This window comes from Nilaparvata lugens, chromosome 8 (genome assembly GCF_014356525.2).
Source record: "Nilaparvata lugens isolate BPH chromosome 8, ASM1435652v1, whole genome shotgun sequence".
Classification (NCBI taxonomy): domain Eukaryota; kingdom Metazoa; phylum Arthropoda; class Insecta; order Hemiptera; family Delphacidae; genus Nilaparvata; species Nilaparvata lugens.
The window spans coordinates 18,557,199-18,629,287 of NC_052511.1; the positions used below are offsets into that span (position 1 = coordinate 18,557,199).

At 32.0% G+C, this 72,089-nt stretch overlaps 2 protein-coding genes across 2 annotated transcripts in view; both read right to left on the reverse strand.

Annotated features, from left to right (window-relative positions):
• Window positions 1-6,033: 6,033 nt before the first annotated feature.
• On the reverse strand, window positions 6,034-55,050 carry LOC111047649 (putative inorganic phosphate cotransporter). Its single transcript, XM_022333454.2, has 10 exons — window positions 54,814-55,050; window positions 23,053-23,249; window positions 21,035-21,268; window positions 19,964-20,051; window positions 17,933-18,156; window positions 16,005-16,157; window positions 13,915-14,047; window positions 10,418-10,656; window positions 8,648-8,807; window positions 6,034-7,455 (listed from the first exon to the last, which is right to left on the reverse strand). The coding sequence occupies exons 1-10, from the start codon at window positions 54,857-54,859 to the stop codon at window positions 7,433-7,435; spliced, it is 1,497 nt and encodes a 498-aa protein (XP_022189146.1). The 5' UTR covers window positions 54,860-55,050; the 3' UTR covers window positions 6,034-7,432.
• An 8,971-nt stretch (window positions 55,051-64,021) lies between these two features.
• Window positions 64,022-72,089, reverse strand: part of LOC111047650 (luc7-like protein 3) — a 21,105-nt gene continuing 13,037 nt past the window's right edge. Inside the window, exons 8-9 of the mRNA XM_022333455.2 lie at window positions 71,833-71,914; window positions 64,022-67,936 (exon numbers count right to left, since the gene is read on the reverse strand). Coding sequence (XP_022189147.1) covers window positions 71,868-71,914 — 47 coding nt within the window. The 3' untranslated portion in view covers window positions 64,022-67,936; window positions 71,833-71,867. The remainder of the gene's footprint in view (window positions 67,937-71,832; window positions 71,915-72,089) is intronic.

Consider the following 72,089-nt stretch of genomic DNA (forward strand, 5'->3'; position numbering starts at 1 on the left):
GTCGCCTAACGCAGGCGACATTTGAGGTCTCTTTTTCAGGAGTCTTCTACCGTCGCTGGCCTCGAATGTCGCAGGTCTCTACCGTCGCTGGTCTCGACTGTCGCAGGAATCTTCTGTCGTTTGCCTCGTTTGACTCGACCCGTACAATTGATAGATCCTACCACTTCCATTGAGAAACGATTTCTCTGTTCGATTACTATTGGGGTAGGCTACAATAATTAATAAATCCTAATATTTCCATTTAATTTTTGAATGATTTCTCTGCTCGAAGGCAGTATGGTACAAAAACGTATTCTAATTCCAAATGCAAATGGAAAAAAGTAAAATCGTCATTAACTTCACTACGGAGATTGATCACATTTGAAATATCAGAATGAAATTGTACAAGTCTAGGCGCATCTTGTTCAGTTCAGAAGACAAGAAAAGTTTAGATTGGTGATACAAGTATTTGTTTGGAATACAAACAAATTGGGCAAAATGTATAGAATGTACATAGGCCTACATCTCATCAAACATTTCAAACAGTTGAGCGTAAATGGTAGCTCACAAAGAATTGTATATGCTCTTGTTTGGGGAGAAACTTGTCAAGTAGGTAGACCTATTCTATGGAATAATGCAATGAAAATCCTTCAAACTTGTTTTTGAGCAGTTCGTTCGTTCGTGTCAGGTGATTCTATAATGCAACAAAACTGAGAGTCCAAATTAGATGATACTATTATATAGACAATTGCAACCTAGTAAATGAGAATTGTATTTTTTTTAATATCCCTCAAATAGTAAATAGCTAGAGGCATTGAAATATATGTAAACTGTATTTATTGAAATTTTATTTTGAAACAAATAAATAGAAATTGAATTCTGAAACAAGAATATAAAAGTGATGGTTTCTTGATCCATTCCTAGCTGCTATGTATTCTCACACTTTTTTCTATGTATTTATACACGACATGCAGTCAAATTTCAAGTAAATAATTGAAAACTTTTATTTACTGACTGAAGTACCGTACTTTTCGACCGTCTAGCGATCATTTTCAACAATGACGGTCGAAAGTACTTCAGTAGTGTTTAAATACATTTAAAAAACTGTGAGAATATAAAATGTGAAGGCGTATCCTAGTATTTATAAATTTCTTTATTTGAATAATAATCCACTGCTTTGGTGGATTCAAGTAGTGAACCCTATAATCGTATTCAAGATCACTGTATTCAATTCTAAACGTAACCTAATCGAGTAGTTGAAAGGGATTTTATGCGTACAAGTGAGCGAAAAAAGAGAAATAGTTGGTAGCAACGGTTGTTGAGTTATGGGTGAAGATTAGTCAGACTACCGACCATACCGGTGCACCGCAGAGCATAGAGGCTGGCATTATTATTTGGTCCATCGCCCATTTCACCGGATATTAACCAACATCGCATAACTCTTCCCAAACAGCTGAAAACACAACGCACGCCTACCGACGATGAATAATGGAAATTATGCTATCCATCCAACAACGGAAATTGTCCATCAATATGCACTTAGCCAACGGCAGGTGCCTAAATTATTTTGGTGCAAGGCTGCCGTGAAGTGCTGGTCACTCTCACTTTCAAAATTCAACTGTTCAAATTTTAAAACCTGTCCAGTAAATAAAATATCCTCACACAACAAATAAACAGCACATGCATGATATAATTATTGTATCAAGGATGATCTGAAAGATTATTTTTGACAGATACAATTTGTTTAGTATTGTGATTGTCTAGTATAGACATAGGATTAGTATTATCCTAGTATAGGATTGTCTAGATTGTCTAGTGTCAACAAGTTAGACGATCACTTGTCAAATGATTTTTAATGGAGTTTGGGAATAGTTGTTGAATAATGTAAAGTAGATACTGTACTTTTGGATAGTAGAGGAGATTTAAGAGGATACTTCAAGAAGATAAACATCACAATTAGTCAAAACATCTTCAAGAAGATAAAACTCAAAAGATAAAGTAGTGAAAGGTGGAGAGAAAAAGATGGATAAAAAAGAGAAAGTAAGCAAAACAGGGACTGATGTGAGACTGATATGACAAAGATAAAGATGTGAAGAGGTGGAAAAGAAGATGGAAACTGGTGGAGAAAAGTGTGGCGAAATACGCCCCAGCTGACGAACAACTTTCAAGGAAAGATGAAAAGAAAGAGGAAAACTGATAATGGGAGAATAATGTTGCTATACTTGTCTATCATATGACAAAGCAGATACAGTAGCTTTATCCTTTTCTAGCTCCGAAACGTTGCCTGATCAATTTTTAACTATGTAGAACTAGTAGTTCAGTGAACAGTAGACCTCGCGCAGTTATAAACCACATCCTCCTCTTATACTGTCCATCAGAGTAAATCCTGTCTGTATGTCGTGTCGGCGAGATGTCGTTGAGTAAACGGCTAATGGCTGTTGGGGTTGGTGTATCAAAAATGCTAACATCAAAAGCTAATCTCCTTCAAGACATACTGGCAACAAGTCAGCCCGAGTTCAAAGCAGATAAAGCTCATTTAATAGTGCATAAAAATTGCATTTAATGAGGCATGCAATTAATAGTCCACACAGCAGCTGATTTTTTACCAAGTTACATTAAGATATTGAATTGCATGCGTCATGGCATGCAATTTATAATCCACTCGACAGCTGATTTATGATGAATAATTCTATAGTCTGATTTTTACTCTAATATTGGCGTATGAAGGAGGCTTCTTTTCCTTTTATATTATCCTCGAATTGCAAAATTTCCAAATACCTTGTATATAGGTGGACGCGCAATTCAAAAAGGAACATACCTGTCAAATTTCATGAAAATCTATTACCGCGTTTCGCCGTAAATGCGGAACATAAATAGACTATAAACATAAAGAGAAATGCAAAACCGTCGACTTGAATCTTAGACCTCACTTCGCTCGGTCAAATATAATAAATTAATGAAACTCAATCACCTATGAAAATGTATTATTCAATCATTTGAAATTGAAATGTAGGTCATGAACTGATAAGATACAAACAAAATATTGCCTATTGGTGGTTAATTTTTGCAGTATCGTGCGTGAGATATTGTAGATAGGCTCACTCGTACTCGTTAACTTTTCTCTTCTTGTTGAGAGTGATGCCCACATCATGAGCTGTAGGGTCAGGCTTGTACGTGGGTAATGAGACGGATGATGATGAGAGATGAGTGGACCTACAGCTTTAGGTGGGTTCCGAACTACCGGGAAGCGATTTCTTTTTCCTATCGAAAATAATACTGACAAACATTTTTCGTTGAGGATAATGCTCACATAAGTTCTAGTCTTGTGCATAAGTGACGGGAGGGATGGTCATGATAGATGAGTTCACATACAACAGTCTTAAGTGGGATCCGAACTACCGAGACGTGATTAGGGAATCTGGTAGAAGAGCTGGTCTCAAACAGTGTGGTAATTCCAAAAGTGACAACATCAACGTCTTATTCGTACAATATTTAAAAGCAGTGCGCAATATGTCTCATGTAGTTATTTATCCTATAGTGAGGTCCACGTTATAATGGCAGTGTTTGATTAGCAATGGTATATTGCTATCCTTATTGTCTATCGTTCAACAAGCACATATAGCGCTATCTCTTTCTCGCTTATTTGCTTTTTTGCCAGATCGTATTTCAACAATGTAGAATTGATAATTAATTAACAAATAATATTTCAACTTAATTATGAAAACTAATTATGAAATTATTGAAAATTATAATTTCTTTCTGAATAAATTATAACTGATTATTTTAAACGAGAATGAACAGTTAATATTACATCAATAAGCCTATATCAGCTACCGTCCATAAAAGGCATTGGCAAGACAGAGGGTCAGCAATGTTTTTCTCCACTGCCATTATTGACCGAGCGAAGTGAGGTCTAAGATTCAAGTCGACGGTTTGGCATTTCTCTTAATGTCTAAATGTTTGAATGTTGAAATGTTTGAATGTTTAAATTTTCAAATGTTTGTTTGTTGCACATTTACGGCGAAACGCGGTAATAGATTTTCATGAAATTTGACATGTATGTTCCTTTTTTAATTGCGCGTCGACGTATATACGAGGTTTTTGGAAATTTTGCATTTCAAGGATCATATAAAAGGAAAAAGGAGCCTCATTCATACGCCAATATTAGAGTAAAAATCAGACTATAGAATTATTCTCCATAAATCTGCTGACAAGTGATTACACAGATGTGCTTAATAAAATATAATTGATTATTTTAAAAGAGAATGAACAGTTGATTGTTGATATTACATCAATAAACATATATCAGCTATAGAAGGTATTGACAAGACAGAGGATCCGCAACGTTTCTCTCCTATCTTTCCCCACTGCCATTATAACCTGGGCCTCACTATAGTATATTCTAGATTATATCAAATATACAGTCAATTTCAGCTTCACTATCCATGCAATTTGAATAATATAGGCCTACATGAGGACATGAAGTTAGTATTCATAGCCTACTGATAATTGAGTGTTATATAAGAACTATTTCAATATTCCAAACTGCTCGTATTGAACAGATAAAAGCTACTAAGTTGTGAGCTACTGGTCTCATTAGGTCTGTCCAGTTCATTCAACTCAAATGCAAATCTCCAGAGTTATTCAACCGAGTTTTCAAGTTTGGCTCTCATTTAATGGAAAGCCACTCATAGCAGCATGCTATTCAGTAGAGAATTGTGTTGTTTTTCACTATTGTGAAATGGCTGGCGTATTTTATTCATTAAGCGTTGCATCAATGATCTCGCATCACATAGAATAGGTAGCCTACTGAACAAGGATATTCAAAGTAGAATGCAGTGGAGTTTAGAATAAAAACTAGGTTATCAGTTGCAATGCTTTGAATGTGAAAATTTCTGTTATTTCCACACTGATTTTATTCTATGTACTTTTCTAGAATTTCTGGATAGTTTCTGAAAAGGTACAATGCAACGAAAGTTAGAAGACACCTCATTCAGTTGATAGAATTCCTGTTTATCATGAAAGATTCAAATATTAATATTATTTATCTAATAAAAACTATTTTATACTAATACATCTGTAAGGTGAACAAGTTCCATTTTGATAGCGTTGGAAAAGCAGAAACTACTCTTCAAATTGAACATTCATCAACATGAACTTCTCATACTCATCAACACTATATTATTTTCTTCACTTTTCATGAGTTTCCTTTATTATAGTGAAGTCCACGTTATAATGGCAGTGTTTAATTAGCAATGGTATTGCTATCCTTCTCTGTCATTCAACAAAGCGGATAGCGCTGTCTTTTTCTCGTTTTGCTCTGTTGCCAGATCGTCTTTCAACAATGTAGAATTGATAATTAACTAACAAAATATTTCATCCTAATTATGTAAATTCATTATGAAATGATTGAAAAATATAATTTATTGCTTAATAAAATATAATTGATTATTTTAAACGAGAATGAACAGCTAATATTACATTAATAAACCTGTATCAGCTACCGTCTATAGAAGACATTGACAAGACAGAGGTTCGGCAACGTTGTTCTCCTATCTTTCTCCACTGTCATTATACGTGGACCTCACTATAGTACGGTTACCGTAGTGTATTGAGTGCACTTGGGAGTGTAAGACTGCAATTATAGTGCAAGATAAATGAACCTCCAATCAAATTACACGTATTTCATTATTTATTTATTAATAACAAAAACCTTAAATCATAGAAAGATCAGTAGGTAGGCTTAATAAGAAAACAAACTCAGCCTTAACTATTCCATTCTCTAATTTTGATTAAAAATTAAATATTATTTATTTATTTATTTTATTCACAATCACAAATCATTATTAAATATGATTGGGAGATTCGTGTAAGGTTCATTTTTTTCTCAGAACTTATCAGCTCACCTTATTCCAGTACAGCGAATATTAATTGCAGTTCAGTAATGGTGAAAAAGTACCACGTGATCTAATACTCTCAAAATTTCAATTTGAGTTCGTTGTCTACATAGTTATTAGAAGAAGTTAAACGAAGGTAAATTATTACAAACAAATGTAAGAAATTGAACAATATCGTTTATTTGCATGAGAAATTATAGAAATTCCATGTAATTTTCAATACCTACGAAATCGTTATAAATTGGTACAATTATTATCAAACATACACAGTATGTTACCAAGGGTGTGTGTGAATGTGAGATAGAACTTAATCCAATCAAAGACAAATTATTTATTGGACAGGAAAATATTGTTCATCTAACTCAATTAGAAAAACATACGATACTCTTATCACCCATGTACTATATTATATGGATTAATGTCCTTTATAAAAATATTGAGTTCCAAGTTTCTCGAAAATTTTCCGAATATTCTCAATAACATTGGGAATGAGTTGGAAAGAAAATCACAAAGTTGATACCTTGAGACGGTACATATGCTATATAAATGTGCAAAGTTAACTTATCACAGAACACTAATTTCATCCTTCAACTTAAAAAGAGGGTTATTAACATAATTCTAACACCAATCAAACATTATGAATTTTGTACCAACATCGAAATATTTGAATAATTAATTTCATATTTTCACAAGTTTCTTTGATTTTCATCATGGCACAAAGAAAAATGTCTTGAAAAACTTCAAAATAGAAAGAAATGATTGTCCATAGAATACAATTGGCATTCTTCCCCAAGAATGATTTGTTTTAAGCCTGAAATGAATTTCATTAAACTCGATTTGAACATATAAATGACGAATTTCAAATGAGATCATCTCCTACTTATAGGAGTATACCTATGTCATTCATTATACATAATATGAATATGACTGAACCCCAATAAAAAAATATTGTTGAGAAATTTTCAATGAATTTGCTTATTTTTGTACTATATAACTTGAATATTATTTTCAATATGCGGATTACTGAAATAACAAGTTCTCGATAAAAAATTGAGGATAACACAAGAATGGAGAAAAAATTGAAATGGCTTATGATCAGGAAAGACAGCACAGACAAACCGATAGGATACCCTATTAAAACTTTTGTCTTTTGTTACTATAAACAATATACACTGAAACATAGGTATTATTTAGAAGGAATTTTCACACTCACTCACATATACACAAATCTAAATACGGACTAAAACTAAGTACCGGTTTCCTAGAAATTACAAAAATATTTTTGGTTTTTAAAATTATTCAGAAGTACCTAGTCTATAATACATTAGGCCTACATCTATGATCTTAACTTATAAAAGGTCACATTATTACTATCACATTATGATCAATGGCTGTACAACATGAGAAATATCAAACAAACACATTACAGTGCAACATTCTTGAACAACAAATGGTCGAGTAGGTAGCATTTACAAGATGTAATCAGCGTCTACTTCAAATAATGATCTTGGATATCTTTTAGAAGCTCAAATAATAGGATCTGCTTATCCATTGCTTCAAGCAGTTGCTTTGTCATTTTCTGAAAAAAATTAGCAATTCGTTTGAAACATTATCTTTGTACAGAAAGTTTTCAAAAAATTTTAAATTTTTGTTTAGAAATATTCTAAAAGATGTCTTTCATCAAGCGAAACAATAGAATTCATTTCAGTTGTAAGCTTAGGCTACTACTATAGCTATTAACCAGCACCTATCGTGGTTGAATCTCAAGTGGACATAAGATTCCACTCAATTGGAGTGAACATTACTATCTAAACTTCGTCACACCAGCAAATAAAAATGATATTTTATTCTATTTAATAAGTCAGTGCTGGAATCATTTTGCTCCAAAAGAGTTCAAACAATATTGAAACAAGAATACACTTAAATGTTGTTTGTATATTAATACGTATACAAACTTATATACACTACTCATTATCAGTTGTAGAATCTTTAAAAAAAACATGATATATTTTCAACCCTACTACTTCCTTTTTAACTCGATTCCAATATATTCTATTTCATTTGACTCCATTCTACTTTATCCTTTTCTACTATATGTAATAATTATTTTAAAATAACGACTCAAAATTAAAAGAGAATAGCAGGCAAAGAACTGTCTTTCAGGATCTCTAAATACTTGCTACTCCACATATTGGTCTTAAATTAATGAGTAGGCCACAATAATAATAACATAACGAAAGAGCAGTTGAAACTGATGGGGGATGTGGCAGGTTTTTCCAAGAAACCTGGGAACCTACCATTTCCTTTTTTCTTGGAAAATATATAGAAGGTAGAAATTTAAGCACAAATATATTGTCAAATACCACAAAATATTTAAAAATCTACTTTGTGAAAATGATTAAGTACTGAAAATTATGTGCAGTGAACAACTACAAGTAGACTTAACCTATTTCGGACAATGTGTAACCTTATCTAAATTTGAGAGAGGAATAGCACAAGGTTACCTTATTTTTTCCCTCCCTATCATTTTTATGATGTACTTATTGTGTGAATCAATAAATAACAAATCAATCAATATATTTGTGTTGTTATTATAATTATGGTATTATGATTAAGTGGGTTTCACTATAACTCGCCAAACACTGTGTCATAAATAATGGTATTATGACAATATCAATGTACCGTACGTATTATCTTTTATTTAGCTGTTGAATGAAATAACTTCTAACAGTAGAATACAATATTTCATAGAATTTTATGTACTGATGTACCTGATTTTGCTTTCCATGAAACAACTTCCTCTTCGTCGATTTTCCGCAGATCATTCCATGGTTGAACTTTGGCAGAGCCAAGGAAAATATAAAGTCCGTTTGTTATCACTATAACGGATCCTGACACCCAGAACACCTGTCTCCATTGTTGCATAGTATTCTGAAAATAGAACAAATATTTCAAATGGAGTAATGTCAACGAGAATTCATCATTATTATAATGAGACTGTAATTTTTCCCCAGATTTGGACTTTTCAGAGTGGTTAGGAGAAAGGAAAGTATTCTATTTATTGCAATATTCTCTCATTTTTATCAATTGTTTCTCTCCCATAGTGATTCAAGAGCCGTTAAAAGAATCTTCAGAGAAAACCCAGGTGGAAAAAAGCTGAAAAGACGTCCACGCAGCGGAGGATGTAGTAGATGATCTTCGAAAAATAGGCGTTAGGGGATGGATACGTATAAGGCTGCCGACAGAGAGGAGTGGAGAGGCATTCTAGAGGAGGCCAAGGACCTGGATGGGCTGTAGCACCATGGAGTAAGTAAGTAAGTTTCTCTCCCATACTTATTACTCCCATTGTAACAGTTTCATTATTTTCTTACTGATACCATAGAGGGAGATAGATTTAGATAGGAAAGTTATGAAAAAGGATAGTGTTATTCTATATTAATACTTAAGTGTTAATTATAGAGAATTTGCGTTAAGGATTGGCCTCAACAGTCTTAAACTTTATTTAAAAATAAGCTGTTTGACTCAGTGGTCGCGCTGAATAATATAATTACTCGCTATCACATGAATAAGTTAAGAATCATGCGCCTGTTACTCCCGTTGGAAGGGTGACCGCTTGAGCGGTAATATATTCAACTCCTCTGAATATGATTCATGTTACGCTAGTTCGCCTCCATGGTGTACATTGGTTAACGCTAAATGGACTAGCAAATATTGACGGTCAGACAAACTTATGTTCTCCAGAACAAATACTATACACAACATCTCAAAGAAATTGGAAATATACAGTGTATATCTAGGCATTCGAGACTCATGAGCTATATATATGTTGTGTATCTGGCATGAGCTAAATAATAATAATGATCCATGAGTTGAAAAATCGCTTACCGGTTGGTTCGGAACCCACCTAAAACAGAAGGTCCACTTATATCTCATTAAAGTCTGTCTTTCATTACCCATGTACAAGCATAATGCTCATGTTGGCATCACCCTCAGCAAAATAAAGAAAAATTCCGATTTCTATTATATGCTTCTAATTCTATTGGACTGTTGTTTGAAAAGGATTGAATTTGAAAGAACAAAAATGAACAGTATACAAAAATCAAAGTTTAGTAGACATATTGATTTTATCGTTTTTCTTTGGTGCTACTTTTGAATTTAAATAAAAAAATAAATCTGAGAACCCTTTTTTAAAATCATTTAGTCACTACATGTTTCGGCTATATAATGCCATTATTGATAATGATAATAATATCGTGTGACCTGGCTGGCTCAGGTCTGGTGTCAGAGTTTTCAGATCGCAACTGATCAATTTCAGTGCCTCTGACATGACCTAACGACTGCTTTTTAGGCAGCCGGGACCGCCAAATGATAAATTGTTATGATAAAATACAAGTATATAGCTGAAACATGTCGTGACTAAATAATTTTAAAAAGGGTACTCAAATTTATATTTTTATTTAAATTGATTTTACTATATACTGTGCTATTTCACATGTTTGATTGATGTTTATGGAATTATAACCAACAAAAATGAAATTTACCTCAGTAATTAGATAGCCGATAAGTGTTGGAGTAATGATTCCAGATATGGCACCGATTCCATTCACAAACGCCATTAAAGTGCCCGCGTAATTTGGACTCAGATCCAGAGCGTTCACCTTCAGACTGGGATAGAAGAATCCCATGAAAGCCATTCCTATGGTGAATAAACCGGCGACTAGAAGCTTGTCGCATCCAGCATAAGATGCCGCTATGGCTCCTGCCGCTGGGCCCACAGATGCTGAAAATCAATGAAAATTCGATTTAAATAGGTAGGCCTACGTAGATACTATTGTTAAAATAATACAGTATTGAAATATTAAAATATTATCCCAAACAAGTTAGTTATTTTTAGTTTAAGAATCTATGTGTTGATTGGAATCTTATTATGTATTTCCTGCTTATCTATTATTTTTATGATTCATAGATTGAATTTATTGTATCGTTTTCAACTCGATGGTATAAATTTGAATTTGAATTTTATTCTTATTGACCGAGCGAAGTGAGGTCTAAGATTCAAGTCGACGGTTTGGCATTTCTATTAATGTTTAAATGTTTATATGTTGCGCATTTACGGCGAAACGCGGTAATAGATTTTCATGAAATTTAACAGGTATGTTCCTTTTTTAATTGCGCGTCGACGTATATACAATGTTTTTGGTAATTTTGCATTTCAAGGATGATATAAAAGGAAAAAGAAGCCTCCTTCATACGCCAATATAAGAGTAAAAATCAGACTATAGAATTATTCATCATAAATCAGCTGACAAGTGACACAGATGTGTGGAGAAGCCAGTCTATTGCTGTATTTCCATAAGGTCTTTAGTTTCAACCAGGTAGGTACTTTTGGATGAGAATACTGCGTGAGGTCTACTGTTCACAGAACTACTATTATAATAAGGATAAAATTCAAATCTATCCCATCGAATTGAAAACAATACAATAAATCCAATGTCTGAATCATAAAAATAATTCATTATTATAATGTATTAATATGTTAGTAATTATCAATAATTAAAATTAATATGATCGTTGTCTCCATAAAATATAAAAATCGACAGGAGTGAAGTCATAGCTATTCTTCTCTATTGCATTTGCAAATAAAGTTTGGTATTTTAGTGCAGACATCACACTATAACAGGAAAATGAAATAAATTAAAGAAATAGAAGATAGATCTAGAAGATAGAGATAATAATAATTGATGTTGCTTTCCATGACGAAACACTATATAATAACTTTGTTGTGGTTCAGACACTGTGTTACTTGTAAATATTTGAAAAAACACTCACTTTTCTTGGAGTATTGAGGAATGCATTTCACTCCTGAAGAGGAGCTTCATCAGCCTCAGCTTCACCTGCCTCAGCCTTCAGGAGTGAAATGCATTCCTCAATACTCCAACTAAAGTAAGTGTTTTTTCCAAATACTTACTAGTAGCACAGTGTCTGAACCACAACAAAGTTAGAGATAATAGGATTCCAATCAACACATAGATTCTTAGACTGAAAATAGCTCGTTTAGCTAATTTAATATTACAACTGTAATGTTTTAACATAATGAATAAAGGAATACATACCGTAATAAGGAGATATAATAATAATATAGCTTACTTCAAAGAAGAAATCTTGAAGATTAGACCTACATAAGATTTCTTCTGCTACAAATAAGATTGAGTCAAAGACAATCACTTACTCATGACTAAAAGTCAGTTCCAATCACCCTTCCACTAATTTATTACTTATACAGAGTGTTTCAGAAGTAGTGTCGAACATTTTAGGGTATTGTTCCTGGATGATAGGAGACTACAAATGTCGTATTTGAAGTGTGCAAAACTCAGCGGTTGTCCTTATAGCTGTCATTTTGTTTTTTTCACTTAGGAATTTTTATCACAAGAATGAAATGTTGTATTGATTAATTACTTTTTTAGTATTGCATGCATGCACAAGACAAAACAGATCATCTGAAAAACATTGTTAAATCAGCTGTATGGCCACATGGAGCCATACCAAGTTTCAAAGCTTCATCTTAAATACAATGTGAATAAAAAATTTAATATTGATGTTTAAATGGTGAAAAGTGGTCATGCATGCAGTACGAAAAAAATTATTCATCTGTTATTCTTTAACCAATCTTATTAAATAGGTATCCTTGACATTCTTGATAAAATTTGCTAATTTTTTGTATCTTGTGAATCTTCTGTAAAGTGAACGGTTTTCGTGAAATTTGCCATCGAAAATTTAAAATGGCCGCCATTTTGAATATGTAAATAGAAATTCTTTTATTTTATTTTTTAAAGTTGAGTCTTTAAAACATAAATATTCATGCCAAATTTCAGATCAATACAACATTTCGTTCTTTGATAAACATTCATAAGTGAAAAAAACGAAATGGCAGCTATAAGGATAACCGCTGAGTTTTGGACACTTCAAATACGACATTTGTAGTCTCCTATCATCCAGGAACAATACCCTAAAATGTTCGACACTACTTCTGAAACACTCTGTATAATATATCAGAGAAGTGGAAGAAGTGATTTGTTGGATGAGAAGAAAAAATGATGACTTGAGTGGTTAGCCTATAACAATCGAATTTGATCAGATTTATAGCAAATGTGATTTGTGACAGAACCTTTCTAGATTTTGGGAATCATTGACGATCGTAATATTATGTTTATATCCATGTTTTTCAACAATAAACGTCTCCTGTTAATCAAATAAAAATAATCTTGAGTTTTGAGCAGAGTCCTTGTTTGTCATGTCATGGTTGTGCTCTCTTGAGTACACAGGTATTTTAGAAATCTAAAGATAAAGGTCTATCTGAAAATTAGAAACGTAATTGAGTTAGTTTTGAGGATGAGTGTGAGAGGTTTTTCAATAACTTATTTGAAATAAATTTCTAGGACGATGTTCAACTGTTTATTGTATTGTATTGTATGATCTTGCCAATCGTACCCCTTGTACAGTAGATTGATCAGAGAGTGGCTATTCGGTCTTCTTCCGGAGGCGGTCGAAGCTATGTTTTTTGTTGTTCAGTGAGAGATCACATTTCTCAAATTCTAAAAGTTATTTTAATTACTATTTTCTCTGTTGTTAGCTTTCATCTTATTCTTTATTTGTTGTATGACTTTTATTTTTGTTTCTCAATGCCTTGTTTTTCATTTCCTAGTTATAATTACTGGAAACATTATGTAAGGAATTCGATAAACAAATTGGTTTTTTTTACTATAAGAGAGTTTCTAGGGTCTGCAGCAACTCCTCCATGCGTACAGGGAAGCTTCCCTTGCATGAGAGTATTTATTGTCAAGAGAATTAAATGTATATAATATTCATAATTGTATTATTTTTATTATAATTAGTTTATGCTCTAGATGATTGAGTATTATTTTGTATGCATTGTTTTTGGCAATAAATTTTTTTATTATTATATACTCTGCTTAATAAAAATGGATATCTTATCTAATTGAAAGAGTTGAGTTGAGTAGAATGAGTTGAATGAGCTTACCAACAGAGTTGAATAACTTTCTTGTAGTTCCGACACTGAGGATTTTATTTTTGATGAGGAAATCACTTAGGAAACCAGCAAATATGGCTGTCACCCACATGACAAGGAATGGCATAGCACTGTAGAATCCATTCTGCAATAATTGTGTGATAAATAATTATTATAAATACAGAATAAATTGCATCATTTGTATTAGTGCAAGAAAATAATAATATGGTAGTAATCTCCATAAAATATAGAAATAGACAGAAGTTAAGTTATAGCTATTCTTCTCTATGTATCTTGCTTTTACCATCTATCAATATGAATAAAGTTTGTTATTTGAGTTCAGGCATACTATAATAGGTAGAATGCAGAAACTGAAGAAACAAGTTTAATTTGATGGTGCTTTAGAATATCTTTTAATTTATGCCTAGCTAAGAATTGATATGAATACTGGAATAAGAAATATCTTATAGATCGTGAACACTTTAAACAGTAGGCTAAATTCAAGAATACACAAATAGTTAAGTTGCGTTCACACCAAAGTTATTAACAAAATGTTAATAACTTGATCCTTATAGATTCTATTAGATTAAACATAGCTTATCATACACATGATGAACATATATGTATTTGTCAAGTTCCGTTCAATCTAGTATGATCTCTAAGGATTAAGTTACTAACATTCTATTAGGTAATAACTTTGGTGTAAACGCAGCTTTAAGGTAATTTTAACCACGGTATATTTTTATCTGAATACCGTAATTTTAACTAACCAGGGAACCTTCCAGATTCCACTGCAAATTATTAAATTTTATACCTTTGACAATTCCTATGAATTTTTTAAATATTAAACTTCCCTTTTTTTGTCAAAATTGATTGGAAATAAAAATTGAAAGTTCAGGATACCGTACTTCACATAGATTATCAACCAGAAAAAGAAGTTTCTGACAAAAATATATAAATAACTCTGTGTAGCTTATCTAAAAAAATGAACAAATTCTCTCCATATCCACAAAATAGAAGTGTTCAGCTTGAATGGATTTGAAAACTCATCTCATGCAGTGAAAATTGGACAAAAAAAATAATTGATAAATTTGGATTCCCACATATTATTCAGTGGAAAAGTAACCGGCATAGTGAACATATAATAATTTCCAAGAGTTCTATTGATTGGTCTACTCCCAGCACTCAGCACGGCCGAGCGAGTATAAATAGTCTTATTAGAACTTATGGGGATGATATTTTCACTGTACAGGTCACTTTCACAAGAGACAAAATATTAGTTACTACTACCGTAATCATAACAGTCTCATACAAGTTAGACTACCATAACCATAATATAGTAATCAGAAATAAAATATAAATATATCTCTTCTCTCTGCTCATATACGTGGAAATCCATCTTAAAACCCGCAAGTGGATTGATATTATGTTAATAAGACTTCTTCTAGATTTTCCATTGAGAAAAATATTTTTCCTACAGTTACCTTGAAAAGTGACCATTCCTGCACTGATTACAGAACGCAAAGAATCACTTTTCCGCTCTAGTGCGGGAAAAAATTTTTCTGCACTCCAGATTTGCAACATGGCAATGCAAAATAGTTAGTAGGTTATATGAAGCAGCAGTGCAGCAAAATCAAAATGAAGTGGGTAACAGTGACTGTGGTATAGTGTTGTGGTGCACGTTATAATAATATTAAGGACGAGGACAGCGACATGAGTGACAGCCGCCTTCATTCATTTACTACTACATTATTATTCTATTTTGAATAAATTAAGGTTTTTATTAATAATAAAATTACACACACAAACATTTGATGCATTTCAGGCAATTTTACCCATAATTACCCACTTTTCATATTCATTGGTAACTGTAGGAAAAATTTAATGTGAAATACGTGCGCAAAGTTCCTCTGCTGCACTCAAGAAACCATTCCGTTTCTTTCGGTGCAGCAAACTGTCACTTTGCGCACTAGTTGCACAAATAACTATTTTGAGATAATGGTGGAAAAATGGACAATAACGGGAATATGACGCCTTCTAGATTTTCCATTAAGAAAAATAATTTTTTGAGACAATGGTGGAAAAATGGGTAATAACTTTACCTGAGCAATGGAGAATTTCATGACACTACTCATGTATTTGGGAAGATCAGTCTGTATTGTGAAGAGACCCCAGTCGTGGCCTATCTGAGCTATTATCAGCGCCCACAGAGGCACAGAGGTCGCCATTTTCAACCAAGGAACTGGAGGTAGATTCTGGAACAGATCAAATTATTAATCTTATTTCAACATACCAATAAATACGTATGGATTTTATTTGAAATCTTGAAACCGTCTCACCAGATGCACTCCTGAAAAATATTGAAATATTAAAGTAGGCCAGTAGATCTGATAGAATATGTGGGTGGTTGGCATAAAAGCAGGTCAACCATTCAAGTGCTTCATTATGAACGAAAGGAGAAGATATTTTATGCTTCAGAATTCAAAATTCTTAAAATATCTACTGTAAATTGTTCACAATCAGTTTAAACTCACATTCAGTACCGTACTGTATGTGATTCCGAGAGAGAACATCTGGAGTTCACATATCAGTTCATTTATTTTCGGTACAAATCGCATCATAAACAGCTAAATAATTTTTAATGATATTTTTTAATACTTTCTGACAATTCTATGTTTGATATTACCTAGGCTACTGGTAGTGGATTGAATTTGTTGATTCAAATTGCTCGATGTAGTGAATTTAAAACTATCCTATTTGAAATTATCTCTCTGTTACTCTGTTGTAGCTTAAGCTGCGTTTACACCAAATTAACAACATTTTAATTTTTCCGTCCTTATAGATTCTATTAGATTGAACGGAGCTTGACAAACACTTATGTTCATCATGTGTATGATAAGTTGTGTTCAATCTAATAGAATCTATAAGGACGGAGAAATAAACAGCATTTTGTTAATAACTTTGGTGTGAACGCAGCTTTAGACACTCTCTTTCCAAGTAAATATTTGTAAAACACCGACTTTTTGATAAGAATGAGGGATTCATTTTACTCCTAAGGAGGAGCTTTAGGCCGCCTATGGAGACCATCAGGCTGAAGCAGCTTCCCTTAGGAGTGATATTAATTATTACTCATTTCTTATCAAAAAGTAAGTGTTTTTTCATATTAACTTGGAAACACAGTAACTAAACCACAACAGAATAATAGTCAAGTATTCCATTATGGAAAACAACACCAATATTGAGACACTTAATAACCACTGATTTTGATATTAGGATGATCAAATTCTTTCAAAATACACGAAGCTATCTAGTGGATCTGAGTAGCCCTATAAAATTTAAATGAAAGGGAAGCATGAGGTCTCCAATCAATATTTTTTTTAGATCTCTAATTTTTTGAAAACAGAAAAAATGTAAATAAAATTATTTATTTGAAAAGTTTACGAAGATTACGAAGGCAGAACCCAAATTCATTGATATCAACAGTTTAAATTTAACTTTCAGCGATGAATAGTTGAAGTTAATTAACTGAAAAATACAAAAAAGTAGAATTCTATAAACTGCATAGAATGGGGAATATATTGATACAGTTCACTACAATATAGATGAACAATACCACATCCTGGACAAGTAAATAATATTATAGAATATATTTTCAAGTAAAATTGATACTGAGGTGAAATAAAAGCAATATTATCAGTTCCACATAATTCATTTGAGACAAACTTAAGTTTCAGATTTTCAGTGCACTTAGGCATTATCATCAGCAGAGCTAGTCCAACCAGAAAAGACCACTGATGAAGATGCCTTGAGTGCATTGGAACAGTTTGACATGAATAAATTATGTGAAACTGACAATATCGCTTTTATTTTACCTTAATATAGAGAAATACCACAACATCTCTGTTCATAGTGTGAATTTTTAAATTGATAATATATTGAATTCCTTTCTTAAACATGCGTTAGGTCTACAGCCTTTCAATGTAGAAAAATTTTAAAACAAAACATCTTTTAACGATGTTTAGCTACAAACCTCTTTCCTCTTCAAGGCACCAATTTTCTCAGTGAGGAATTCGCGTTCTTCCTGAGTGATGTAGGGATGTGAAGCCGGGTCACTGTAGCAGGTGAAGCACCACACCACATACCAAACGATGCCCAGAAATCCAAACAAGTAGAACACTATTGCCCACTGGCCCTCAAGATATTTCAGTAGCAGGCCGCATACTATGCTCGACATCACTATACCTATTTGGTTTCCTGTTGATTGAAAAATAATACAATGAGTATTGTATTTAGCCTCAACAATTCTCTAAAATTCATTATGGTTGGATTCCTAATATAATATAGTGTTTACTTCAATGATCAATTATAAATGAATGATTGATTGCTTGTTGTTAAACGAAGAAAAAACTAAATATATGGAAATTAACACCAGAGGACTTAGAGATCCAGGAATTACCAAAATAGGAGAAAGCACGTTTGAAAAGGTTCACAAATTTAGGAACGAAAATTGACTGCAGAAATAAAATATCTTTGGAAATTAAACGCAGGATAATTCTTGGCAACCGTGCATACTTTGCAAATAGCAAACTGTTCAAGTCAAAACTCCTTACTACTTACTAGAAACACAAAAATGGAGATTTACAGAACGCTCATAAGACCAGTTGTCACATATGGATGTGAAGCATGGTCGATCCTGCAAGAAGACTGCAAAGCGTTACTGGTGTTTGAAAGAAAGCTGGTTAGGAGGATCTATGGTTCAGTACATGAAAATGGTGAATGGAGAATAAGAAAGAATGCAGAAATAGAAGCCATCCTGCAAGGTAGAAATATTCTCCGGTTCGTCAAGGTAAGAAGAATAGGGTGGCTTGGACATGTTGAAAGAATGGCTGATGAACGAATGCAAAAAGGAATGCTATATAATATATAAGAAACTGGAAGCTGCAAGAAAAAGAGGGAGGCCGAGGGTTAGATGGTTGCAGGATGTAGAGATAGACTTGAGAGCGATGGGAGTGAGAGGTTGGAGGCGAAAGGCAGCAGACAGAGACGCTTGGAGGCAGATTGTGGAGGAGGCCAAAACCCACATCGGGATGTAGCGCCAGGATAACTAAGAAAGTAAGTAAGATTGCTTGTTGTACAGATTTGGGCAGAGAGGTAAGAATAATTTCGAATTTACAAAGTACAAAAATAATTTAAAAATACAAAGTGAGTGTGTGGGCCTAGTTTTAGCAATATTTAGCAATTAGTCCCACACACTAACTTTGTTTTTTTATTGAATCTGATAATTGTGAAGAAATTACTTGTAATAATTTCTTTTAATATAATTTTTATTAACGAAGGTTCTATTGAGAACATATTTATATAATAATTATAATCAGTTTTTGAAATATTTTCAACGACACTATACAGTCTAGTTTTTGAATATTAGTGAAATAGATGAGTATAATAATTATGTAAATATGATTCCATTATTGAACCATGAATCATGTATATAATACATCTTTCATTGACAATAGGATAAAAATCTTCTTGAAAAGCTTTACAAGTTTGTTGATCATGCTAAATAGATTTTATCGGTTCGTCTGGACATAACGTATTCGTTAAGGTTCAAATAAAGTAATTGATAAGTAATTTAAGTTATTATCATTATTTATTGCAGGACAAACAAGGAGCAGATAACTGAAACACGTTTTCTCATTAAACTTTATTGAAAGTTCTCAAAAATATTTCTAGTCGCACTTCCAGCTTTTAGGTATAGATTGTCTTATTCAATGAGTACGCAGCCATTGAATTTGATTGCTCAACATTCTCCTTATTTTTAATTTATAATTTTTTTAATTAATATTATTCAAAATGTTGGTTATTGACTTTCAACACCCACCAGTCATATTTGATTCCAGTCTTCAGAAGTCAATCAAATTAATAAAATTGTTTCTGATATCGATATATTTACTATTTTGAGGTTGTCCTTTACATAAAATCAAACCAAGAGAATTACCTCTGTATAATAGTTGTCAGTTTAATCAGTAGGCTGTAATAATTGAATTTTGTTTTAAATTCTCACCAGCAAATACGAGAGATCCCATTCTTCCCCTTTCCATTGGGGGTGTCCATGTAGCAAGTAAAGCATTCAAAGCTGGAAACGTTGTTCCCTGGAAAAAAATTAGTACTTATAAATATAAGTTAAGTAAAGTAGAAATATTCATGACACTGAACATTGAGGTGACAACATGTTAATTTATATCCGTATTCATTTTCAGAACTCTTTTAAGATGAACTTTGAAATGAACGAATTAATAACTTCAGAGACATTGTCTCACTATATAGACTTCCAAAACTTTAGTGTAAATTTCCATATTACTGATTCTTTTCAAACAAACCTATTTGGCTCTCAATACCGGATTAGAGCACTACCTCCGTAAACAAAGCCGTAGTACACTTGTGTGACGTCTGCACAGGTAGGGCTCCTACACCTGTTTACGGAGGTAGTGATTAGAGTCCCCTACTTTCAATTGGGATTTTCTGTTCTTCAGTTGAGATAAACCTGAACCTAAATTTATCGCATGCTGAATACGAGTTAATCAATTTAATTATGTGAAATGCATTATAATGAATACATATGAATCGATCTTTCAATATGATTTTAATCATAAGTAACTTTGTACTTACAAATAAATTAAGTACCTATCCTATGATCTATAGAGTAGGCTATCCTATACAGTATAAGTATAGGTACTGTACTATAGTACATAGTATACAGTATCTGTGCAGTATCCTATGATCTATACTTCTTCATCTATACACTACTTCTGTTTATTTGACGGTCCAGTCTTATCAGAGAAAACCTAAAAATAGTCTATTCTATGGTCTTATGTTTTTCTGTTTTGAGAATTTCTCTATTGGTAACTATGATGAACTAGTGAATCCGGATCAAAACACTTATCATCAATAAAAAATAACTCTAATAATGGAGACAACCATTCCGCCTCCTTCACATAATTCAATAATTTTCAACATATAATTAAGAATTCAATCGTAGAAATCAATTTGACGTGGAAACACATTGTCTAGACTACAACAAATTTAGAAATCAAGTGTTATTTTCATTTTCAAGAGAAAATACGATATAACTCACCTCTCCGAGTCCTTGTATGAACCTGAGCGCTATGAGCCAAATGGGACCAGCTCTGGCAGCTGGAGGTATCAATAAGGTGAGCACGGCGGTGGAGAATAGACCCAGGCCAAGCACATGTTTTCCACCAAACTTCTCAGCCAGAATGCCTCCAGGAATATGCGTTATCACATAGCCCCAGTAGAAGGCACTCAAAATATAGCCTTGCATTTTCTCGCTCCAGTCGAATTGTTCGTTCTAGAAAAACACAACATTTGGAAATTTGAATACTATTACTGTACCGTACTAAAAAAATATTTATTTTGTTCAACTATCCATGAGTGAATCGGTAAAAATAGTTCGAAACTTTCTTTCATAAATGGGTTAATTTTCTATAGCTGAATTACTTATATGAGTAATGAGAATGAAGTTTGATTCAATGCCAAAATTTACATGATATTATAAAATACAAATTTTGTAATATTGTAATAGCACGTTTTTTCATGCATGAGTATTGATGAAAATCGTTGGAAACTTTCTTCCATGGCTAAGTATATGGAGATTAAAGTTTAATGTTTGAGTTTATCAAGCTTAACCAGTGTTATAGTTTTTGCAGGATTAAGTTTTATACTTACCAATATTTTTCACATTATCCCATCAGAGATTTATTCTAAAATTTAGATCTGTTTAAATTCTTCATTACAACTTACTACTTGATTAATCAAAACCCAGGTTTATGTCCAAACCACTGCAAAACCTTATTTGGAAACTTATTTACAGGTTATATATATTCTTGAAACAAGCACATAAGTCTAGAATTTGTCAGTTTGCCCTTGAATACAGTACTTAATCTCAATAGATACGGTATTTCTCCTCTCAAAGATTCTGAACACAGAAGAATGAGTACAGGTTTAAAAAATAAATCAATCTAGATTATTGAGTGTGCAGTCTAATCGGCTTACGACATAACACAAAATTTCATAATTTTACAAACATAGTCTCCACTGGTAACTGGCAGAACACAATCATTTCTGCTCATTTCTTATTGCATCCATTTATATATTAAATTGTATACAAATACTTGAGGAAAGGCACAACAGGCTCATGCCCAAAACTATCCCATTTCCAATTCATTCCAGCAATATTTATACAGTCCAAATCAAAGCGGAGTACCATTTTTGACTAAAATCTCAAATTTTGTCTCAAATAAAACTCATCTAATTTATTACTATTATTGCATAATCATGAAGCAATTAAATTAAGATGATGGTTTCTCGACCCATAAGGTGCGTACAGATATACGCGCCGCGAACATGAGCAATTCACTTTTAATCAGCTGACTATATCTGTATTTTTACAGAACCGGTATAAGATATAGATTTTTTTATCTTGGCATCATTTGGATTTTTTTTTATAGCTTGGCATCAGCTGATTAAAAGTGAATTCCTCATGTTCGCGGCGCGTAATCTGTACACACCTTTAGAAAAACACTTTTTCTATGTATTTCACACGACATGCAGTCAAATATTCAAGTAAATAATCAGATTATTTTATTACTGACTGTAGTACCGTTCAACTGTTGAAAATGATCGCGAGACGTTCGAAAGTACTACTTTCAGTAAGTAAAAGAATTTGATTATTTACTTAAATATTTGACTGCATAAAAATGTGAAATACATAGAAAAAGGTGTGGTAATGAAATTTCTTCTCATAAAGAACGAAATTATTCTCATTTTCCAATTTCATAAAGTTAGTAAATTCTTTTAATTATATTTATTAAAATAACTGAATACGGTACTTAAATGAAATCACAACGAATATAATATCCCACTTCTCTATTAAATATATGCCTAATATTAATCTAATCAATACATCTAATCTAATCATAAAGTTAGTAAATTCTCTTATTTATTTATTCAAATAACTGAATACGGTACTTAAATGAAATCACAACGAATATAATATCCCACTTCTCTATAAAATACATGCCTAATATCAATCTAATCAATACAGGCAGTAGAATAGATTTTGAAAAAAATTACCTCATAAATAGTGTGATTATGTGTGACCAGCTCCCCTGGACACGCCTCTGGGTCGTCAATGGAGAGTGTGTGGTTTTTCCTGTAGTGCGGCTCCACCATCTGCGTGATGGCCAGGTTCAGAGTGTTGCGCATAGAGTAGGCATTCGCCACCGCCAGGAAGCCCATGATCCCTAGCACATACCTCTGTGGCAGACAACCTGCAATAGCAATTAATAAACCATTGGAAACTGGTTCAAACAGTGGTGTTAGATGAAGAGTCAGTGTAGGCTATTTTGTATAAGAAAAGAATAACTGGAAAATTGGAAATTGATTCAGGCTACTATTGTTTGAAGACACAGGTTTAGGATATTTTGTGTGAGAAATGAATAAAAATTAAAAATCGATTACAGGCTACTCATGTTAGAAGATGAAAGAAGATTTATTAAAGAATGCAGTTAACCAACTTCTGGAATATTATTACAGTGTAATAATTATTTCAAATATGATGTAAGAAGACTCAGTGTAGCATATTTTGTATGAAAAATAAATAAATAGTTTGAAATTTATTGATTCAGGCTGCTGATGTTTGAAGATTCGGATGTATCAATCAATCAGTTTCTTTATTCACGCCATAGAAACATACAATGCTTTCTTGTATATGAATGAGAAATATTTGTATTAAATAACAATTATTATAATTTGGATACCGTAACATGTAACAAATAAATAAATGTAGCATAATTTGTATGAAAAAATACATGAAATTACAAAAATACAAAAAATAGTGCCTACATAGGTAATATTACAGTAACTATATTACTCATATAATATGGGTAATATAGTTACTGTAGGTTCTATTTGAAATCAAAATTGATTCAGTATACTGATGATGTCTGTAGACTCAGATGTACCCTAGCCAATTTTGTATTTTTATTTATTTATTATCTCATTTATTTATTGGATAGAGTAAACAATATAGTAGTATTTTCATGATATTGATAGATTTATTCGAGTTAGATGAGCGTGAGATCGAATTCCCTATTTTGAACTTCTCACTTTCTGAGATATTTTTGAAAATTGGATGATTAGAATCCAAAAACCAACAATAATTGTAAAAAAATGTATATTAGGCCTGTTATGTTAGATAAGTAGGAAACTCACACTCTTCATCAGTTGTAGATATTTTTGGAAATTGAATGATTAAAATGTGTGGAAGCCAACAGTTAAGAATAGGCTATTTTATTCCACAAATTACAAATAATTACATAAGTGCATAGAGAAAGCATAGGTGATATTCAGTCTTACTCTAAAATATGTGCAAGAAACTAAAAATAGAATAATATATTAATTAAATAGGAAAACTATGATTTGCTGTAGCCTACATCATTCAAATGAATTGCTAATAAATTGATAAGCCTCCAACTTCTGTCTCCAAGTCTCTGATTGCAGAAACTATCAATGAATATGGAGATGCTAAGATAGTGATGCATAAATCGAGATAATGGTACTAGCAAGTTCTATTGTATTCAGCTATAACCCTGCAGTAGTTATAGCTCAATAAGTTGTTGGTGACATCCAGCCTTGAGATGTGCTACTTCTAATATTTCCACACAGTAGCTGGCATAATATCTTCATTATAGGTACCTACCTACCTATAAAACAAATTTATCATTCCAGAAAGTATTGTTTTATCTGATTAATTGATTTGTCTGAAGATCTTAATTCATTCTATTGTTTCCAGATAAATCTAGTTTTTTTTTCTAAAGAATGTGATAAAAATACTTGAATGAGCGGATAATATTTTCATTTTTTTTTTAAATCAAAGCATTCTCAGACACGCGTTCGTTCAGATTTATACAAGTTCAAGTTCAGTGGGATCATTAGCCTAGAGCCTAATAGTACTTAATTTGGTGACAAAAATCGGAATTTTTTGTCATTTCTTTGAACTTGTTTCTTAATCCGAAATGATTCTTGGAACTTGAATCGATATAAATATAACATCACATTGCAGTATTAGGCTATATATTTCTCGGCGATCAAATTTTTTCTAGATTTTATCTAGATTGATCCCGTTGAAAAACACAAGATCAAGCTTTTGATTTGAAAATATACTATTTATGCGGGCGAATAAATACCGGTCATAGCTGTTCCAAGAAATAATGCCATGTTTTCTTGGAAATTGGAAACAGGACGATGTTACGGATTTATTCTACATATATTATCAAAAAGCTATTCTTTCATTTGTATGAAAATAAAGTAGCCTATCGTACTCATTTATTTTTAAACAATTTAATTAAAATGCGCATATTGATAATATTCTTGGAAATTCCCTCTGGTCTGAAAAGGAATAAATTTAAATTGGAATCTTTAATACGATAGAATATATAGTTTATTCCTCTTTCTTCTCAAGATTATCCCTCTCTTCTAGAACTTGGCACAGCTATAGATTATCAAAATGATAAATATATATTGCAGAGATCTGTTCGAATAGAATTCCTCTTCTAATCATGGAATCCTCCATCAAATCATTGGATCATACGATCTATAAATTTTCAAAAGTTAAAGAAACTAAGATCTCACATTTATTTCTTAATTTCTCATTCAGTACCGTACCTGCTCCTCTATATGAGCATTCAATACAAAATGTTGTCACTCCATTATAATGGGAATAGTTCATTATAAATTATAATCATTTGTATGATTCTCAAATTGAGTTTAAATAACGTTTGTTCTTTTTACAAATCTAAGAATTCTCTAAATATAATCAGTGAGACAATTAACGTGGTTTGGTTCTCTGCAAAAACAAAAGTTTCAAATAGGTAGGCCTACCTAATTATTCAAAGTCTCGAAAATCACTCTAAACAAGAGACCTCCTTTTCAAAGAAATTCTAGTTCATCCTTTTTTCTATTTAACAGGAGAAGCAATCAATCAAGAAAAGATTTTAAAAAAGTTTGTTTCATTGGGTGAAGGTTCAGACTATTGAAAACCTTCACATGTGTAGGCAATATATTCTGATGTCAATGACCTCTACTGTAACTATACCGTAAGTCTAATTTCTATGATTGACTAAGTTCTATTTGTTTGAGCTTTCTGTGTTTTTGCCAAAATTTTCATCTGAAGATTATAAGTTAATTTGCTCTGAAAACTGGATTTCTCATTCATAGGCAATAGATCCATTCACAGTTTATCAAGAATCTATTTTATTGGAGCCGACAACTTTCCTTAGGTGATAGGTGTTAAATGCTATTCCAACCGTTTAAGGAAAAATTGGTAGCACGGCAAATGGTACGCCCTGGTGTGGGACTCAAACTACAAAATATATCCCTGGTTATAAAAAATTATTGGTAGGATAGATATCTTGATGAATTGTGAATGGGAGATGCTGCTGAGTGGGAAATCGGTTCAAGAAAGTTCAGGTTCTAATGAGTAAATATTTTTTACGCAGTAGCAAGATGGAGAGCAATAAAAATAATGAAGTTTTATCCAGTGAAAACATTCAAAACTTAGATGAAGAATCACAAGATTTAGACCTAACCTTAAACAATGACTCAAACGATAGTGTAGCTGTAAGTGAAAACGTTTCAAATGTAACAAGTCATGAGAAAGTAGTAGAAATATCAAATGAAACAAGTATGGTAGGAGCTAAAAATGATATAAATCTTATAGAGTTCTTAACACAAAAGTTTGATAGACAAGATGCTAGATTTGATGAGCAAAATGCTAGATTTGATGAGCAAAATGCTAGATTTGATGAGCAAAATGCTAAGTTTAATGCTAGGTTTGATGATATGAAGCAAGAATTTGCTAGCATAAGACTAGATCAGGTTAGTACAAAGCGGGAAATAAAAGAGATAAATGATACATTAAGTAAAAATCACAAAGAAATAGGTCATCTACAGCAGAAAACTAATGATCTTGAAACATCAATGTTAGATGTAGAAACATCAATGCAAAACAAAATCATTCAAGTTTCTGATAGGGTCAGTGAGGTTAATGAAAGAGTAAATAAAAATAAGATCATAGTTGAGCAACAAAATATGACACAAAATGCTATCAATGCAGAAAATAATGAAAGTATTAAGCATGTTGAAAAAGAGGTTGTAGAATTAAACGAAAAAGTAGACAAGGAAATCAAGGTATTATCCTCTTTGAAAATAGATTGTCAAGAAAATACAGCTGCTATAACTGAGGTTAGAAAAAACATAAATAAAATTAACATGTCAACAAAACCGATGTGTAATCATACTGGTAACAATAGTAATTTCGATAAGTTTGAATTCCAAATGCAAATTGACAAAAAGAATCCAATGCATTTCTTAATAAACTTGACCGAGTATCTTGAGAGAAATGAAATCACAAACTGGATCAAAATTAAGGGTATTTTGGAAAACAATTTTAATTCAAATTTTGCTCATCGTGATTGGTGGATTTTCATCCGTTTTGATATAAATAACTTTGAAGAATTTAAAGAGAAATTCATTGCTAGAATGTGGTCAGACAACATTCAGTCATCTGCTAGAGATGATTTGAGATTTGGAAAATATAAGCCAAACTTATCTAAGAATCTTACTGAGTATTATATTTCTCGTTTCAACATTGCTAAGAATCTAATTCCAGCCTTAGATAAAGATACTATTTTCAAGTTTTTGAAAGGTCATTTTGATGAAACCATATCTACAGCTGCTATTATTCGTAACATTAAGACTAGTGATGAGTTTATTTGTTTGTTGAATGAGTTTGACAATACTGACACTTACAAAGTAAACAGACAAATGCCCCGTGATCATAACAATGCTCAAGCTGGAAGTCAAAATAAAACAATAAGTTTTCATCAGAGTGAACATAGGGATGATAGAAATAGGTCTCAGAATTCAAATGGTGTGATGTTTCATGATAATAATAAGCAGTATCAAGGAGGTAGGAATTATTTCCAAAATCGACGGTACCAAAATGGACCAAACAATAATGGTCATAGAGATCAAAATTTTCAGCATAATTTCAGAGATAATAGAAATCATCAACTTGTGAATTCAAATCAATCAAATCTAAATCGACCAGCTAACAACTACCAGTTAGATTTCAGCCTCCCACCGCCAGGTTATATGCCTGCTCAAACTTCAAATCAGACAAATGCAAATCGTCCAAGACATAATGCTCCTTTAAACTAATAATGGGACGACGAAACGACAGCCCTGCTCTCCCAGTTAAGGAAAGGTCAAATTTTGATATAACTGTAGACATGAATAAAATAAATTTTGAAACTGAAACTTCAAACAGATTTGAAGTAAGAAAGCCAGAATTAATCAGTCAAATTCATGTGCAAGAAAATAGCTGTAAGAATTTAAGTAATGAAGTAATGCCTAGTTATCAAGAAAGTCATATTAAAGCATCAAGTGTTAATATGGTACATACTCCAGAAATTCAGGTAGATGAAGCTATGAGTAAATCTGAAATTGTTTGTCAAGAAGAACCATACTGAGTATTATATTTCTCGTTTCAACATTGCTAAGAATCTAATTCCAGCCTTAGATAAAGATACTATTTTCAAGTTTTTGAAAGGTCATTTTGATGAAACCATATCTACAGCTGCTATTATTCGTAACATTAAGACTAGTGATGAGTTTATTTGTTTGTTGAATGAGTTTGACAATACTGACACTTACAAAGTAAACAGACAAATGCCCCGTGATCATAACAATGCTCAAGCTGGAGGTCAAAATAAAACAATAAGTTTTCATCAGAGTGAACATAGGGATGATAGAAATAGGTCTCAGAATTCAAATGGTGTGATGTTTCATGATAATAATAAGCAGTATCAAGGAGGTAGGAATTATTTCCAAAATCGACGGTACCAAAATGGACCAAACAATAATGGTCATAGAGATCAAAATTTTCAGCATAATTTCAGAGATAATAGAAATCATCAACTTGTGAATTCAAATCAATCAAATCTAAATCGACCAGCTAACAACTACCAGTTAGATTTCAGCCTCCCACCGCCAGGTTATATGCCTGCTCAAACTTCAAATCAGACAAATGCAAATCGTCCAAGACATAATGCTCCTTTAAACTAATAATGGGACGACGAAACGACAGCCCTGCTCTCCCAGTTAAGGAAAGGTCAAATTTTGATATAACTGTAGACATGAATAAAATAAATTTTGAAACTGAAACTTCAAACAGATTTGAAGTAAGAAAGCCAGAATTAATCAGTCAAATTCATGTGCAAGAAAATAGCTGTAAGAATTTAAGTAATGAAGTAATGCCTAGTTATCAAGAAAGTCATATTAAAGCATCAAGTGTTAATATGGTACATACTCCAGAAATTCAGGTAGATGAAGCTATGAGTAAATCTGAAATTGTTTGTCAAGAAGAACCATACATGATAGGTTGTATTTTTAATGAACTATTGGAGGAACAAGAGAATACTCCACCCACTGGATATGACTTAGCAGAAATAGAAGTACAAATTTTCAATAAGAAATATCAAATGATTATTGACACCGGCTCTGAGGTAAATGTAATTAATGAGAAACTTGTTGATGAAATGAAGAAAAACAATCTCAAGTTGAACTTGGTACCAGCTCCTAATGTAAGTATAGTTGTAGCTACTGGTATGAGACATAAGAAAGTAAATAAACAGATTATGTTAGAGGTATTTTTTGGTAAGTTAGAATTGCCAATAGTTTTTCTTATAGTTCAAGATTTAAATGTGGATATTTTGGTGGGTTGTGATTTCTTAAAAGATGCTGGAGCAATTATTGATTTTAATCAAAATATGATATCACTGAAAGATTGTTGTTTTCCATTTATAAAAAAGGATACCTTGAAGTACAATAGACTTTTTCATGTTAACATGGTAAGAGACCAAGAAACGTTTGATACTTTATGGAAGCAGCAGATTGATAATTTAAGATTACAGCTAAGCGATGAATCTCCTGAATTGGTAAACAAATTAATTGAAGTATTTGAAAATAACAAAGATATTTTCTCTGATAGTCCTGGATCTGCAAAAGACTATTTATGTCAACTTAAAATGAAAGATGATGTGAAATTAGATAAGAAGAGTTATCCGATTCCATATCAGTATAGAGATCAAGTCAAGAAAGAATTGAAGAAAATGTTAGATCAGAAAATCATTGAACCAGGTAGTTCTGAATATACAAGCCCTATGGTAGTAGTGAAAAAGCCAAACAATGAAATTCGATTATGTTTAGATGGAAGAGAAATAAATAAGTACATAATAAGGGATTTTACAGAAACTGAACCAATAGATAACTTGATCATTCGTTTCAATAAGTGCAACTACATTAGCAGTTTTGATCTCACTCAAGGTTTCAATCAGGTAAAATTAACTGAAGATAGTAAAAAGTATGTAGCTTTCAATGTTTTTGGACAGACTTATCAATATACACATCTACCATTTGGATTGAATATTAGTGGTTCTGAATTTATCAAGTGCTTGTACAAAATGCTAGGTGAAGAGGTTTGTGAGTTTACTATTGCTTATATTGATGATCTTGCCATTTCTAGTATATCTCTTGAACAACATATCAGTCGAATTGAACTATTATTCAATAAGTTGAGGGAAAGTAATTTGAAGTTGAAACTGAATAAATCGAAATTTATTGCAGATAAGATAAAGTATTTGGGTTATATTATCAGTAAAAATGGTATTGAAGCAGATGACTCTAAGCTAAATGCTATTCAGAAATTTCCCATTCCTCAAAATTTGAAACAATTGCAGTCATTCATAGGTCTCTGTAATTTTTACAGAAAGTTTCAGAAAAATTATTCATACTTGACAAATCGTTTTAAGCATCTTCTATGCAAGAAAAATAAATTCATTTGGACTGAAAAAGATAATGATACCTTTCAAGAAATCAAAGATAGGTTCATCGACTGTGTGATCTTGAAACATCCTGATTATAACAAAAATTTCATTTTGGCCACTGATGCCAGTGATGTAGGAATTGCAGCTGAGTTATTTCAGGAAGGTGAAGATAAGGAACACTGTGTCATTGCATATGCTAGCAGAAGCTTAACGAAATCTGAATTAAATTACACAATATGTGAGAAAGAATGTTTAGCTGTATTATTTGGCTTGATGAAACTTCAAAATTATTTTGGTAATCAAAAAATAGTTGTCCGTACAGATCATAAAGCCTTGACCTTTTTAAAAAAATGTAAGATAGGACATGGTCGTTTGGGAAGATGGATTCTTGCATTACAGAATTTTAATATTGAGTGGGAATTTGTAGCAGGAAAGGATAACATTGTGCCAGATATCATTTCTAGAACTGATTATGAAGGTAATTTAGAAAATCGAAATTCAAATGAATTCAAGGTATTGAATATCATTAAGAGTGATAACAAGTTAATCGAGATAGTAAAGAAGATCAAAGAAATTCAAAAAGATGATGTTTGGTTAAAAAATGTAAGAGAAAAGTTGGAGACAGGTAATTTGAATATCAACAAATTTTTTAAAGTAAATGATGATCTTTTGTTCACTAGAAAATCTGGAAAGAATAGTTTTTGGAAAGTTTGTGTGCCTTCAGCACTGTATGAAGAATTGATAGTTGAATTTCATGAAAGATTAGGTCATGTAGGTATATCAAAAACATGCAAATTTATTGAAGAAACTTTTTACATAAAAGATTGTTACAGACTTGTTACCAAAACTATAAGATACTGTAAGTATTGTCAACTTGTAAAGACATCAAATGAAAAGAAATTATTAGAAATGCATACCATAATTTCTGAGAAAAAACATCACAAAGTGTTCATTGATGTCTATGGAGAATTACCAGGTGGCAAGTACAAATGGATGTGCATTATTCATGATGGCTTTACTAAGTTTACAAAGTTGTATCCTATAGTTAAGGCTAACGCTCATAATTTAGTAAAAGTTGTTGAGAAATATGTAAATGAATTTGGTAAATTTGAATATATAATCAGTGATAATGGTACTTGTTTTCAAAGCAGATTGTGGAAAGAATCTATGGAAAGATTAGGTATAAAATATTACTACATTTCAGTTTATCATCCCCAGGCAAATCTTAGTGAAAGACCATTGAAAGAGGTCAATCGCATATTGAGAACTTACGTTCCTGTAAATAAGCATAATATTTGGTACAAGTATATTGATAAGGTTGAATTTGTCATCAACAACAATTTTCATGAATCGACTGGTCACATACCCATGGAGCTTATGATGAATCATAAATTGGCACATCTTGTTTTCAAATATATCAAATATCCTGTAGAAAATAAGTTTGAACTTGAAGAAGAAAGTATCAGAAACAAACGAATACTGTACAGAATAAAGAATAGAGGTGTCATCAGGAGATTCAAACAGAATATGCATAATAAACCCAAGTATAAATTCAAAGTTGATGATCTAGTTGTAATTCGAAATTACATTTTGTCGAGCAAGCTGAAGAAGTTTTCTGCCAAGCTGTGTCCTAAATATCGTGGACCTTACATAATAAGAGATGATCTCAATAAAGGGTGTTTCAAACTGGAAGAGATAAGTACAGGTAAAATTGTGAGAGTCAATCAATATATGATGAAGAAATACCATCAGAAAGCACACAATGATTAGGAATCCTGTGTTATGCCGGGATTCAGAATAGCATAATCGCTACACAGTGTATGGTAAGAGTCCATAATTGTGTCTTTTTTCTTTCCTGTAGCCTATTTTCTTGGCCCTTAATCTTTTCAAATTTCAATTCTTTCCTGTCTTTGTGTAATATTCAGTAAATTTCTTCTATGATGCATATCTTAACCAATCTTGTCCATAGTCATTTAAATTTGTATTTTTTCTGAAATAATATTAGAAGTTGAAATAGTAGCTTATTTTCCTAATCTTTAATTGTTGATAAAACTTAACTTTTCTAAAATCTATCCATTGTAGTGTAAATAATTGTTTGCTTGCGGTATATTTTTTCATCATGTATTACATATTTTAATCATGTCTATTTTTTTTTTAGGTATCATATTAGGTAATTAGGTTTTTCAGAGCAATTTGTCCCATGTTCTCATCTTTCATTGCATATTGTGCCATAAGCCATATGTAATTAGGTTATAGTTTTCTTCTGGGCTTTTAACCCATTTTGCATTTTATTTTTTCTTTGCTGTCCAATACTTTGGATTTTTGGTAGACAAGTAGGTGTGATTTTTTTAGAGGTGTGGGCGTGAACCACATACGGCTGGACTCGATTATCTGACCTACTTGTTTGCGATATAAAAACCTTATGACTGCAACAACAAATGTTTGTAAAACCTTTTGCATACTTTTGTTTTTGTGGTCCGATACTAGAGTCTGCTATCACATTGCCTTACAGACATCTAGGAACTTTCCACCCAGTCACAATAGTCAACATATTTTTTCCTTCACCAGTTGTTTTTGTGGGAGTGATAGCTCACAATTATAACAAATTAGAGTCATACTTGGAATTTACAAAATTCCATAGTAGTATATTTTATTAAATATACTTCCTCATGAAAGTTCAGTACTGACATGTAGGATAGGCTCTAATTAATCTTTCTCTTCTTTGTATTGTTTTAGGGAATTTATTTACCCAGTTTTCTTTTTCTCTTGTTTGTATTTTTTAGGGAACTTATTTACCCAGTATTTCATCTTGATCATCTTTGTATCATAATCTTGAAATGTTTATACTTATTATACAGTCTTTAAATTTTAAATTATTTTAAAAAATAATTGGTTTAATTTAAAACGTTTTGTTATATTATTAATTGAAATAAGTGTTTTGTAATTGATTTTTTTTTTAATTTTAAAACTGTTTGTTCTATAAATTTTGATATGATTGATTATCGTTTGAAATGGATGCTGGAGTGTATGTAGAATTTTTAGTGGGGTTTGTTGATTAGAATTTTGCTGGTATGTGATTGTTTTTTGAGATGGAAACCCATTATTGCCTAAAGAAGGAATAACAGAGGTTATGACTTAGAGAGGCAGTAATGAGATAATATTTTTTGTGTTGATTACTTATGTTGATTGCCATAGATGCAAAATAATGATTAATAATGTTGATTGCCATAGATGCAAAATGATGATTAATTATGAATATTGTTTGCCTTTGAAGCAAAATATTATTGATGTTTTGAATGGTTTCTTGTTTAATGATTGATAGTAAAGTTTTGTCATGAAATGTAGTTTGTGTTTAGAACATTGAAGAGTCGAAATAAACTATAGTATCCAACAAACGATGATTAATAATATTAAATAATTTGCTTTTTATACAATTTTTGAACAAAATTAAAACTAAATAATTTTGAAACCCTGAATGATAAATCATAAATGTGAAATGAACATGCTATAAATGAAATGTTATATTAAATAATAATGAAATGCAAATATATTATGAAATGATTGAATAGAAAACCAAATGTCTGAAATTATTGAAATATGTATTGAAATTAAATTTTTGTTGTGTTGTTATGATGTTTGTTTTTTACAATTTTGATAATGATACAGGGTGTTATGAAATTATATTTCTATTTTGAAGAATGGATTAAAATTTGATATTTGAACAGTGAATAGATGAAAATGAATGATTTTTTTTTTAAATTTATCATTGATATGTCCATATTTCACAATTTATGTATTGCTGACTGTATAATAAGATGTTAACAAATTTCAATTTCATAGATACTTAAAATAATTTTTATGTGTATTAGATTGTATTGATAGCCTAATCAAGTTTTTCTTTTTAGTTTATAAGCATTTTAAGATAACAGGTACAGCACAGACATTAACATTGAAATAGTTATCATGTGAATCTCGAAATCAGTAACAAGTGAACGCCATGAAGAGTGTTAAGAACATTTGGGTGATTTTCAAACTAGTGTGACATAACTACGCCAATATCTACGCCTAAATCTACGCTGCGGCCTACACCAATAACTACGCTAATGTCAACACCAATAGCTACGCCAATGCCTGCGCCAATGCTGATGCCAACACCAAAATCAACGCCGATGCCTGTGCTGATGTCAACGCCAATATCTACGCCGATGCCTGCGCCGAAGCCAATATCTGCGCCAATGCTGATGCCAAAATCTGCGCCAATGCTGATGCCAACAACAAAAATCAATGCCAATAGCTACGCCAATGCCTGCGCCAATGCTGATGCCAACACCAAAATCAACGCCGATGCCTGTGCCAATGCCAATAGCTACGCCAATGCCAAAATCTGCGCCAATGCCAATGCCAAAATCTGCGCCAATGCTAATGCCAATGCCTGCGCCAATGCCAATGCCTGCGCCAATGCCAATATCAACGCCGATGCCAAAGCCGACACCAAAGCATACGCAAATAGCAATGCCAATGCTTATTGCTGACTCTGTATCTCAAACTTCAACACTACTGCATTACCTGGAGGTAATTGCCATCCATGTTCACATTCACAACTTTGAATTCAGAAGAACAGTCACAGTATCATGAAAGAATTGATTCAAAAAATCCTCTCCTAAATTATTCCTGTGTGCAGAACTCTAAACCTTGAAAGCTGAAAATATCAAAAAACCAAACCTTACCTAAATTAATCCTCACCTAAATTAATCCTGTATGCAGCGTCTATCTCTTTTCCAAAAAACGAATTACATTGTCATTTCAAGCCTGAAATGTACATTGTATAATTACAAATATGATACAAAATTTATGTGACTCTGTATTGAATTTGGAATGCAGCCGTCTACTACAAACATGAAGCAATGCTAACTGAGATGTCACCTGTATCGAGTTTGGTATGCAGCAGTCGACTACAAGTATCAGCCCAACACTACGTGCATCCAGATCAGCCCAACACTTAACGTCATCACATTGGAGTCACACTTAACTGAAAATCATACTGAGTGCCTTAACGGACTGTTTTCCAAAATGTGCATCAATAAAATCAACCGCGTCAATAGTGAAAGAAATGAACATTTTTTGATTTATTGAAATTTTATGTGAAAATTAAATGTAACAATTCATCAATTCATTTAAAAAAAAAAAAAATAAATAATAATAATAAATTTTTTTATTCAACATACTAAATTTTTTTATGCAATAAAAATTAAATTTTTCTATCTATTAAATTTATGTGCAATTTCAAAAAACTATTCTTTACATATTAAACTTTCTGTTGAGATATTTTTCTTTAAATTATAAAGCTAAATCAAAAGTAATATTGATATTCTATATTTTGAGATATTGTTTGGAAACATATAACAAACGCTATTGATGAATTTTTATAATAATTTTCAATATTTTTGGATGACATGTAATGTTTTTCTAGAAAAAATTGTTACTGTTCTCAAATTTAAATTTCAACAATTTTCATTAGGGTCAATGTAAATTTTTTCTTTAAATTTTCAAACAGTAAAATTTTTTTATGTCAAGAGGGGGGTATTTGTAATATTACATTTTTCTTCTCACATTTAAATCGAATCTTCAATTCGAGATCTATGGAACTTTATAGTAAATGTCAGAGTTATCAATAGACGGATAAACCTTTTGATGGAGAATTTATTATCGTAAATGTTTGTTGCATTGTTCCATAATGTCACCGAGGCAGGGTTAACAAATTACTGGATAAACAGTTTATTTAAATAGAATATGTATAAAAAATTTAAAATAACATTTTCAAAATAAAGTTTTATTGAGAACAGATGTAGAATGTGAATTCTAAACTTATAAGTTATAATTTTTTGATGACGTGTCTGTGAAGATCGATATTGAAGAGGGCGTTGGTTTGGTGACTTTCAACTTTGCTTTTCCTGTTCGAGTTCTTCTGAAAAATGGCTTGCTACAAGTACTGTTGTCGTAGAGTTTTGCTCTAAATTTTTTTCGTTTATTAATGTTGTAGATTGAGTTTTATATAAAATTTTGTGCTGTGTTGGTCAGATTTAGTTGTTAATGTAGTAAAGCCAATAGCCACTGTGTTTCAACTGTAAACTAGATAAGTATTTTTTAGTTCGTAATAACTCTGAAATCATTAGGCTTGTAAGTTATTGTTCGTTTTATATTTCTGTGTTTTTGCCAAAATTTTCATCTGAAGATTATAAGTTAATTTGCTCTGAAAACTGGATTTCTCATTCATAGGCAATAGATCCATTCACAGTTTATCAAGAATCTATTTTATTGGAGCCGACAACTTTCCTTAGGTGATAGGTGTTTAATGCTATTCCAACCGTTTAAGGAAAAATTGGTAGCACGGCAGCATATATACCGTGCGTTGTTTGTTTTGTGGAATTGTTCCAATTATTGCATCAGGAACTGTTTTCTTTTCCGATGTAAACCTTTGGACTGACTTATTAGTTTGACAGCTACTTCGACAGTAGTTAGTTGTTTACAAAATAACAAAACCCAATAGAACTTTTTTCTTCCGGGGATCCTCATCAAGTCTATCAGTAACAAAATAAAGTTAAATGAAAATGTATACCACATAGTGGAAGCATAGCACACATACCACGTACGGTACATTAATTGCAGTTCAAAAGATTTAAAAGATTTTCATAAAAAGTTACTGATGAACTGATGTTATGTGATAATGAAATTCATGAAATGAGATTCATAAAAATAATATTTTCAATACTTCTAACTTCATTCAATTCTTTTATTTTCTTTCAAAAGATTTTTGTCCGTTCTCTCATAGTACTTGAATAATTTCTACAGAGTTAGATGGTATGCATCTAGATCTTATATCTAACACAATTTATATCACCTTCACAACTACATAAAAAACCATATTATTTTTACGATCAGGGAAATTCTCTTCTATAAAATTCTTATCTCTCCGCGAACAGGGGATTGTGGGTTGAGTGGAAGAGAGGGTCATATCCCCTACTTCGCTACTACACTTATTCTTTTAAAGCTTTGATGTAATAAGATTTGTAAATGGAGTCACATCTCTACATCTATGAACATTTTTGAATAAAAATAACAGCTTACAACATTCATGACTCATTTGTAAGATAGGCCTATTCCATTCAAGATATTCCATTCCCTAGATCAATATTGATCAATCAAAAACTCATAAACTCACAATAATATTGATATTGGTATCAGGTTGCTAATCGAAGAGTAATAAATAGGCCAATAATTATTCATTTCACAAGGTCTCTACAGTTAAATACATATATTCCAGGCTTGATGCAATAACCAGTAAATTGTGGAATAGTTCTACTGATGCTTGAAATGAGATTAACATTTTTCTAAACAAGGACGCCTTGCGTTCTTAAATCACTTAATTACACCAATATAGTTTCAAACGTTACAGTTTTCAACTGCGTTTCTTCTGCAACTTAAGAAATTATTCCAATTTGAAACGTGTGTTATTCACACAAGAACATCATAACATTACAAACGCTCTCGATACGTTTTCCCTATTTTTTAAAGTTTTTATGATTTCTCATAATATTATTACGGAGGGTGTCAGGAAAAAATCTAAATACCTACTCAATATGTCCGGTATTCTGCAAAAACTGATCGATATACCTACATAGCCTAGGGAAAAATACCCTAAAGAAGAAGAAATAAAATAATACATTATGACAATTACATGTTGAACCTTGATCCCAATACAGCTTCAAATAACCCAGTTTTCAAATACTGTACAAAAAATGTGGTGTTTAATTTTTAGCTCTTCCATTATCCTAACGAGACCAATCATACAAATAACACTGCATGCATTTGAGGCCTTATTTTATCGCTACTACAGCATTATTCTTTGTTCTTGCACTAAGAAAAAACTCAATTCCAAAATTCTCAACTCCACTCTAATTATACTAGAATTACTTCAAATTGCTCTAAAAGAAACTATTATTTTCCAAGTTCTGGTCTTAAAAAATATAGTGGCATATCACGTTCAAAAGAATCCCAAAAGATTCTACATGATATAATTATAGTTTAAATAGGATGACCTAGCACCGTACATATTAAATTTCATTGCGCAATGCGATTTATAGGTAAAACTAACTCTTTAAAATGATAGGGGAATTGTATAAAAATTACCCAAAATTCAAATTCAAATTTATTCATCAAAAAAATACAAATTTACAAAAAAATAGTGTAACAATAATAAATATAAAGAATATACTCCCTGCGTGGATGATTTATGAAAAAAATCTATATATCGCAGTATAAACATACAAATGATAATAATTTTCAGCTCAACGGCGCTTAAGGGTTTTACTCTGCAGTCATAACTTTATTATTTCAATATTGTGTAGGAGAAAAAATTAAAAACATAATAATATGGATGAATAGGCTATGTGAAATAAATAGTGCAAACGAAATTATTATTTTGGCTACCGTAATTCGTCTCTACAAATAGCGACATATCACGTTTAAAACTACGGTGTTTCAAAATGATATTCCGTTTCCAATCTATTGTGAATCAGTATATTATAATATGAATTTTTATTGAATGGATTAATTACCAGTAAAATCGAGGATATACTTTTTGACTCTTATCTTTGTTTCAATAGTATGTTTGCTATCTCTCTTTCTTTATCTTTTCTTTCTTTCTCTCTTTCGTTCACCCTTATTCCACTTATTAATGACTCAAGTTCTTAATGACTCGTATTGAATTCTATTAGCAACTCTCACCTGCGCACAGGATTTTCTTTGGTGTTGTGGTTTCTTATATTTTTGCTAAAATTTTCGTTTTCTTATATTTTTGTATAATTTTTGTTTTGAAGAACCATTAAAGAATTTTTGATTTGATACAAGTTCGCAAGTTGTTGATGATTGGAAAATTCTACCCTAAATTCTGCCAAATCAATAAATAATTTTCGAATCTTACACTATTATTAACTTCAATTATTTGCTACAGCGCAGTTCCATACACAGCTTCAAAACATCCCATTATTTCTCCAGGGTCGACTCTTTTCTTCGGCCAAATTGTTCGTCATTGCCGATATCATAGACATCTTTGTTCAGTTAGGCACTCTATTTTCTCTCCATTATTCTTTTTGGCCTAGTTATCGATGATTGTCTTTCGAGAATTTATTTCACGGGATAATCGAACTCTTGTACGAGAGGATTCATTCGATGAGCGAGATGATTTCGAAGGTTGACCTTCTCAGGCTCATCGCTTCGGTTCAACTGAGAAAATGCTATCTTTGTTGGGAAGAGTCTATTTAGACCTTGACTCAATTTCGGAAATTGCGATTTTTCGCCTAGTATGAAATTGACCTGTAGAGGTAAACATAGTTAAAAACTTCAAAATATGTACTGAATCTCAAGTAGGGTAGACCTACTTAATAGGTACGGTAGGCCGAGTTTTCATGAATAAGAAAGAAATCATGAAGAGTAACAACTTTTTCTTGTTATTGCATTCTTCGTCCAGTTCTAAAGTGACTATTATAGGTAACCTTCTCCATTTTGAGTCTCAAATGGATAATTTCCCATTGCCAAATAAATAATTATCATCCTTACTTATATTATAAAAATGGATTTCTTTCTTTTCAAAATATTACATCGTTTGAAAATGTGTCAAGAATGAGGAGAATATACACGTTCTAGGTTCTATAGTGAGGTCCACATCATAGTGGCAGTGTTTGATTAGCAATGGTATTGCTATCTAATGATAATTACCACAATATCAACTTCTCAACTACACAAAAAGGTATTGCTATCCTTGTCTATCATTCAACAAGGCGGATAGTGCTATCTCTTTCTCGCTTTGCTCTGTTGCCAGATCGTCTTTTAACAATGCAGAATTAATAATTAATTAATAAAATATTTCATCTTAATTATGTAAATTCATTATAAGATTATTGAAAAATATCATTTATTGCTTAATAAAATATAATTGATTATTTTAAACGAGAATGAACAGTTAATATTACCTGTATCAACTAGTTACTGTCTGTAGAAGGCATTGACAAGACAGAAGCTCGGCAACGTTGTTCTCCTATCTTTCTCTACTGCCATATTATAACGTGAACTTCACTCTAGGTTCTAGTATAGAGACAGATATTTCGAGTGCCTATTATTTTCAGAATAGAGTAGGTGTTCAGAATAAATACCAATATTTCTCTATACAAACTGAAAAATATGAACTTTGAAGAGTAAAGGTATCATTTTTGAGGATGAATAATATCATATGGTATAGGATGATGATTCGGAAAGTTATGGAGAAGAGGCTCAAAAGAAGGTGCTCCTGTAAGTTCAATTAGTTATTGTAGAGGAAGATAAATACATCCGATAAGATGAAAATACAGCTCGGTACTCACTACCAGAGACAAAAAATAATACTAAAAGTATATAAATATTCTCTATTCTTCATTGATCCATACAATAAGTACATCATCAAAATGATAGGGAGAGAAAAAATAAGGTAACATTGTGCTATTCCTCTTCCAAATTCAGTTAAGTTTACACATAGTCCGAAATATATAAACATAGAGTATCTTTACTCTATGTCACCACTCACCAACAAGAGATAAGGATCCACTACTCTTATTAATGCAGATCACCTACTTAAAAGTTACAAATGTATTTCATACAAAATGTTATATCCTACTGTAAGCTATTAAGTGATAGCAATTTTACAAGTAAATCTATTTTTAAAAATCAATCAAGTAAAATCTTCAAGTCAACATTGCAAGCTGCAACTTGAATCTGAATGCAACTCACAGATGAGGCAACCTGTTTCAACCGGTTTGAATTTATTGTTCGATACTGAATAATCTCCTGCAATATTATTGTAATTAGCAAGTCAGTCTTGAAACTGACTTATGATAAATGGTCTACTTATGGTAATGGTCATCATGCGGTACTTCAAACAAGGACTGTCAGTTCTTTTATTTTTGCTCATGATAAGAAAAATATCAAAAAGTGATCTATGTTCAGTTCTCTGCAGCTTAATAATTAGGGTCCTCTGCCTGGTGCTATTTGTTTAATACTGTTGTTATTCGGAATTGATTACTTCCATTTTTATCTAGCAGTCTTACAAAAGAATAAGTTTTCATAATATAGGCTTTAAGTAACCTGATTTTCCCTATCCAAAAATATTAAAAATTGGTTTTGTCCAATCCCTGATCTTCCATCACATGTACAATATAGTGTAGCCTACAGTAATAATAACTTTGGTTATACAGAGTGGGTGAAAAGTGTGAGAACGGCTTAGTATCTCATATACACAAAGGTAATTTAACGTTGGGTGTGATTGAGGATCCTACTAAAATTGAAAATAATACTTTAGTATGACTTCAAAAATCTGGTCCGCCCTATTGAACGCGACTTAGTTTTTTCAAATAGGAAGGTGTTCATGTGATATATGATTTCGATACAGAATTTCAAGAAAAAATGAATGGCGAAAACCGCATATCGATATCTCAAACCGTTTCGAAGTTATTCACATTATTAATTAATGCAAGATGAGTAACAGTTACTGTAGTAACTGATATAACTCTTTTTATAATATAGTTACTGTAGTGTAGCCTATTCCTAGTGAAAATACAAAGAGCTAGAAGACTTGAATATTTTATTGAAGAAATCAAATTATTATAATGAAAACAGGACTTAAAAGTATGTATAGAGAATTAATAAAGTTACCGTATTGATTCCTTGATATCTTCATTTTTGAGAAATCATAAGCCTCAGGAAATTTATCAAGAAGAATCACAAAAGCTTAATAGTTTTGTTCCACAGTTTCAATTAGTACAAGTCTATAGGCTTCTATGAAGGAATGTTCTCTCGCAAAGCCTGCAAGTACCGGTTTATCATGTACCAGAGGCTTTGAGAAAGTTGATGCAATTTTAATCACTCCACTCGTGGTGCATTCTTGTTTTTTGCTCAGATACGCCCTGAGCTTCTTGTGTGCTTCCAAGCTCTTGTTGAATAATAGTTCAACCAGTTATTTCATCAAATGGTTTGTGGTTCGTAACTTATTGAAACAATAATAATTATTATTATTATATTATTTGTAAGCTGTAATGTGGTGTGGAAGAAGTTTGTCTCCTAATATGAGAATTGGAGAAAATGTTTGATTATCAGCAAAAAAGGTCTATAAAAAGAAGTTGAACAGATGTTTTTAAATTTTGGTTATAATTTCAAAATCATGAAAATGCCCAATATCTCTTCTACCGTACCTGTAATTTCAAAATTTTTTGAGAAATTTCTAATGAAGAGATTGACTCCCATCATAAGTAGGTAGCAGGAATCTGATACCAGCCCATCAATTTGGTTTCAGGCAGAAGCACTCAACCCTGGACCAAGTACATAGAATCACCAATGTAATAGAGAATAATATTCATCAGAGAAAAAATCTATATGCAATCTTCCTTGATGTGGCACAGACATTTGACAAAGTGTGGCATGATCAATAAACTTAATAAAATTCTTCCCACTCAACTTGTAAAACTTTTAAAATCATACATCACCAACAAATTGTTCAGAGTAAAAGAAGGTGATGACGTCTCTAAATTGAAGGAAATAAGAGCTGGAGTTCCACAGCCCTGGTACATAAGGAACAGAGATTTGCACCGAGATCTGAACATCCCCTATGTGACCAGCGAGATAAGACGATTGACAGCCCATCATGAGTCATGTCTTCATCAACACGACAACACCGAAGTCATCCAACTACTAGACAACACTGAACTCACAAGGAGGTTGAAGAGAACAAAGCCCATCGAGTTGGTGTAGTGCTAGTGAAAAAAAGTATATTAAATAAAAGTGTAGTGAAAGAATTTAAAGTAGTGAAAATATAGATTGGAACTGCAGACTTCACTGGAAGACTTTAGCGATAGAAGATTTTTTAATATAAGAAATAAGAGAGCAAAATTAATTGTTAGTCCTAGTGACTAGGTAGTTTATTAGAAATATTTTTAAAAAATCAGTTTGAATTTTCTTTGAATAAAATGTATTGCTAGTAACTTACTCCATCACTTCGATTGATTTGACTGACTCTTGATTGAATCGCCTTGAATTGTAAGACATCAGAGAATTCCATCAAAATCGACAATGCTTGTCATAAGATTTTAAGCATGACAATTGAAGTAAGCTGCATCATTGCATGCAATTAAGCAGATATTTCTTAACAGAAACATTTCATGTTACATTGACTTGCAATGCAATAATTGATGCAATTAAAAGCAAAGAATGCATCTGTAATGAAGGCTATTAGGCTATCTCCTTATCGTGGTTGATGAGGAAAATCATTGTTCTCTTTTGAAAAGACTTTTCCAATTTTCAATTAATATTTAATACTTACCCTAATCAATGAGTATAAAACTATGTCTCATGAGCTCAATTATTTGATACGGTATTCATATTACATTTCTGGTCTGGAGAAGGCCTGCTTTTGCATCGCCATACACCATATTGACGGAACAATATCATGGAACGTTTCAGATTAATATTACATAATAAATCGTAAATCTTTGTGATTTTGAACTCAATTGCTTGTATCTATGAATAAACACCATAGCTCATAGTAATAAAAATTATCTGCAAAGGGAGAGAAGCCGCCTCGAAATAAATTACTAATGAGCTCAATAAACTTCTCAGCTATACTTGTAGAAGTAACTTTATTATTATCCTACTACAGTAACTCGAATTTACCAACAATATAACATTTGAATGAGATCATTTGGTTTCCCATTATGTAACTAATGCGATGAGGTCAATATAATTGAGGTGATTGATGCATTACGAATTTATGAGATCCCGATAAGACGACGCCCCATATTTATTATTACAGAATCAGGCCCAAGGCTCGATGAAATTATGTCGAAAATGGCCTCAAATCTCCAAGCTAGGTTGTAGAACAAATTTGTAGCAGTCGTAGATTAATTTTTAAAACGTGTTTTTCTTTTCAAGTCTATTTTACAAGAAAAGTGTGTTTCAGATTATTTGGGTTAATTGGCCCAAAGTTTACTGATAGGTAGTAGGTCTACGTCGTAATCCTGTTTGTTGGTGTGTATACTTCTGCCTAACTTTTATACTCACGATGTTCACCATAACTGCATATATTCGTGCAAAAGTAGATACCTAGATTATTATAGATACGGTAGTTTGATAGCTTTAATTCGGTGTTTGAAATTTCTGAGGTAGGCTGCATCCATCAATGGAGGCTACCAATATAATAACAGTCAAAGGCTTCCAGCTATCTTGAAAACGAGCGCAGGTGGTTATTAATCTTATCTGAGAGGTGATCTTTTATAGCTCAGGTACTAGGTCTATGACCTAGGAGGTATGGAGGGGTATGGAGGTCCAAACCTATTTATAGCATCTAGAATAAGCGAATAGTGGTCCTGGTCCACTATGAGCCAGCAATAGTGTAACTTACATAAACTAAGAAATATAATACGTTACATGGAAATAATGGTTGTTCATTTGCCGTTTCAATTATCTACACAATCAAAATGCTATTAGCCTAATAACAAGAAGAACCTACTAAAAATCCACTTCATTATTCTTAAGCCACAGTTTCCTGAAATAATTTCAAAAATAAGCTAGGTAACTTTCAATTTTTCAAAATGCTATACCTATTCCATTATTATTATTAGGGTATAGTTATAGATACTGTACAATATTATTTGATGATTGCATCAAAGTTGATGTTTCCAATCGGCCCCGTTGCACAAAATCATGTTGAATTTTAACAGTGATTAAATGACACGAGAACCAATCAGAGAAGCCTTCTTTTCAAAAAAGCCTTCTCCGATTGGTTCTTGATCACGATTGAAATTTTACAGGCTTTTGTGAAACCATGTCAATTTCTATTAGTTATTGAGTGACACATTCAAATGTTACACACCCTCTTAAAATTATTTATTTTATTTGTCACAGTTCATTGAGTTGTGTAATTAACAGTTGTTTTGATTGTAAATTGCTAATAAACTTTGGCACGCCCATATAATTGCGCAAAGGCAGAGTACTTTAACGCCCCAAACTACTTAATCAAGCCCCCGAGAAAGATCGATTGGATAGATAGTTGCAACTGATTCATTGAAAATGTATGCTTGACTTTGGAGTTTGGAGGAATATACATAAATGTTATTTCGTTGAGGATTTTGATTATCAGCACTTCATTTTTTTCTTAAAAGAAATACACAGCTAATGGATTTGATGAAGGATCAATTTCAAAATTGGAATTTCTCAAAACAAATATGTACTAATTTATAAAGATAGCTCGACAAAGTTTCATTGTTTAAATGACTGTATGATGTTTTTTTATGGAGTTAATCATTCTACAATTAATTTTAATAATTGTGCGATGAATTTCAACACTTGGCAAATTCTATAGTGGCTCAATATGTGATGAATGATAGGGCTGAGGTCAAGGAGGCTATCGAACTGTTTTTTTTTTAATAATTGGAAAATTCCCCAAGCTATTTATATTTCAATTATTCATCGTATCACAATATTTTAATAGGATTAAAACTATTTGTACATTTAATGTTATTGAAAAGATTTATACGACTATAGTATAGGTATGCATTGCCTCTTCAAATAGAACCAATACAAATGTATAAGTACATTTATGCACGTAATATTATGTCGTATTATGTTATATGTGCATGATATGAACACTGCATTCCTGTTAGGGATGTATAATTATATAAATCAGGGACAGAACATATTCAAATTATCATAAAATCCCCGATAAACCAATGGTAGCTTTAAAAGTTTTTGTTTAACACGAATAGGTTATTCCCATCATCAACAACAAAGATACAGTATAACAAGAGAATGTCCAGTAAACAAACTTGAAAATTCCTCGTTTGAATTGTTTACCAAACTCTCAAGTTACATATAAGGGAAACTCAATAAAACTATTTTCAAAATAGGAACTTGGTTATTTCAAACTTTACACTTGGAGATTCCAATAATACTTTAATTAAAAAATTAATACTAGTAGAAAAATTAACTTCTCAAACTTTTACTCTTCGAAAGACAATACGACTAGATAAAACGGAACAAAAACGCTGGTGACCTAGTAATTTTTCTTTGTATAATTTTGAGTTCTAACTCACTGATAAAATGCAAAATTACTGGTTAAATTCAGGTTATTAAGAATAGACTAGGCTATATTCATATTTTGTAAAAGTCCTGCTTTCTCACAGAAAAATTAGGAAGTTAAGATTACAGTATAGGATCAGATTCGTGATTCGATAGAGTTGAGGTCACGACCTCTCACTTCACGGTCAGGATTGTTTTTCAGTGACCACGACAATGAACTACATGCATTGAATTTGAAATATTATCAACAATTGCATAATAGTTATGCCAGAGCAGGCACGTTTTCCAGCCTTGAATCCTATCTAAAATAAGTCAATAATGTCGAGAGATCGCGAAAATGCCTGAGCAATTAGTAGTAGTTTTTAAGCTATAGTTTATATTTCCAGCAGAATAAGTTTTTGAATAGATCCACCTACAGTAGACGTAGTACTACAGTATATTCATTGTTCATTGTTGATAATTATTAGAAGAATATAATAATGTCATCCAAAAAGAGTAAAGGTTGGTGGCTAATCACCGTGAAGTTACTGAGATCACGGAGAAGTTAACGTTTTAAAAAAATGTTAAAATCAATGTTCGATTTTAGTATCGAATTGAGAACTCTACGGCTGTTCAAGCGATTAATCGACATTCATTTCAATCTCAGTTTATTCTAAATCTATGGCAATAAATTATCGTACCGCGGTAGTTCACGAAATTTACACCTGGATTGGTTAAAATTATGCAGTGAACTAGAAATAACATGGCTTAATCATTCATTTTATTGATATTATAATTTGAAGAATTATTGAGACAAAAGAGGTGAAGTAAAATTTTCACAGGAAACGTAAAGATAATAATATAGCTTTCAAGTAATTTCAATCTTACGAAATCTAGCTAAGACTGACTCTAGCTCAGACTCCTACTAGCAAACTCTCAAAATTTAAATTTGCAATATTAATTCTATCAATATTAATTAATTATCTCTATCCTGATCGTAATCTTCGAATGAATCAATTCAACTGGAGTTATACTTGGAGAACAAACTCCCTTTAAAAGGAAATTAAAATGAATCGATCGTAACTTTACTGCATTCAACTCATCCGAGCAATCCCAAGAGATGCTATGATATATTAGCATACGTCATTCTCACCCGGCCAATGCAGTAACTACAGTAACAATAGACAGTAGTCGACAGTAATCGTCTTGAAATTTGGAACATAAACCATGGTACCTATAACATGGGATATCTTCTTCATGCTAATTTTTCTCTATGATATTACTGAATTTTAATAGGAGTCATAACAAATGGTATACAGATAAAAGAAGGAGCATCTCAAGGTCATCAGCCTTGAAACATCCCAAACAATAAGTCACGATTTCGGAAGTGATCGGAAACTCTTTCTCTATCATCAACTTTCCTAATCAGTGTTGTTGGAAATTATACCGTGGCCAATTCGGGACTCCCACTTCCACTTCTGTAAAAATCAATAACTATAAAAAATTATAGATAGATCGTGACAACGCTTTCTGAACCATCTCAATGAAACGTCCTCAGAAAACTCCTTAGAAACCTGATGATCAGCTTCGAGGTTGATTGGAGAGTCCTTAATATTCAGATCAGCATTCAGGAGCAAAGGATTAGGCCTGATTTGGCCTGTTTTTATACAGAAATTCATCGCTATAAGCCCTCTACTATTAAATTTTATGCTTTATCGTGGGTGCTGCCTGACCGTGTAATTCCCTATCCTATCAAGATAACTCGGTCAAGAACCGCTTCAAATAAAATAAACGAACTTGATATATTCATTACCGTGCTTAAACTTACTGCTAGCCATCCTTGACAAATAGAACAACGCTTGATCTTGAATAATAAATTACCTGATCGAAGATGATTATGAAAGTTCATCAACAATTAAGATCTAAAGACATTCGTTGTCGTCAGCTACCTATAATTGGCATTATCATTCTAACCATTGTCATTGTTATCCACTCAATGCAATTGAAAATTCCATATGAATCATTAATTTCTATTTTGTTATGCAATTTTTCCACATAAGATATACTTATGCGATCCTGTACTGTGTCATAAAAGGATGCTGATTCAAACTAGAGAAATAATTATCTCCAATACTTTACTATTATCAAATTAATTGAACTCACTCAAATTACTATTTTTTCGTTTGAGGTAACCAAGTCAGTAGAATCAGCCCAGCAACTACTCTCTCACCTTCTCTCTCTCTCTCTTGAGGGTTAAGTTCAAGAGAGGGCCGGCTGCGCCCTAACTTCGCCCTCCTAGGTTTTTAATAAAGGCAGCTAATTAATTAATCAATCAATCAATCAATCTCTATCCCATTGTGCAATAGGTCTGTCGAGACCTAGCACAGCAATCAATAAAATCAATCTCTCTCTCTCAATCAATCAATCAATTTCTCTCTCTCTCTCTATATGTAATATACTATTTTTGTATTCTTATGAAAATTTTCTCTTATTTTGTGAAGGGTTGTGTGGCAGAGAGGACCAGGAGTCCTAACTCCGCCATAATAAAGGCATATAATCAATCAATCTCTTTCTCACTCTCACTCACTCTTTCTCTACTATACACTATCTCTCATATTAGAGTCGTAGATACTTTTGTATTTATTTATAGACCTTTTGATAATATAATCTAAATTAGGGTAATCTCACTTTAAAAATAGCTGTAAAACTGCCAACGACTAGATTCAGTATAGTTTTATGGAAGTTTAGCAATCGCTACCTATTCAACTAGATATAATTGAATAAATAAAGTCATAGACTTATTCTTATTCTACTTATGCAGTAGTGGTAGTCCTTCAGCTCAAGAATCGTCTGTTTATAATAGTGATTAGTTGACTTACTTGAATTCTATTTTGAAATATTTTCACTGAGCGATTTCGTTCATATGGAGATAAGAAGAGACGAAAAGAGTCTCTCCTGCAGAACAATAAGAATTTATTTGTTTTGGCAGTGAATGATTAGCATATCTAAAACAGCGGAACATAAAATATGAAATTAGCATGGAAAATTGCAGATGTCATAATATGGAAATAAAGTAGGGACGATTTCGGTGTCTATTTGCTATGCAGATTTCAATGTGAAAAATTGCACTCTCAATTATCTTACAAAAGATATGTTTCGAGCAGATCCTGGTGGCTTCATTATTACATCCTCGTGATTTTCAAGTTTGAAAGTAGGCTATAATATAGTCAACGACGAATAGCCTACGGTATTCTCTATAGGCTACTCTACTCTTTGAGCAATAAGTTTAGTTTCCTATTAGTTAGTTTCAATAAGCTACTTCCTATCCCTACTATGGTAGGGTTAACTATATAGGTGCCGGTACCTACTTGAAACAATTAACCTTTTGTTTTGTACGGTAACAGTGAAATTTCGAATTGTGAATTTTATGTTGTATCAATGATACTTTTTTGTTGTAACAGTATCATAGAATCATCCCTTCCTCTGTTATAACACAAAAGTTGTTAGTATAAAGTAGGTCTAATGTCAATAGAAATAAAAATCTCAGTACCCTTTTTTGAATTATTTTATCACAACATGTTTCAACATTGATGACATTTTCAAGTACTGAATATTGCCAAAAGGGTACTGAGATTTTTTTCTTATTTCTATTAATATTACAAGTAGCCCTATACAGAAAAGAGACAAGGTCTAATGTCTAATGTTTTCCTTCAAAACAAAGAAGACTTGACAATCTGAGGGAGAGCTTCTATCTTTTTTTATCATCCCTTCTCTAATGATAATCAGTATAATTTATTGCCGATTCTTCATTGGTGTGTCTACATTCCCAGATAATTCCCAGAGGAATGCGAAAATTTCCCTCACAAAGGCCCAGTTGCACAAAAGCCAGTTGAATTTTAATCCTGATTAACTTCACGTGGACCAAATCAGAGAAGACCATTTCAAAAAGATGGATCTACTGGAATTAATCAGGATTGAAAATAGCCCGGCTTTTTTGCAACCGGCACTAAGTACCTGATTGAATGATTACAAAAGTTCAACAGCTGAGTCATAATTTTGACACACTCCCACACACATGAACTCGCTCACTCACTTCCATCACCAACAGACGACGAAATAATTATTATCAGCTGTTTTTCCAAGGATGAATAATAATTATCCTTTCAAAAGATAGTCTACTCTTCACCACGTAGATATCTTTTGTACATATTTTTTAAACCTCATAACTTGTATTGATAACGCTTAATAGGATAAATTTCACGAGGAAATTCTCCGGGTTGAGGGACATTTTCAAACAGAAGAGGATATGGAGGAAGCATAATTCTTGTATTTTCCTGAAAAGAGGTAAACATTCCTGTAGCTAATCACTAGTAGTAACAACAGATAGTTATGCAAACGAATAATTATTGACAAGTAAATACTATTTTATTTAGCGGACTGCAAAATCTCACTTATATAAGGATAAGTTTGGCCGGAACATTCTGGGATCGAATCCCGCCTTCACATGGTTGTTTAATCGTAGCTTTCAAATGCTATAATTTAATATTCATTTTCATTGCAGAGTTTTTCGTCTTCCAAGGTCTATTCAGAGAGATTATTGCTCTAAACTGAATAAAGTAAAGAAATGCTAGACATGTTACCATCAGTGAGTATAGAAATATCAGGGACCGAGCTTCGCTCTGGAGTACAAAAGCATGAAAAATTTATTACGAAAGAATAAATTATAATAACATTCATACAGAAATGTTCTATCTAATCACAGTAAATTGAGATTAATTCCCAGAGGAATGCGAAAATTTCCCTCACAAAGGCCCAGTTGCACAAAAGCCAGTTGAATTTTAATCCTGATTAACTTCACGTGGACCAAATCAGAGAAGACCATTTCAAAAAGATGGATCTACTGGAATTAATCAGGATTGAAAATAGCCCGGCTTTTTTGCAACCGGCACTAAGTACCTGATTGAATGATTACAAAAGTTCAACAGCTGAGTCATAATTTTGACACACTCCCACACACATGAACTCGCTCACTCACTTCCATCACCAACAGACGACGAAATAATTATTATCAGCTGTTTTTCCAAGGATGAATAATAATTATCCTTTCAATGTCCTTCAGCGAGTTTTCCCAGGGATGAGACCTAGTGCAATCGAATCTTTATAATATTATAAACCTACTATGTTCTGAATTTTGTGAGAATCGTTAGAGCCGTTTTAGAGATCCGGTGAAATCCAAACATCTAAACATCCAAACATTTAAACTTATAAACAGAAGTTGCTCGTTTAATAGTATAGGATGTAATTACATTCTATTCTATACTCACTGGTTACCATACGCATTTCAAACTTTGTTCTGTTCAACTTCTGTTCTATTCAAACTTTCTGTTTCTGTTCAACTATAATCATGAATCATGAAGAGAAAGGGACAAGTCTATTTCAGCGAGATTATTGAATCTAAAACTGGATAAATAAAGTAACTCATGACCTGCTACAATATGCTGGGTGAAAATCGCCATACACATTTCAAACTGCTCCTGTTGAATTGATCATGAATCATAAAGAGTAATTGAATCGCTGTAAACAGATTGTCATTTTCATCCATATTTCCGATCATAAGTTGAAATATTTTGGAAAAAATAAATCCCTCATATCAATAAATTAAACGACAATTTCCAGAGCAGATCTCATCAAATTGGAGCACAAATTATGTCGACTATACTAAACATAGTAATTTCGGTTTTGGACTTCAGTAAAAAGGTACAAATTACATAGTAGTGTGAACAATCAACACTTTGTATTGTTAACTAAGTTATTTTCGCGTACCGTACTTTGATGTTAACAATGAGAATATTGTACCTGCTACTAAAGTTAATTTGTAACGCGGTCCAAAAACAGTCACTGCTTTGACAGGAAACCGACAAGAATGTCGTTAAACTAATTTTGTTGAATTGTTCGGAAAACTATCTAATAATGTCAGCATTGTTCTCGCAGCAATTACTATTATTAGCGGTATATAATTTTCCCGATCACATGATTTCTATCATCTTATTCCTAAAAAAAGAGTGACTTATTCAAAAGTGATGTAGTGGGAACCGAATCTTATTTGAATGGACCTTTCCTTTAGTTAATGAGTTTCTTTGTGTTCTAACTGATAAGATAGTTGTGACAATTATTTACTATAGACTAAATAAGCCAACTGTAGGGACCACTGAATATTGCTAACATAGGCCTAGATTCAGATTTTAAATCCAGCAGAGTAGTTTTTTAGTTGGAAGACTTGTCAGTTTTAGGAAAGCGCACACCAGTTAGTCAAGACAAGACAAGACATGATCAGACACGTTTAGTCACAATACTTCACATAGCTGCTCATGCAGACATGTCTAATTGCAATGACTAATCAGTGTGAGTTGCGTCATAAGCAACAATGTAAAGTATTGTGACTAAACGTGCCTGATCATGTATTGTCTTGTCTTGTCTTGACTGGTGTGCGCCCATCCTAAATCATACTGTGCCAGTAACTTTGAATGGGAATTTATAAGTTTGGAAAAGAAAAGGAAACAGTATTGAATCATTTGGCGATATTCTAGAGCATTGTTGAACGATATGATCTTATCAGGAACCGTTGGATTGATTGGCATTATTTAATCAGACCTTACACACCGTAGTGTTTGTAGTATTCAAATGTTTATTTTTGAATACCGTAGTGATTACAAATTAAATAATTTCTCTCAAAACAAATGAACAACAGTTAATATCCCGAGAGATGTTCATTTGATGTTTATTTGTTAATTTGTACAAATAGAGAGAATCACATTATTCTATACCCTCAATCTCTACTCTACCCCCAATAATTTCCTTAATTTCGTTGGATGAAGGAGGATTGTTCCTGATTTCGCTTACTGGAAGGTAATTCTAGTTAGAACCAGAAAACTCGCTTAAAATGCCGGTGATATTCTGGCATCTGTTCTATCAAAACTCTGGAATCGATTAACATTTCCCACATATAACTTTCTAATGAATTTCCCTCTCGTGATTATTGATTCTATATGCATATATGGATGATAATATATAAAATACTATCACTTCAATATTATAATAATACTGAGCACGCATCCTCTTGCCCCTTATAAGGGAGTCAGACAATTTTATTGGCTAACGAACTCGATCTTTCCATAATGCTTCAAAGAATATGACCGTGTTGAAAATTTGAAGTTGATGATGGAAAGCATTCGAAAGCTATAGTCGAACATACTCACAAACGAACAAACTGACAACTCGAATCTTAAGTCAAAAGTGGGAACGCGCTACGCTTGTTCAACAAGTAGATTAGTCGTATCCAGATCCGCTAGCGCATATTTTTTCACTTATAGCCTATAATGCTCTTTTGCATTTTGTAATATTGTAATAACATTTTTTGCAGGTAAATATGCCTCTTGGGTTACACTATCATCTTGATACAGATGTACATGAGTGGCTAAATCAAGAAAGTTCTTTCTAAGACAACAACACCACAGTATTCCTTCTAGCTTTCTATGTCTACTGTACTTATAAATAAATTTGGTGGAGAAATATTTAGGTACTTATGGTTGAATTGACATAAATATTATAAGTAGGTACTGTATTTGCAGGATATTGCCATACTAACGAGTTTTATGGATGTTGAGTATCGAATCGGAAATTCGATTTTATATAGAGAAAAATGTAACATCACAATATATGCTAGTAAGTTATAAAATGTTTATATCCCTGCATCAGAGAAGTAACAAGTTTCAATTTCTAGAATCAGCAGAAGATAATTAGAAGATTCACAACTAACCTTTTGTCACTTTTTCCTTCCATGAGTCTTTTCGTTTGGGTGGCATTTTTTTGGTCACAATATTACAAACACTTTTTAAAAAATATACTTTTTATTTTATAAGAAAACTGAACAACGGAACACTGGATAATATCATGAGAGGTGGTTGACTATATGATGGACTGATACACGCTGTCTACTGAAAAAGAGCGGGAGAAGCCAACCGGAGTTATCAGAGGTTGGAATTCGACTGAAGAAGCTATCGAGGGCCGCAGTGGACTTATAAGAACTCCCTCTCTCTCACTCATCCAACTCTCTCTCCCTCCCGCATAATCTCTCTCACCTCCCTCTCACTCGCACTCACACATGTGACACAGCCGTGTTGAACAGAGACAACAATGGGAAAGGTTTATATTTATTACAGGGAAAAGACATCCAGAAACCTTTTTTCTTCCAACCCCGCGCCCATAGTGCAGAATGGCATCTGAACAGATGAAAGTTCCACAAAAAACTGATTACCAATTGATTATATCTGAGAAATTAGGAGGTCTATAAATAATCGCCTTCGGTTCCCTATATTGATAACCCTGTTCAACCGGACCCTAAGAAAGTCTGTATGATAAAGTGCATTCAGAGGTTCTGCATCTCTGCATTACGCCCCTATGTATTATAGCATAGAGAAATGGAATACTCTTATATTCGTTTGTCTTTGATTATAGATAGAATAAAGCTTCTTAAGCCGTGTCCACACTGAACAAATGTTCGAAATACATGTTCGGCAAACATGTTTGTTGAGAAGCTCAGGGACAAACATTTTAATAAGTTTGGACAATCATTTTTTGTCAAACAAAAAATTACTGTTTTTCCAAACATGTCCAGTGTTTGCTGTAAAACATGAAACCTGTTCTCCTCACAAATATTTTGTTTGGTGACGCGTCCACACTGGCCACGGGCAAACATTGTTTGTCAAACAATAAAATTTGCTCAAACTGTTTCAACAAACATGTTTGTCGAACATGTTCAGTGTGGACACGGCTTTACTACTTATACTTTTTTACTTTCCTTGCCCTACTACCATAGGTAAGGAAAGTATTGCTTTCCAAAAAAAATTAAGGTACACCAATTTTAAGTTTTCTATGCGTTTCAAGGTCACCTGAGTCCAAAAACATGATTTTTGGGTGTTGGTCTGTGTGTGTATGTGTGTATGTGTGTATGTCTGTGATCACGATAACTCCATTCCTAATCAACCGAATGACTTGAAATTTTAAACTTAAGGTCCTTATACCATGAGGATCCGACAATAAGAAATTCAATAAAATTCAATTCAAGATGGCGGATAATTACTAAAAAACCATGTTTTTCTCGAAAACGGCTCTAACGATTTTCTTCAAATTTATACCATGGATAGCTATTTATAAGCCATATCAACTGACATGAGTCTCATTTCTGAGAAAATTGCAGGAGCTCCGTAATATTCTTGAGAAAAATTGCGGATAATTACTAAAAAACCATGTTTTTCACGATTTTCTCAAAAACGGCTCTAACGATTTTCATCAAATTTATACCATGGATAGCTACCTATTTATAAGCCATATCAACTGACATGAGTCTCATTTCTGGGAAAATTGCAGGAGCTCTGTAATATTCTTGAGAAAAATGGCGGATAATTACTAAAAAACCATGTTTTTCACGATTTTCTCAAAAATGACTTGACTGATTTATTTCAAATTCATACCCAGCATCTATAGTTATTTATCAGCTCTATCAACTGGGCTGAGACTTTTTCCTTGGAAACTAATGGTGTCCACCCCATCCTTGAGAAATGGACTTTGTAAACTCCTTCTCGTGCATGAGGTAGGTAGGTGAGCAGTTTATAAAAAAAACACATAGTCGAGATATTTCATCTGTAGAACAGCTGTTTTGACGACTTTTAAAAAATCATCGAATTTCACAATTTACATAAAGGAAAAAGTACTCTGAAAACAATATTATAATATACACATAATATATACAGTAGTTTGATCGTAGTTTCAAATATGTTGCCGCCAATCGTCATTATGTTATTCCCCTAAATTATCCTTGTTTTAGAATGAGGCTTACAGTTCAATGAGCAAGGAAAGTTGTGTGAGTGTACCAAACCAGATTTTATTCGTTTGTCTTTGATTATAGATAGAATGTGGGCTTCTTCAGCTTCTTACTACCTACTTTTTTATAGCTTGCGTTCGATCTTCAACAAACTGTTTCATCTTCAACCATGCGGCAGGAAAAAAAATATTGGAAGGTGTCAGTGAAAATGTTAAAGCATAGTGGAGTCCACGTTATAATGGCAGTATTTGATCAACATTAGTTTTGATATTCTTGTCTATCATTCGACAAAGCAGATAGCTCTATCCTTTGCTACTTCTGCAATGTTGCCAGATTGTTTTTTAACAACGTAGAAATATAAAAAAGGAAAATTCAAACTCAATTATGTAAGTTTATTATTTAATAATTGGAAAATATATTTTCTTGACGAATAAAACATAATTGATTATTTTAAACAAGAAGTACTAGTAGTTCTGTGAACAGTAGACCTCACGCAGTATTCTGATCCACAAGTACCTGATGTCAACTGTTTTAAATGTTAACAGACTCAGTTCACGTTTGAATTTGTATTCCATATGATATAATTCATCCAGTTCCGTGATGATCTTTCTATCTGATGAAAATTAATTTTTTAGAATCAAAAATATTATAATTTCTCCAGCATTATTTAGTTCATTTGTTTATTTTTATTCACCTATTAAATTAGTTTTTTCGAATGTGAGAATATTGATACTGATGGGCACCCATAATAATACCATGACTGCAAAACAAAATATTGAAACCAAAGACCTTAAAGCTGCGATTAGACCAAATTTATTAAAAAAATGTTAATAGTTCAATCCTTATAGATTATATTAGATTGAACATAACTTATCATACACATGATGAACATATGTGTTTGTCAACTTCCGTTCAATCTAATAGAATCTATAAGGATTAAGTTATAACCATTTTGTTAATAGCTTTGGTGTAAACCCAGCTTAAAGATGCATACCTCTTTAATGTTTTTGATTGAAACTATAGACCTTATACAAATACAGTAATAGATTGGCTTCTTCACACATCTGTGTAATCACTTGTCAGCTGATTTATGATGAATAATTCTATAGTCTGATTTTTACTTTCCTTGCCCTATTACCATAGGTAAGGAAAGTATTGCTTTCCGAGAAAAATTAAGGTACCCTAATTTCTAAATTTCTATACGTTTCAAGGTCCCCTGAGTCCAAAAAAGTGGTTTTTGGGTATTGGTCTGTATGTGTGTGTGTGTGTGTGTGTGTATGAGTGTATGTGCGTCTGTGTATGAGTGTATGTGCGTCTGTGTACACGATATCTCACTTCACAATTAACGGAATGACTTGAAATTTGGAACTCAAGGTCCTTACAATATAAGGATCCGACACGAACAATTTCAATCGAATGCAATTCAAGATGGAGGGTAGAATGGCAAAAATGTTGTCAAAAACAGGGTTTTTCGCGATTTTCTAAAAAACGGCTCCAACGATTTTGATCAAATTCATACCTAGGGAAGTCATTGATAAGCTCTACCAACTGCCACAAGTCTCATATCTGTAGAAATTTCAGGAGCTTAGTCTCTTCTATGCAAAGTTTGATTCCAGATTCCCAATTATCAACTTCTGTCAACTTCCGTTCAATCTAATAAAATCTATAAGGATTACGTTGTAACCCTTTTGTTAATAACTTTGGTGTAAACCCAGCTTAAAGATGCATACCTCTTTAATGTCTTTGATTGTAACTATAGACCTTATACAAATACAGTAATAGTCTGGCTTCTCCACACATCTGTGTAATCACTTGTCAGCTGATTTATGATGAATAATTCTATAGTCTGATTTTTACATTAATATTGGCGTATGAAAGGAGGAGGTGCACCGCAAAAGTGTCATTAAAAACTAGGATAAACTGAAAACTTGTCCAACAATTCTGAAATCTTGGAAAATTTAAATAGGCCTATAACCATCCTCGGTAAATTAAGAATCTACAAGCAAAATTCCAAGTTCATCAGTCCAGTAGTTCAGACGTGATGATGATGATTCGTAAATTTCCTATCCCTTACACGTGTATATAAGTCATTTTTTCCTCTATTGGGCCTATATTATAGATTCCTATTTTTTTTAAATAGTTTATTTCATTGAAGTATGACAATGTGATGTGTCAAGAAAAAAATTCTCTTAAAAGAGGAGTCGTCAGAAAATCATTTATACTCTTACAAAAGGACTTGTCAATCATGATAACAATTAGGAGTGTCACCTTAACATCAAAATCCAACCATAGTAAATGAGAATTTCATATAAGGCCACATCAGTACATTTTCCTAGATACCGTACGGTACCTAGTATTTTCTAAGAAATCTAGTCGTTATCAAAAACATTTTTGACCATCTTTACATGAAAACCAGCTACCTAAACACTCAGGTAATTATTATGTTGCTGAGTTGTGTCTAGGCTTTGTAATCATGTCGTGAACATACCAAACATTGTTTACAATAGTGCAATTCTAGCCAATGACGTAAAACAATATTGATATAAGTGGATTCGAACGTACTCTGGGTAGCCAGCCTATTTCGAACGACAGCATCACTACAAGGAAAGCAAGTCAATGCCAAAAGTTGTGCGTGAAAATTCCTGGAAGGCTCAACAAGAATACTACAACCATTTCTACGTGTAGAACCAGTTACCGCGCTAAACACATAGTAGGCTGTATGCGTCAGTACGTAAAGGCAGCTACAATGAGATTCACTTAAAACTGTCAGGATTCCTCATGTATAGCAGGAATGCTTCCCATTCAAATAATGCTAACAGATTGAAGTGAATATCACGACAACGAATGAGGAAACAGTTCAATGGACTGATGAAACCAACGTCTCAAGTTTGTTATTATTTTGCTGCCTTTAGGCATAGAGAAAATACTGCTGAATGCTGTATTTTTATCTTATGCTATCTCTTCTTTAGGCTTTAGGGCTCAAAATGCGTTTAGGGGAAAAGTGATCATTGATATTCAAGTTGCGATGTTGTCTTATAGGTCCTAAAATTTTAGAGAAAGGAAAAATTAAAACCAGAATTTTGTTTATTTATTTTAAATAAATTGATTGTTATTAAATTAATGAATAAAATTCTGTTTTTAAATAAATAAATAAAATTCTGTTATTAAGTTAAATAAATAAATAAAATTCTGTTTTTAATTTTTCCATTCCCTGAAATTCTCTTTTCAATGTTTTCCTTTATCACGAAACGTAATATTCTCTTTGATTTTATTTTATGTAGATGTAGAGCGTATTTGTTTAGTTGTTATGTTTAATGTTATATTGCTTTCAGTGTAGGCTATTCATTGCAGCTTGGGTTAATTTTGATAGATTGGGTGCCGGTTGCACAAAAGCCGGTTAAATTTCAATCGTAATTAAATTCATGAGAACCAATCAGAGAAGCTTATTTTTCGAAAAAAATCTGCTGATTGGTTCTCGTGAAATTAATCACAATTAAAATTTAACCGACTGCTGTGCAACCGGGCCAATGCAATACTTTACTTAAGTATGGCAAGGAAAGAAAAATGATTGACGAAAATTTTTTTGTTACTAAACAATATTAAAAACCCCAGTATTGAACTTTGAGCTAAGAGATCAAAAATCTATTGACATTTTCAAGGGAAATAAATATTTGCCAGATGTAGTTCTTTTCCTTGAATTCAGAAACTGTTTCTTTGAATTACATTGATCAAGCCAACAGGAAAAGTGTCATACTATAACTAGATTTTTTATTAGAAGCGAAGAAAACTGTACAAAAAATAAATAGTTGAACTTATCTTGAACATATTAAACTTTTATGAGCAAATATTAAAAATTACTAGCTTTTAATTTTTGTATAATACATAATTGACTATATTATTCATACTCCAACAATCCCGTTGAGTTCACTGCCGAAATCTAGAATTTGACCCAGTTTAAAACATTTATTCATTTTAGCTTCATTCTATAAAAGTAGACCTACTGTAACTCAATTATATAATTTTTATTAATGTCATATAAGAGGTTTAGAATAGAGTATGATGAAGACGTGCATTCAATTATGCAAATTGAAAGCCATACACTATTTTTTCCAATATGTTTCAATAAAAACAGCTATATTATTATTGTACGCTGTATTAATTGTTGTGACCTAAGGAAAGAAAATAAGTTACATTTCTTAAATTTCAATCACCAACGTTGAATCAATGATAATTTGGTTGATGATATTGAATGCCGGCCAGGTTGGTCTAATGTGTGTTACAAACTTTGGTCTACTAGCAACGCCTAGTTCGTGGGCTTGAATCCCGCCAAAGGCATGGACGTTTCATCATAGCATAAAATCACTCTTGCACTTTCCATCACCCACGCACAAGCAAAAAGCTAACGTAGGCATCATCCGCAATAAAAAAATATTAGAGGCAACTGGTACTTTTAAAAAACAAATATAAAATGAATTTTATAAGATATAATTTGAAAGGAGATAATAAAGTTCTAGACTTTGACTAGATCTAAAGACTTTTTATTCTAGCCATAGTCAACAATTCAACAATATGGAATGTTTATAATACTTTTTGTGTAGTTGAGAAGTTGATATTGTGGTAATTTTTATTAATTCATGTGGTAGTTCATATTAAATGAAAAAGACTAAGAAATTGTCAAAAAACCACAGATTTATTGATACTTGACAATGGTGTAATAACCGAAGCCGGTCTTTCTAAGTATCAACAAATCTGTGTTTTTTGACAATTTCTTAGTCTTTTTCATTTAAAGTTTATAATACTTGTGATCAATATTTACAAAGGCAAATAGCATATCTCTTGGAATTCTGTATTGAAATCAAGTATCATGACCACCTTCTCATTTCAAAAAATTAATTTGGGTTCATATGTGAGTCAAAGATGTTGAAAAACTTGATGTAAGGCTAGGAACACACCAGTTAGTCAAGACAAGACAAGATCAGACACAATACTTAACATACATAGTTGCTTAAGACGCAACACACACTGATTAGTCATTGCAATTAGACATGTCTTCATAAGCAACTATGTGAAGTATTGTGTCTGATCATGCCTTGTCTTGACTAACTGGTGTGTGCCTAGCCTAATGTGACAAAATGAATGAATAAATAAATGAATCAAATAAATAAAATGAATACAGCTTTACTTTAGAATGTAGTAAGGTAATATAAAAACAATACAGAAGAAGGATGGTAATATGATTCTACCTTGGGATGTAAATTTATTGATGATCTAAATAAAACTTTATCAATGTCTAGCAATAGAGCTAATTTGAATTGGGAAATAGGAAACTTCAAACGTCATTAAATCTGTCTCATTTCGTAAAACTACCAACAAACTATACAGTATCATTGAAAAAGTTATCACACAAATTCTAAAACCTGTCACAATTGCCTATAATATATTGACGATTCAAATAGTAAAGAAGGTTGAACGGAGAATATTATTTGTGTTCAAAACTGTCATAATAGTTACATTCCAAGATATGATTAGAGTTGAGGAAATGAGTGCTGAAATAATTGAATAATAGTTCAACAATTCAGAGATAACAATCGTAAAAATCTTGACTTTTGAGAATATTATCAACGGCATTTGAGTGAGCGACAAGCTTGCTTTATTATGTGCATTTCCCTTACCACTTCAACCTTGATTGAGTAAATATTTTCAAATAAGTTTTAGTTTTCCTCCTAGCTACTGGCTTTAAATATTATTGTAGCGTAGTAATCCCACACTGAATGCATTTGCAATGCAAATATTTTCTAGCTTTGGGTTACAACTTAATACTAAAAAAGAGACAACTAGAATAATACCTACTTTCACCACTTTCAAACTAGATTTGCCTAGTCCTGATAGCACAAAGAGTGAATTCAGATTCAATATTCGAGAAAATCTCTCTATGTACTAACTTCTAAAACAGGAACGGTACTTCTTAAAGGCGAACGCACACTAACAGCAACAGACAGACGGAGAAACAATCAAACGTCTGCATGCAGACTCGATCAGACAGCCAGACGTTTGTGTGCGTTGCAACATTCAAACACCTCGGGAGGGATTTTTCCTCCACCCATCTGCAAAAGTCCGTCGGTTTCTGTGTGCGTTTACCTTTAGTCTCTAAAATATAAATCAATTGAAACTATAGAGCAGCTTGGTGCAAGAACTACCATGTCTTAATAAATTGGTAGTGCAAGAACTACCAATACCGTACCAATTGACATTGGTGGTAGTTTTTGCACCAAGCCAGAGAGTATCGGCATATGTTTTTGTGAAATAAACAATAAATGCATCACTTTGTATGAGTCTAAACTTTCACTAGATATACTATCTCCGATACGATGTATTATTGTCGCAAAGTGTGATTCATTCCAAAATAGCTCATTTCAGCTTTAACCTTCTTGTGCAAAGTTGATGGATGAAGTTGAATTTTGATAATTCTATCAAATGTTAATTTTTGCAATAATTCAAAGTAAAGACAATCAACAAATAATATGAAATCAATCCTTTTCAAACCTATGCCACTTTTTCTTTCACGTATACAGTGAGTACTTTTTTCATCAATCCAGGCTGGTTTTAAAAAGCATAGAAGTCCTAAATGTGGGGTACGCCTATCTAGATTACATAAATAGAACGTCCAGATACAGTACAGAATGTGATATTTTTTGAGTCTATAGAAGCCTTCTCCTAATAAAAAAAAACTTTTTTATGAAGCAGAAAGATCCGATACAACACATCTAGGAAATAAATGAAAAATGAGCTCTTCAACATTCAATGAATTTGGACGTGTCTCATGAATAAATTCAATTCACTAGTCAAGATCAAATTCAATGAATAAAACTTAACAACGCGGTTGATAAAGATTACCTCATTTATAATGTATTGTTTAACATGGAATACATTTGATGGATAAAACTTATAGCCATAATGTTTATAATGTCAACAATAAAGCATTATCACTACAAGATTAACTTGGGAGAGACAACGTTTTTAATTTCTTGTATATTAATTTAGTCCATTCATATCCCTGGCATCACAGAACAACTTAGAAAAGAGCTAAACATTGAACATGTATTACTTATAGGTGTAGGTTTGGTAACAAAATTGATAACCAGTATATAATCTAAAGTAATTTATTCAACAATTGCTTCACGAGATATTCAATACAAAAAGATCCAAATAATGACACCAAATTCAATGACAATGTTGTGAATGATTATTTACAGCAATTCATCACCTCAAATCAGTAATCATTTTTTACAATCAATGTAAAACTAGTTTTATACAGTAATAGTATTTTTAAAGCACTTTGGCTGTTTTTATTTCTTCAAATTGAAACTGAATGCTAACCTTATGTACAGGAGAGAAGTTGGTGATTGCTTCCTAGCAGTCTTCGAGTCTAAAATAATATTTCTAAACTTAATATCTATGAGTCATCAGTTAATAGACTAGGGTAGAATAACAGAGCTTGTTCATGTTGATAATATCATGCACCAGTACATCCCTTCAATTTTTCTCATCTAAATTCTTGGTCAAGGAGAACATTATATTCAATAACATAGACATTCGGCTTTTGAACTTCTCAGATTATTATAATTGTATACAGTTCATTTCAGATGTTGAAAGGTGAAACCTATCAATAATGAGACAACTTGACGAATTTGAAAAAATCTTGAATAGGGAAAAAAGAAAGATTTGATTGGGGGATATCCGGAGTATTAGTTTTAGTTGTACTATTTGAATGAGGATAAAAATTGGCGAGACAATATTAATAAAACAGCATTCAGTAGTAATAAAATTTCCTTATTTTTAGGTAAATAGGGGTTTTTTTTTGAAAAAATATTTTCTTTTCAATTTTAAAATAATTTCTGTAGGCCTACATATGATAGAATGCTTGAGCTCAATTAAAAGAAGGTTAAAAGAAACGGATCATGACTAAGAAGAAATAATATCTAAGTGGGCAATATTGCATTACTTTAAAAATGGGGTTTTTAAATGATATGGAGAAAGATTTACAATCGAAAGTGCATCTTAAAGGTATAGGTTAATAAATTTCAAGTCTAAGAACACGAGAAGTTCGTCAATATCAAAGCCAAACTTTGATCTACAATAAATTGATTAAAAAGAGGGATGTCTCTTCTACATACTAATGAATTGAATAGATTTCCATGTATTTTATAACGAATGTTTAAATTATGCTAATCTTAAATTCGTTGGTCTGAAACAGTATTTCTTACGAAAAAAACAATCAAATTCAAAAATGATGTACCGATCATATAATATCAATTAAATACAGAAACAATTACAGTAAAATTAATAAGTCAACTGGAAAACACAATGCTTAACTAAAATACTCTGGAATAATGGTAAATTACCTGAGAAAACTGTATCCGGTAGCTAATTCCATTCGATGTAAGAACTTGAAAAGATTATCAAGAGCTTTCCAAAACCTTAACCAACAATATTGACTCAAATTTCATAATTATTGACCTACAAATAGTGATAATTTGAGACCTAGGAGTTAAATTTTTACAAGCATAATATCAAAATAGAAAATATATACAATATTTTAAACGTTAACGTAAAATTAGAAAGTTTCATCTACCAAGTCATATTTATGTCTTGAAATTTACTTTTCTGAATGCGAATAGAAATTATAGCCAATGTGCCTGAGTATTAAAAAATATTGGGTCAATTAAATGAATCGAGCGATGGACAGAATTGTTCTGAATGAATTAAGAAATCTATTGAGCAAAGAAACGTCTCTCCATAAAGCACAAAAATCGAATTCATGTTTCAGAGATTTATGTCTAGTTTCACCAACCTCATTCGAGAGATTATTTGAAGTACATGTCAAATAATACTTTTTATTTGCTGGAAACATTGATAATTCCATTTCATAAGCATAATATGCTTTAGAACGTTTTTATATTTTATTTAAAGTTCTCATAAGCTAGCAAAAAATAAAGATAATTCGAATTGCAGGTTAATTTTTGTAACATTGTTTCATATTTTCTCTGGTATGGTATTTATTTTACTATCTGCAGAACATCTATGATGTATGTTAGACAAAATACATTTTATATACGTTCCATGACAAACCTTGCTAACAATTTTGTCTGTGATAATTTTGTAGATTGGAAATTTGTCATAAAGCCCAAGAAGTCAGCTATCATGGTAGCTAAAACTATCCTGTACTATTCAAGCACAGCTTGGTTTTTGCATATTTTGTCAACATTTTTAACAAAATCACGTTTAATAGAAACTCAAGACTTTTCAGATTAGGTCAAATATTGATAATAGCTACGATATATTTGACTAAGATTGGTGAAACTAGACAATATAGAGTTTACTCAGACTTTAATAAACTTTCAGACGTTTACCCAAACTTCTATTTTAGCTTTTGGAAAGCATCGTACTTAGCACTGAAACTTGCTAATCTCCAAGTAAAACTTTGTTCGATTTTGCTCTGATCTTTTCAATAACAACAATTGATGTAATAAGAGAAAGGCTAAATAAATACATCCTAAATATTGATACAAACAATCACAATTTATTCGAGTTCTGGAGAGTGGTTTCACTGCCTTATAACGATACATTGATGAGCATGAATAATATCAAATCTTAGTGTAACTTCAACAAATATGTTCATACGTCAGGAGTTATAACTAGAATACCTTTCACATTGAGATGGCTTATCCAGCTTATCCAGATGGCTTATCTGACATGGCATACAATAATTAAAAAATAAATGAAATACCTTCCAAATGTCGACGGCCTTTTAAAACAGCAGAGCTTGCTAAATCGACACTTGATTAATTTGTAACGAACTTTTTATTTATTCAACAGAAATACCTCTTAAAATTGTAGCCGTTCGCATTCAGAGCTGGCTTTTGAAACTATCCTAAACCATGAATAAAAACTGAATTGGATACCTTTTTTTCTGCTGTTCCACAAATTTCATGAGAGAACTGAATATTCTAAGCCATATTTATTTAGAACAGGCAGTTTGGTTAATTCCTATAAGTTAGACTATACTCCCAAACAAAGAAACTAACACCACAATGACAGGGTAGACAGACTTACTCCATAAACTACTCTAAAAAATGAGGATAGTATTAGATCAGAACTATAACATTTAAGTCAAGGCAAAATCTCACACTATTTATAGGATTTGTGATGACGTAACAGCAAAGAGACTAATTGGAATAATTTGTATTTTTTATCAAGTTATGTTCAACATGCCACACCAAACGGATAAAGCATGATCATAATAATTATTTATGAACTATAAAAGTAAGAGAAAACACTGCTTATTTCTAAGGACTCCACACAATATTCAAGAAATTGGAAAAATAATATAATCACATCGTATTCATATTCACCTCACACCTAACAAAATAATTATTGCGATATCTGGAAAATAATGTCTAGGTACTGAAGTACCGCCAAAACACAGCAAAGATAATTGTTGGGTCACCGTATTCATTTATATTATTTATTTCAAGAGATATATCTATCAGTGAGAATACATACAACCTAAAAATTGAGTACAGTACTGGTAAGCCACTTTTCGAAAACCAATACAAATATAGTAATCAAATGAGAATAAATTAGTCTTATACAAATCAATAAACAAATTACCGATAAAGAATTAAGTTTAAACCAACGAATTAAATACAAGGAAAAAGATAATACAAATGTTTGAACGTATTTTAATGAAAAAATAATAATTAAAGAAAAAGAGAAAAACTGCCTGTTCTAATTTAATTTCAAATAAATCACCTCGGATCAGAAGATGAATGCAGAGCAGGTACTGTAGTGTAGTTGGAGTGAGTCGAAGCCTCTTGAGTCTCAGTAGATCTAGGCGGATTGGTTATTGCAATTTGTAGTGAGAGAATGCTAACCTGTCACCCACCTCTGTTTGACAAGCGAATCCTTCAAACCCCATAGCTGTTGACTACTCCTAGATTTCTGCCAGTTTTAATGTGGATGGTCATGCTGGTTCAGCCTCCTAATGCCAAGAATTCGCCTGAAACCAACAATATTGATGGTTTAAGATCAAAAATATGGGGAAATATAAGTAACAACATGAAACAAATTTTGGAAAACTGTAATAAGCATCATACTTTCGATTATTCATCAACAACATGAAACCAAAAGCTTATGCTTCACTCAAATATCTGCTGAAATTGAAGCGGTTACACAATATTAAACTATTTCTGGGATTTGAGTTGTTCACATGTTCACAAAAAGTAAAGATTGAGTTTAAATTTAGTACGGTAAAAAGAGGAATCTTCCTGAGCACTATCGTTTAAAATTATCTGATAGAAAGGAATAGGAAACATCATCTTTATCTTTTAAATATAATAGCAGTTGTTGAGCAACTTTAGAATTTTGGAACTCAAATCAACTTTAAAAACAAATAAAAAAGTAGCAGAACCTTTTGTGATCAATCAAGTCCAGAATGACAATCTATTTCCTATTCAATTTGAAATTTATTCAATAAAATGTTATATGCCGCATAAGCCTATCATGAACACTAGTACACGTTTCGAAGCAAGCGAAAAAATTGTTTTCAGTCGATTTCATACATTTTATAAAGAAAAAGATGAGAAAACCTAGATACCCCCGTCGGAAACCCTACATTGCTTAGGAATTCAGAACACTCCAGATATCACAAATAAATATCTCAAAGAAAATAATTATAGTTACTGTTTATTCATTCAACTCATGATATAAAATAAGCATTTAATATTTTCGATTTGAAAACATTCCAAAATAATGTACACGTTTTTAAGATAAACCTATTTTCTATTGGGTCTATTCAAACTTGAATGATCGTTTCATGATACAATATTTTCCAGACAAGAAACTTAGGTTCTCTAGTTTAATTTAGAGTTATTCAATTCTAGTTTATTTTCAGCTAAATATTTGTTTTAGAATAGGAATTAGATTGTCAACTAGAAATAAAACACAGCACACTCAATGGACATAGAAACGTGCAATCTTAAACAGATTAAACGCTATATAGAAAATAATCAAATAGTTTACTTGGATGGTGAAGGCAGGAGGGGTTGACTGGACTTGACTTCATCGAGACATGTTTATAATTTCCATAAATACCTGAACATAGTACAATAAAACAGAATGGAGATAAGTCACAGAACCGGGATTTCTGGTTGAAAAGTCCGGGCTGATTTCTGAGGGCGTCTCTCATAACGTCTTTTTTCCAAATCCAAATTTATCTGCCATATCTAACCAAAAATCAGCAGGGAACAAATGCAAGCATGAGTTAAATCCGCTAGTCATGATTCCAAACACACTGCATGAGGAGAAAGATATTCGCCATTGAAGATGTTTCACTTATCATGTTTAGAAGTAGGAATTGTCATTACTAAATATCTATGGAATTCCGGGCATGAATAGTTAAGTTGTTAATAAATTTTTCAAAGGATCTAGAAAAAAATACAGGACTGGGTGCCTTGATGCTCGAATAAGAATAAGAAATTCTTCATAAGAATGAGCATAATTTATTTATTTATACATTGATACATACACTATCATTCTCAATTATAAGTTATTGGAAAAGGAACAACAGGCTTAAAGCCCAAAACTGCTCCTTTCCTAATTTAGATAGAAATAATGTAAGTTCCTCTCTCTTAAAATTAAAAACTGATTTGTTAAGTGTTTAAAAATAGCTTGCAACAGATGATGTCCTACAGATAAACTGTTAACAATAAATAGAAGGTACGTAATTGAACAGTTATCGTTTGAAATCAGTTATAATAAGCATGGCACAGAATAATATTAGCATCTTAAAACTGGAATCTATAGACTAAATCATTTCGTTTTAATAATGCATTTTCATACAATGTCAAACTGAAAATATTCAGCTTCATTAACTATGTTGGACACATAGAAAATTATAGGATTAGAAAATATAGGCTATAATTTTGTAGGTCATCAATCACTCTATTGAAAGTAAAGAAAGCTTATTGTATATTGTACAAGGTAAGATAGGAATATAGAATATGATCATGTATGATAGAAATTTTGATTGTTCCGTTTTTTTTTTGGAAGAGACTGGTGGGATTTATGGAATAATTTAAAAATATTACGATCAATGGTAGATAGTATCTTCTAGTCCAATAAATACTAAAATGTATTTCATTTTAAAAGTTTCTAATTCTGAAATTTCATCTGAAAATTATATTAATTAGTCCGAAGAGAAGGTGGAATCGTAATTTGTATCAAGTTGACAAATAAAATCAATACAAAACGCTATTGTGGAGACAGATTTCATTGAAGCATGGAATGACATCCAAGATTCAAGTTACACCACAAATATAGAGCACTGATAAACAATTAGCATTTAAAAGATATAATTTGTTAGGAGCTATGAAGTTGATAATAATTTTTTATCATCTCCAACGTTATATTTATTATTATTTCCAACTTTTATTAACGTTGTAGTATATAGCTAGTTTATAATATGTTTGTAGTATTAAAACTCTATACATTTCAGGGGAATATATTCAAAAAACGTCATGTACTGATTGATTTAAATCAAAACTGAAAATTGTTTTTTGTTAAATGAGTAATCGATATCAAATGATTAATCCATAATAATTATTCAAAAATTGATTGGACTTTGTAAAAAAAGATGCCAAAAATTTATAATTGTAATGTTATTTAGAAAACATTGCATCACGTATGTGGCAATCCAACAGCCTTATTATAAATAATCTCTACTATTTTCAGTTGAAAAAATAATTTCATCTGTTTTAAATTCATTTTGCTTAGTTTTTTTTATATAAAAAAGCTATAGTTAGAAACAGTTTCTTAAAAAAATAGGTACAGAGCATGTAAGTTGACTGATATAACCAATAAGAAAACCCCGGTTTACAAAAATTGTTACCTGGATACGATCCTCCTGAAAAGATGAAAAATATTATTGATCTGTTGGGAACACACTGCAAAATTATTTGCATAGAATTTTTGTTTCAAATTAAACTTTATTCGAGTGTTAATGGGATTTTTCTATTAGCACGTAAAATATTATATTCTAATGCTACTTTAATTTCAAAAAGTATATTTAAACAAAGTAATAAATTAAACTGTACTTATGGGAACTGTAAACAAAGTAATAAATTCGAATATACTTATGGAGACTGTGGTGATATCATAAGGTTCCTATAACATCTACGATAATTTAAGCCTTTGTTGAAGAATGTAATTTAAAAAAAAAACAAGTTACTGTGGATGATAGTGTTATGAGCTGATCTTACATTTAGTCTAGAATAATTTTTAAATCCTGATACCATTCAGGCTATCCTTTATTAAAAATAAAACCACTCTATAATATTTGGAAGTAGTACAAATGGTTCCCCATCCAATAAAACTGAATCTATCATTTCAAGGAACTATATTAGCCAAAAAAAAATCATTTTTACACAAATACGATCACATAAATTAAAATATTATTAATAATATATTAAAAAAATATATAATAAAATATTATTATTAATCACTAAGTTAATTGGAAAGATAAATTTCACTTTAAATAGAGCTAACCACCAACAATATTGATAAACTAATCACCAACTAACCAAACACTTAAACTTAGAAGCACAGAAAACTTCTATAATGCTGTATTCTGTGATTAAAGCATGATATTCGAATATGAGAGAGAATATGAATGCCTTCCATAACACTGAAATATTTCAAAATTGACTGCTCAAACAATTTCATTCACTAAAATACCTCTTCAAGTTTTTACTATTCGAGGGAAAACTCGTTCAGACTGAACAATCTGAAATTCTATATTAATGACTTAATTGAAAAACTATGCTCATTGGGATGAATGAGCACATAGAGAGGCATTGCAGTGTGTTCCCTAATCTTAGGATTAGATTTGTCACTTACCTGGAGGCAGTTCGATAGAACTGACCAGAACATCACTAGTCTCTGCGGTGGCTGCTGCTTCTCCCGTCTCTGCCATTCGATCCTACAAAATCACAACAAATTCCTTGTTTCATTTTATTCAAAAAAATTCATTGATTCAATGCCAATAATAAAACTTGTTCTAGCGAGACTGGTTAACTGTTGATATTATGACAATGATTCTTAAAATATTTTCCCTATCGTGATAAAATTCATTATTTTTAAACTTAGGATTAAGA

Bases quoted from the DNA above. Each gene is read 5' to 3' on its own strand.
- LOC111047649 (XM_022333454.2), bottom strand. From the start codon at position 54,859: ATGCCACCCAAACGAAAAGACTCATGGAAGGAAAAAGTGACAAAAG. The intron at 23,250-54,813 runs GTTAGTTGTGAA...TTGCTATTGCAG, and splicing joins GAAGGAAAAAGTGACAAAAG to GTTGTCTGCCACAGAGGTAT. The intron at 10,657-13,914 runs GTAAGCTCATTC...ATTGATTTTCAG, and splicing joins AAAGTTATTCAACTCTGTTG to CATCTGTGGGCCCAGCGGCA.